This window comes from Scyliorhinus torazame, chromosome 5 (genome assembly GCF_047496885.1).
Source record: "Scyliorhinus torazame isolate Kashiwa2021f chromosome 5, sScyTor2.1, whole genome shotgun sequence".
Classification (NCBI taxonomy): Eukaryota; Metazoa; Chordata; class Chondrichthyes; order Carcharhiniformes; family Scyliorhinidae; genus Scyliorhinus; species Scyliorhinus torazame.
In genome coordinates, this window is record NC_092711.1 from 115,481,548 (window position 1) to 115,553,221 (window position 71,674).

General features: G+C 47.1%; 3 protein-coding genes and 1 long non-coding RNA gene across 6 annotated transcripts in view; 3 read left to right on the forward strand and 1 right to left on the reverse strand.

Moving 5' to 3' along the window:
• LOC140419552 (uncharacterized) overlaps positions 1-3,435 on the forward strand; it is a 5,449-nt gene extending 2,014 nt beyond the window's left edge. The window contains exon 2 of the long non-coding RNA XR_011945859.1: positions 1,435-3,435. This is a non-coding gene — a long non-coding RNA (uncharacterized lncRNA). The remainder of the gene's footprint in view (positions 1-1,434) is intronic.
• A 451-nt stretch (positions 3,436-3,886) lies between these two features.
• Positions 3,887-9,027, forward strand: LOC140419551 (ER membrane protein complex subunit 4-like). The gene is made up of 5 exons (XM_072503445.1): positions 3,887-4,040; positions 4,658-4,769; positions 4,988-5,141; positions 6,469-6,629; positions 7,101-9,027. Exons 1-5 carry the CDS (start codon positions 3,961-3,963, stop codon positions 7,134-7,136), a joined length of 543 nt encoding a protein of 180 aa, XP_072359546.1. The 5' UTR covers positions 3,887-3,960; the 3' UTR covers positions 7,137-9,027.
• Positions 9,028-39,294: 30,267 nt separating this feature from the next.
• LOC140419554 (uncharacterized) lies at positions 39,295-48,576 on the reverse strand. Of its 3 annotated transcripts, XR_011945860.1 has the most exons (4): positions 48,483-48,576; positions 44,336-44,426; positions 41,109-43,053; positions 39,295-39,881 (listed from the first exon to the last, which is right to left on the reverse strand). XR_011945860.1 is itself a non-coding variant. In XM_072503446.1 (3 exons), exon 3 carries the CDS (start codon positions 42,496-42,498, stop codon positions 41,548-41,550), a length of 951 nt encoding a protein of 316 aa, XP_072359547.1. In that variant the 5' UTR covers positions 42,499-43,053; positions 44,336-44,426; positions 48,483-48,576; the 3' UTR covers positions 39,993-41,547. The 3 variants fall into 3 exon arrangements, 2 of the variants coding, with proteins under 2 accessions (XP_072359547.1, XP_072359548.1); XM_072503446.1 differs by lacking the exon at positions 39,295-39,881 and having other exon boundaries at positions 39,993-43,053; XM_072503447.1 differs by lacking the exons at positions 39,295-39,881; positions 44,336-44,426 and having other exon boundaries at positions 39,993-43,053; positions 48,483-48,568.
• A 12,987-nt stretch (positions 48,577-61,563) lies between these two features.
• Positions 61,564-71,674, forward strand: part of LOC140419555 (uncharacterized) — a 12,576-nt gene continuing 2,465 nt past the window's right edge. The window contains 2 exon segments of the mRNA XM_072503448.1: positions 61,564-61,678; positions 67,859-67,964. Of these exon segments, the coding sequence (XP_072359549.1) occupies positions 61,569-61,678; positions 67,859-67,964 (216 nt within the window). The 5' untranslated portion in view covers positions 61,564-61,568.

Sequence of the window (71,674 nt, forward strand, 5' to 3'; positions counted from 1 at the left end):
GCCTGTTCGCCAGAACCCTTGATTCTCTGAGAGACCAAAATTCAGTCTATTTCAGTCTTAAATATGTTCGACAATGGAAACAGAACATTTAAATTTATAGGACTAAAGGAGGCCTGTTGGCCCATCATATCTGTATCAGACCACCCCCACTTTCTAGCTCTTGATCTGTAACCTTGTAGGTTACAACATGTCAAATTCCTCACTTTAATGATTTATTTTATGGTCACTCTCTACTGCATTACCGCTAAATAATCACAAGAAAGTGAATTGTGAATCACAATGGTGGTTTTTTTACCCAGCATTCCCCACAGTGGTGAATGTCCCCTATCTACACCATAGGAGACCAGTGTACAGGTGCCGTGTCGCCCAGTATTTGGAGCATGCGCTGTGTCAGTCATGACCATGGATAGGTGTTTATTTGTCACATCTACAGCTGGTCGAAGGAGTGATGGAGCTGGCGGCTGGATGGCGAGGATTTGAAAACACAGAGAGAGAGATAGAGAGAAAAAAAAAGCCCGGGAGGCTTGGAGAAACCACCTTAACAATTGCTCATTTAATCTCCACACAGTCACTTCTGGAATAAGGTTAACGTTGGTTATTCCGTCTGGTCCATCAAGGTGATCCAGATTCATAGAGAATTAGTTTGGTTCAATAGATCATTGGTTTGCTTCAAAATCATAAGTGTGGCAGGTTCAGAATTGTGATGATGCTACAAATATAATAAGTAATTAGGATTCATCACATAGTTGTAGACAGCCATTAAATAAAAGTATAAAATAATAAAAGTATTGCACATTATGATCATTTCATCAGACAAATAATTACAATAGGTTACAAAAAGCAGGAGTCCTTAACCAGCAGAATAGAAATGATTCTCTGCAATCTGCATTTTGTATTAAATCCACAGATCATATGTTGTCAGCATGAGTTCATTAAATTCTCAATCATTTACATACTGTCTGTGAGCTTTATAAAGTAGGTCATTGCACTGCCTTGTAGGCTATTTGTTCTATATCTTATTTGTGGAATAGAGTCCTTTCTCCTGAATTTCAATCCACATTTATATTTATGTGGTTGTGACAAGAGATCATAGATTTAAGTGTTTTCCAGTGAAGTCTAATAGAAAGTTTTCTAACTTGCTGGGAACACATATTCAGATGATTGATTGTGAAACGTTTCAACAGGATTCATGAATGAAGTGAATTATCAAACATGATTCTATCTCTATTTGTACAAATTTGTTAAAGGGATGCAGGAAAATATATCCAACACTTTATCTGTATTTCAGCCCAGTGGGGAGGGAGAGTGTGTGGGACGGGGATCTGCAGCTGTAGTGGAATAAGAGGGGAAAAATGGTCCCTAGAAACAAGAATTATCTGTTCTGCATTTCTGTCCTCTACTTACAGTGATGACTTTGGTAATCTCCTTTTACAGAGCATGAGAAGGTGAGGATTTGCAGACGAGGATTTGCAGATGAGGAAAGCAAACATCATGTCAAGATCTGGCAGAGTCATTCGATTCATCAGGACTTGAATATCATTGGCCTTTGCATGTCGAAGGAGAAATGTTTGTCTGTTCTGCCTGTGGGAAAAGATTTCAAACATCAGTGTGACTGGAAAAACACCGAGACACACACACAGCCGAGTGAGAGTGTTCCAGTGAACTGACTGTGGAAACATCAGTGTGACTGGAAAAGCCCCGAGACCCACACAACACACATCCGAGTGAGAGAGTACCAGTGAACTGACTGTGGAAAGAGCTTTAACCAAATACACAGCCTGAAGAAATATCACACCATTTACAGTGAGGAGAAACCGTTCACATGTTCTGTGTCCGATCAAGATGGGCAACTGATCATCCAACCTGGAGACACAAGGACACTGGCACCATGGAGAAACCTTGGAAATGTGGGGACTGTGGGAAGGGATTCAGTTACCCATCCCAGCTGGAGAGCCATCGGCGCAGTCACACTGGGGAGAGACCGTTCAGGTGCTCCATGTGTGGGAAGGAATTCGCAAAGTCATCCAGCCTGGGGTCACACCAGAGAGTTCACAGTGACGAGAGACCTTTTAAATGCTTTTACTGTGGGGATTGCTTTAAAACCTCTCCAGATCTAATTAAACACCAGCTTGTTCACACTGACAAGAGACCATTCAGTTGCTCTCATTGTGAGAAGAAATTTAGACAATCATCTCACCTTATTCAACACCAGCAAATTCATACTGGGGAAAGGATATTCACCTGCTCCGTGTGTGGGAAACAATTCACTCAATCATCCAATCTCCAGACACACCAACGCACTCACAGTGGGGAGAAACCATTCACCTGCCCCGAGTGTGGGAAGGGATTCAATCGATCATCCAACCTGCTGAGACACCAGCGGGTTCATGTGTGACTCCAGGGATTGGATGTTATTGTTAATCACGTCCTTTGTTTATTTCTGCTCAAGTTAATAACCCCTTTCACTAGGCTGGAGTTTGATGTTCTCCACAGGACAGGTGATGTGCTAGGATTGCAGTATGTGGGCGTTTTTGGAGAACGTTACAATCCTGGGCAATCATATCTGAGGAGTGTCTGCAACTTGCAGAACCTGGGCTCAGGGGTATTGAGCTGGAGTCTGAGCTGCTGACATTGTGGGGCATCAAGGAGAGGGAAAGTCACCTGGACACTTCCCCAAGGCTCAGTAGAAATTTGCAGAGGGTGGGGGACTCAATTTTCTGCATCAATCGACAGTTTGAAATGAGTGGGGGTAAGTGAGGAACGATCAGTGAGCTGCAGCTGTCTGACAGCGCGGTGTATTACTGCAGGCTGAGAGACTCAGTGACAGGAACCAGTGGGAACCTCATACAAAAACACTGTTGCAGTGGGACATGAGCTCTGAAGAGAGAAGTCAGATTTCATGCACTGCCCGTATATTTTTCTGCTCTATTTGATATACCACTGATAGAGGATAACAAGAATAAATCTTACCCTTTTTATGTCCCCAGTGGAAGGTTAATCAGAACCCACCCTGTCACCAAGCTGAATCTAATTCATGACAGTGAATTAAATATGGGCAGCACGGTAGCACAGTGGTTAGCACTGTTGCTTCACAGCACCAGGGCCCCGGGTTCGATTTCAGGCTTGGTCACTGTCTGTGCGGAATCTGCACGTTCTCCCCGTGGGTTTCCTCCGGGTGCTCCGGTTTCCTCCCACAAGTTCCGAAAGACATGCTTACTAGGTGATTTAGACATTCGGAATTCTGCCTCAGTGTACCTGAACAGGCACCAGGGTGTGGTGACTAGGGACTTTTCACGGTAAATTCATCGCAGTGTTAATATAAGCCTACTTGTAACATTAATAAAGATTATTATTAAACAGGACATCATCTACATTCAACACCTGTTTTTGAGATGATTTATTTCAAATCAATTAAAGATCAAACTGTCTCTCGGATCAATGAGATCGCTGTCATTATTTCATTCCAATTAATTGGTTACATCAGTGATATTGTGATTCTAATCAACCTTTACAGCAACATTGCTGTTGACCAATGTGTGCAAATTGTCCTCCCATCAGTTCCAGCACCTGCAGGAAGTCACAATATTTCATTGCAACTTGGCTGCAAGGGTTAGCCCTGAGCCTGGTGGTAGCTTCACTCATGATACCCAGTTACATGTGAGGTAGAAATGGGCCGGGAATAGAAGTAAAATATTGCGGATGCTAGAAATCTGAAATAAAAACAAAATGCTGGATAAACTCAGCAAGTCTCGCATCACTTGTGAAGAAACCGTTAACATTTGGTTGCTCGACGTGCCCCTAACAAAGATGGGGGAAACGTCAGCGATGTCTGCATTTCGCCGAGGACGTCCGGACAGCAGCGCATGCGCATTGCAGCGGGTGTGGTTTGTTGACGGAAGCGCGCGGATTATTCCCCGGATCAGATTTGAGGGGGGACGGTTAACGGTCGCCGGCGTTGCCATGGCTGCGGGGGCGGCGCTCGCCAACCGCGCGCGCTGGCAGAAGTGGACCCTCGAGCTCAACCCGAGCGGCAGCCGCAGGTGCAGAGGCCGCGCTGGAGCCTGGGGCTCGAGTAGGAGGCGCAGGCCGGGCCAGCCTGCTCTCTCGCAGGGAGGGCACCGCACACTGACCCGGGGATGTGGGCATCAACCTAAAACTTTCCGCCCCTCACTTGGCCCCTTGGCAGAAAGCAGCTTCTCAAATCTCCCAGAAACCACTCCGACTCCACTTGGCTTCTTTTCCCGGGGTCACGACCCTGCGACGCCATCTTGGTTTCAGCCCCCCACCTGAGTGTTGGCTGGAGGGACGATTGCTCGTTTCTGGGGCCGGGTGCTGCAGTGGGTCTCTCTCGACATTCAACATCGTTCACTTTCAAGCAAAAATTCATTGCCTCCGGTGACTCGGTGCAATCGCCTTTTAACGGAGGACTGGACAAGGGGATTGGCACCCTGATTGTCAGTTGACTCCAATGCACTTTGTGGCTGTCCAATCCCATGGCAGTTTGGTGCATGCAGTGTGCCCTAGGCTTGCTCATGGTTTAGTTCATGCTGACAGTATTGCCACCACAGTGGGATCCCTGATGGAGAGACTCCCTCTTTTAAGAGGGTCCTGAAGGGCTTGCTGAGGTGACCCAATTTGTGTTCTCTGTTTCTCACAGGAGCCGTGATCAACAGTATGGCCAGGGCGACTTCATGAGCCCAGTCGCATATTCAGACAAACAGCTTCCAGACATCCGCGTCCAAGAAACAGACCGGATCCTGGTTGAGAAAGTAAGTTGGATTTGAATGTGTCCTCGTTGTCCAGCTGGCCAGGCTTGGTTTGTCAACAGTGGTAAACTGGGTTGGTGAACCGCTGCACCCCATGTACTAAAGGAACCTTTTGTGGTGTTAACCGTCATCCTTATTTCCAGCCCTGGGTGTAAGATCAGTACGTGACCTTCCCCAACCTGGCTCCCTTTACTGATGCCCTGCTCACTTTCTGTTTTCAGCTCTGCTGGGACATCGCCTTTGGCCCATTGAAGCAGCTGCCCATGAATCTGTTCATTATGTACACAGCCGGCAACAACATCTCCATCTTCCCTATCATGATGGTTTGCATGATGGCCTGGAGACCTATACACGCACTGATGTCCATGTCGCCAAGTGAGTATTGTATTGATTCTGCAGCTGAGAAACAGCTTTTAACTGGCATCATTTGAATGGGACTTAGAACAGAGTGCTGAGAGCTGGGTGAATAAGGGAGTTCAGGAAGGACAGGTGGAGGAGCTCTTTTACTCTCCAGCTTTCTCAGCCTTGAAGAAGTGGTCTTACTCTGCTACAGGAGAAGAAGTTAGTTTGTTGATGAGTAACTGCCAAGTGACATGGGGTTATTCTATTTCTATGGCTCAAAATACTATAGCAACTGGTTCTAAGGTTGATAAAATATATAAAAACAAAAGTAAAACATATTAGGGGTGGCAAAGTAGGTTTCTACCTTCATTGTACAGATATCCCCCTGGGGGAGATGGGTTAATTGAAGACACCAGTCAGTGTACAGATATCTCCCTGAGATTTCTCTTGGTGTCCAACAATCCATTGATCTCAGCCTGGAATATAATCAGTGATTGAACATCCACAACTCTCTGGGTTAGAGACAACTCATGGGGTGAGGAAATTCCTCTTCAGCTCAGTCCGAACTAGCTGCCCCCCTGAGGCTATGTCTCTGTGTTCCGGATTCTGCAGCCAGAGGAAACCGTGTCTCCGCATCTCCCTGTCAAACCCTCTTTACAATTATATCTGTTTCAATCAGATCAACTCTCAGTCTCGTAAACCCAAGAGAGTAAAGGCCCATTCTTCCCAATCTCTCCTCGTTGGACAATCCTGTCATCCCAGGAACCAATCTGGTGAGTCTTTGTTACCCTCTCTCCTTGGCAATTCTGTAGATAAGGAGACCCAAACTGCATAAGTTATTCCTCCTGTGTTTGACCAAAACTCTGTACAATTGCAGAAAGATTTCCTCACTCAAACTCCAGTGAATCATAGAAACCCTACAGTGCAGAAAGAGGCAATTTGGCCCATCGAGTCTGCACCAACCATTTGAAAGGCCACTATACAGAGACCCAATTCCCTCCCTGTCCCTGTACCCCCACCTTACCTTTGGACACTTAAGGGGCAATTTATCATGGCCAATCCACCTAACCTGTACATCTTTGGACTGTGGGAGGAAACCAGAGAACCCGGAGGAAACTCAGGCTGACACAGGGTGAATGTGCAGGCTCAGCACGGACAGTCACCCAAAGCTGTAATCAAACCCCGGTCCCTGGCGCCATCCCTCGGTGAAGGCTAACGGAACATCTGCCTTCCTAATTTCTTGCTGTATCTCCATGCTGTCTGTTTGTGATTTGAGTACAAGGATCCCCCAATTCTCTATGAACATTTCACAGTCTCTCCCCTGTTCCTGATCTTTCTGTTTTTTTATTCTCACTCCCAGTCTTTAAGGTCCTGGGGAATTCGACTCAGCACTGGCTGCAGCGTCTGCTCTACTTCATCGGCAACCTGCTGGGGTTGGCCCTAGCCGTCTACAAGTGCCAGGCGATGGGGCTGCTGCCCACACACTCCTCCGACTGGCTGGCATTCCTCCAGCCGCCCCAGGTAAGATCTGAACTCGGAACGTGAGGGGGAGCCAAGAAAATAGGAAGAGGAGGAGACCGGTCAGTGCTCTGGAGCCTGAGCAATGGGCCCAACATTCCCTGCAGTTTAGATGCTCCGATTGAAAGGTGTGAAATTCTGAGGAGACTCCATAAGGTTGATCCGGAGAGGCTAATTCCCAGAGAGTCAGGGACACGGGGCCAGTCTCGATAAGGGGCGGCCATTTTGGACTGAGATGAGGGAGAATTTCTTCACCCAGAGGGTTTGTGAATCTTTGGCATTCTCTATCCCAGGGAATGCTGGATGTTCTGTCATTGAGTGCGTTCAAGGCTGAGGTGGAGATATCCTTGGGAATTGAGGGGTGGGGAAGAGTGGAGTTGAGGTCGATGATCAGCCGTGATCTTGCTGAATAGTGGAGCAGGCTCGCCAGGAACTATTCCCACTCCTATTCCTGACGTTCCCCTCTTTTCACAGAGAGTGGAGTACACGGGCGGGGGGCTGGTCCTGTGATGGTCCCACTCTCCTCCCATCGCTCGGAGAGACAACGCCCGAGGATGATCGACACTGGACTGAATCTGTTTCCGCCTGGTTAACGTCTGACCAGGCCGGCTCCAGGTAACTTGCCCTCCCATCGCTCGGAGAGACAACGCCCGAGGGTGATAACACTGGACTGAATCTGCTTCCGCCTGGTTAACGTCGGACCAGGCAGGCTCCAGGTAACCTGCTCTCCCATCGCATGCCCCCCCCCACCCAACACACACACAAAGAGACAGACAGCTGGCCCGTGTACACATGACCACAGGAATGGCCGGAGATGTTGGCAGCAACGACTGTGCATTTTGTCACTGGGTATTCATTCATTGATTCTTCAACTCCCTTTGCTGAGCCACGAATGAAGGATGTGTTGGGGCTGACGATGGGACGGGAGGCGCCTGAATCAGTCATTCCCGGATGATCCCGGTGGGTCTTGCTCTCCATCTGTCCCTGTCCACCCCCTCAAGCGAATGTAAAATATAAACAGCAACAGCAGGATGGGGAGGGAAGTTCTCTCCAGTGTCCCTCAAACCCCCACTGAAATTAGGTTCCTGACCCTGTGTTGCATAACACTTTGTGGGATCTTACTGTGCATGTGGCAGTCGCCGTCTCCTCCCACAGAACGGCAGGGGCTGCACTGCAGGAGTGACCCGTCAAAAGGAAGAGATCGTCTTCCTCCTGTGCCTTTTCAGACTGGCCCAGACCTTTCAATCAACACGGCAGCTTTTTGTATTTGAAACACGTTCACTGTTTTCACGTGGGAAACTCGGCAGGGACTGCACAGCAAGATCCCACAAACACTCCGATTACCACCAGATACCACGTCAGGCTGTGTGAAGGATAATACTGCCGCTCGGACACCAGGCTGGGAAAGGAGTGGTCTGGGTAGGTGCTGCCTTCCTTCTCTCCATCAAATTGGCCTCAGGATCTTGTACATCCTGAGGGGGCACAATGTGACAGGGACCCTGGTTTTATGTTCCACAGTACTGACAAGAGGCACGTTATTGAATATTTAGTGCTTGTGTATCTGTGAGCGGGCACACATACGTGCGTGTCTATGTGCCTGTGGGTGGGTGTGTGTGCGCGTTGCGTGCGAGTGCACCTATGCATGTTGCGTGTGTGTGTGAGGGCGGCTAAGCGCGTGTGCGAGGATGCCTACGTATGAGTACATGTGTGCCAATGGATGTGTGTCTGGTCTTTCAACTGCCCTTCCCAGGTTCCAGAAAAGATTTGCTCCAAAGTCAGTCTGGGCATTGTACCTGAATGTGTTCCACTCTGATACTCTGCACTGTCACTGAGCTTCCCTGTTAACCTCCTCTGGTGCGTGAAGTGACTGCCGCATCTCCAGGAGTTTCTGTCAATCTGGACATTATACCTGAATGTGTTCCACTCTGATACTCTGCACTGTCTCTGAGCACTCCCTGTTAACTTCCTCTGGTGTGTGAAGTGGCTGCAGCATCTCCAGGGGTTTCTGTCAATCTGGACATTATACCTGAATGTGTTCCACTCTGGTACTCTGCACTGTCACTGAGCTTCCCCATTAACCTCCTCTGGTGTGTGAAGTGACTGCAGCATCTCCAGGAGTTTATGACAGGTCTCGACAATCTGCTTTCACTTCATTTAATGTTTGTGTTTGAATTGTTCCTCTACTGTTGCTGGGGTCCTAATGGTCAGGGCGCACCCCTGACCCCTCCCAACTCTGAGACTGTGCCCGATACAGGAGTGGACTGAGGAGGCTGGATGCGAATCGATAACCTTGAGGTGAGTGGAGAAATATTCAGTCAGTGCGAGTTTGGCTGTGCTGTAAAGAAGCTGCAATGTCTTTTCAATGATCCTGTAACTGTGGAAATAAAGAATCTTGGCAAAACTGGGCCTCTGTGAAATGACAGCAAAGGAAAACGAGTCTCAGATTTCATAGACTCCACCAGCTCAAAGCTCTCCTGCTCCTTAATAGGTTTCATTTTTAACTCTGCAACAGCCTCGCCTCCTCTGTCCCAGACTTCATGCTGCTGTCTCAGTAAATGGAATGACTGAGTGATCCACACTCAGCTGGTGAACGCTCTCTGTCTCTCTCTCTCTTTCCCTGTTGTGCTGGTACCCATGAATTTCAGGCTGATCACTGAATTCCTATCTACAGTCAACAAGAACTTGATATTTATTGCACCTTCAATACAGTAAAAATCATTTACCATTGGAGCTGCTTTCACCAGATATTCTCGTGTTCCAGATCACCAGAATTCACTGAGTAAAATCATCTCTACTCATGTCCACCCTGGCTGTTATGACAAATATTTTAAAGCTGTCTTCTGTTGTTACCAACCACCCTGCCAATGGAAACAACTTCTCTCTATGTTGATGAAAACACCTCAAATATTTCAGTCTCTCTTTCCTTCACCTTCTCTGATACTGGGAGAACAATCCCGGCTTTGCAGGTCTCTTCACAGAACAGAAACCTCTCATCACTGATACTATTCTAGCAAGGCTTCCCTGTACCCTCTCCAATTCCTTGCTATCTTTCCTAAGCTGTGGTAACACAATATTTCAGATGTGGATTAGCCAATGATTTAGAAAGATTCAGTATAACGTGTTTTTCCACTCTCTTCCTCCAATAAACCGAAGACCCAATTAGGATGTTTTGACCAAGTTGATCGACCAGAAGGCCTTTAACAAGGTGCCGCATATGAGACGATTAAATAAGTTGTTAAAAATCAATTTAGAGTACCCAATTATTTTTATTTTCCAATTGAGGGGCAATTTAGTGTGGCCAATCCACCTAACCTGCACATATTTGGGTTGTGGGGGTGAAACCTACGCAGACATGGGGAAAATGTGCAAACTCCACACGGACTGTGACCCAGGGCCGGGATTCAAATCCAGGTCCTCCACGCCACAGTCCCAGTGCTATCCACTGCGCCACATGCCGTCCTACTTTTAAATAAGTTAAGGGTAAGATCCTGGCGTGGACAGAGGATTGGCTGACTGGCAGAAGGCAGAGAGTGGGGATAAAGGGTCAGTATGGCAGCCAGTGACTCGTGGTGTCCCTCAGGGGTCGGTGCTGGGACCACAACTTTTCAGAATATACATGAATGATCTGAAGGCACTTTTGCTAAGTTTGCAGATGATACAAAGATCTGCAGAGGGACAGGTAGTATTGAGGAAGCAGGTGGGCTGCAGAAGGACTTGGACAGGCTAGGAGAGTGGGCAAAGAAGTGGCAGATGGAATACAACGTGGAAAAATGTGAGGTTATGCACATTGGAAGGAGGAATGGAATCATAGACTATTTACTAAATGGGGAAGTGCTTAGGAAATCAGAAGCATAAAGGGTCTTGGGAGTCTTTGTTCAAGATTTTCTTAAGGTGAATGTGCAGGTTCAGTCGGCAGTTAGGAAGGCAAATGCAATGTTAGCATTCATGTCGAGAGGGTGAGAATACAAGAGCAGGGATATACTTCTGAGACTATATAAGGCTCTGATCAGACCCCATTTGGAGTATTGTGAGCAGTTTTGGGCCCCGTATCGAAGGAAGGATGAACTGGGCTTGGAAAGGGTCCAGAGGAGGTTCACGAGTGATTCCTGGAATGAACAGCTTGTCGTATGAGGAGCGATTGAGGACTCTGGGTCTGTACTCATTGGAGTTTAGAAGGATGAGGGGGTATCTTATTGAAACTTACGGGATACTGTGAGGCCTGGATAGAGTGGATGTTTCCACTTGTAGGAAAACTAGAACCAGAGAACACAATCTCAGACGAAAGGGACTATCCTTTAACACAGGAGATGAGGAATTTCTTCAGCCAGAGGGTGGTGAATCTCTGGAACTCTTTGCTGCAGAAGGTTGTGGAGGCCAAATCACTGAGTGTCTTTGAGACAGAGATAGATAGGTTTTTAATCAATTAGGGGATCAGGGGTTATGGCGAGATTGCAGGAGAATGGGGATATCAAAATATTAGCCATGATTGAATGGCAGAGCAGACTCGATGGGCCGAGTGGCCTAATTCTGCTCATGTGTCTTATGGTCTTATGGACCTGTCCTGTTGCATTGAAATATTTGTTTATATTCACTCCCGGGTCACTCTACCTGCATTCTGTTTAAAATTGTACTGTTTAGTTTACTTTGCCTCTCTTCATTCTTCCTTCCAAATACATCCTTTTTTGAAAAATGTTTTGAAATATTTTTAAAAAAATAAATTTAGAGTACCCAATTCATTTTTTCCAATTAAGGGAAATTTAGCGTGGCCAATCCACCTACCCTGCATATCTTTGGGTTGTGGGGGCGAAACCCACACAAACACGGGGAGAATGTGCAAACTCCACACTGACAGTGACCCTGAGCCGGGACTGAACCTGGGACCTCGGTGCCGTGAGGCAGCAGAACTAACCACTGCACCACCATGCTGACTCATTCCAAATACATCCTTGATTTGAATCACTTTGGGATGTTGTGAGCTTGTAAAAGATGCAAAATGAACACCAGTATTTTCTATCACATTTACAGCTGACTTAAGTTGGAGATTTTGCTCTGGAACGTTTAAATGAGAGACAGTCAAAGTTTAACTATTTTACTGCAGAATGAGTTGGTTATAAATACAAGGTTCTTTAGTGCAGCCTTGGCAAACTGAGTGTAACCCCGAGAGTCTGGTGAGTGGGGGAATTCGGTGAAGGAGGTGTTTGCTCCCTTTTTTTTTACCTTTTTCGCCCTGTACAAATTGGTTCTTACTGGGAAATCATTTGCAATTTGTTGAGTATTTGGTAAGTTGTTCAGGTCTACTCTATTCCTAAGGTTCAGCAGGGAGTCAGTGAATTCAGAGGAATGAACCCAGACAGCAGTTCTTAAAGGTTCACTGCAGCCCTGGCAGCTCCATTCTCACCTCAGTAGAGTTCAGCAACTGCAGACACTATTTACACCGGAGTTCTCCTGGTGCAGCGGGAGCAACATTTTGCTTGAACACCACCAAAACAACCTGATTAATCAGATCACTCGTCAGATGCTGGTTGTGGAGTCTTCCAGCCAGCACAGGGCGAGTAAGTGAGCAGGACCTGACGTGAGAGAGCACACGGGCAGTAGAGATGTAGACGCTGACACGTTCTGGTCGGGGGAAGTGTGGACTGAATGTGAGGTTGACCGGGAATTTTAATAGGGGAATGGATGTGGGTTTCAGCAGCAGCCGAGCTGGGGTGGGTACAGGCGACATTATGGATTTTGAAATATCTGGTATGAGTGATGGTGTGAATATGTGGTCAGAATCTCATCTAGCGTGGTGGCACAGTGGTTAGCACTGCTGCCTCATAGCACCAGAACCTGGGTTCAATTCCAGCCTTGGGTGACTGTCTGTGTGGAGTTTACACATCCTTTCCGTGTCTGCATGGGCTTCCTCCTGGTGCTCTGGTTTCCTCCCACAGTCCACAAACGTGCAGGTTAGGTGGATTGGCCATGCTAAATTACCCCTTAGGTCAAAAGATGTGCAGGTTAGATGGTTTCGCGGATAGGGCGGGGCAGTGGGCATAGGTAGGGTGCCCTTTTCAAGGGTCAGTGTAGACTTGAAGGGCCAAATGGCCTCCTTCTGCACTGCAGAGATTCAATGATTGTGCAGAGTGTGGTTCAGCCTCAAGACAGTTCCCAGGGAGAGGGATGGACTTGGGAGTTAGAGTACGGAATTTCTTTTTAAAAAAAAAATAAATTTAGAGGACCCAATTCATTTTTTCCAATTAAGGGGCAATTTAGCGTGGCCAATACATCTACTATGCACATCTTTGGGTTGTGGGTGTGAAACCCACGCAGACATGGGGAGAATGTGCAAACTCCACACGGACAGTGACCCAGAGCCGGGATCGAACCTGGGACCTCGGCGTTGTGAGGCAGCAATGCCAACCACTTTGCCACCGTGCTGCCCTGAGAACGGAATTTCTACTGGTGACCGAACACAATGGCCTTTGGTCTTCCCAATTATTAATTGGAGGAAATTTCTGCTCATCCAGTACTGGATGTGGGAGAAGCAGTTTGATAATTTAGTAACAGTGGAGCAATGGAGAGGGATGGGGGTGAGGTAGAGCTGGGTGTTGTCAGTGTACTAACACGGTGCTTTGAGATAATGTCACCTTGTGGCAGCGTGTAGATGAGAAATAGGAGGGGCCGAGGACCGATGCTTGGGGGACACAGAGCACAAGGACTTGGAGAGGAAAGTGATACGAGATGGACGGTACTTTGCAACGACAGTAGGAAAAGTTTTTCTTTTTTAAGAGGATAGGTGATGATGGTGGATTTAAAGGTGAGAGTGACAGAGAGAGAGAAATGTTAACAATATCAGCTAACACGGAGAAGCTAACATGGTCAGGCTGTTTAGTGCGAATGGAGTCTAAGGAGCAGAAGGCAGATCTCTGACAAGATGAGCTCTGAGGAAGATTGAAGGTAGGAGTGAAAGTGGAGAAAGATGCAGGTTCAGGGCTCAGACTTAGAGAAATGGTTTGGTCTGGTGGGTTAGTGGGAGGGAGGGAAGCAGCAGAGGCAGCTGATCTGATTGTCTCAATCTCAGTGACAAAGAAGCTCCATCAGCTCCTCACACTTGTTATTGGAGGGGAGGTGAGGATGGAGGAGACTGGGGAACCCTTCAAAGGGAATTAATCTGTTAGAGATATTTTAAAAATTACCACCCTGTGTTTAACATAAAAGGAGGTTTATTTGACTTTTATGTGAAATGTTAACCATTATAACTGGAGTTTATTAACACCAGCAGAAACAGATCCAATGAATATGGTTCACTCCCGGATACAATTAACAGAACAATTCAATCACAGTCACTTGTGAAGTTGCTGGTGTAGCAGCAGGTTGGCTGACTGTGTGAATCCCTTCCCACACCCAGGGCAGGTGAACGGTCTTTCCCCAGTGTGAATGCGCCGATGTGTTACCAGATGCGATGATTGAGTGAATCCTTTGCCACACTCTGAGCAGGTGAATGGCCTCTCTCCACTGTGGATGCGCTGATGTTGCAGCAGGGTGGATAACCGAGTAAATCCCTTCCCACACTCAGAGCAGTTGAAGGGTCTCTCTCCAGTGTGAACTCGCTGATGTACAATCAGATCAGATGATCGCCTGAACCCAGTCCCACAGTGAGAGCATCTGAACTGCCTCTCCCCAGTGTGAACACGTTGATGAAACATCAGTTCCCAGGAACTTGTATAGCCTTTCTCACAGTCCTGACATTTAAAAGGTCTCTCCCGGTGTGAATTCGCTGGTGTGTCCGCAGGTGGGATGAGTGAGCAAATCCTTTCCCACACGTGAAGCAGATGAATGGCCTCTCCCCAGTGTGAATTCGCTGGTGGACAGTGAGGACAGATAATGTCTTGAAACCAGTCTCGCAGTGAGAGCATTTGAACGGTCTCTCGTCACTGTGAACACGTTGATGACCAGTCAGTTCCCGGGAACTTTTATGACACTTCCCACAGACTGGACATTTAAAAGGTCTCTCGTCTGTGTGAACTTGTCGGTGTTGCAGCAGAGAGGATGAACAAGTGAATCCCTTCCCACACTCAGAGCAGGTGAACGGTCTCTCCCCACTGTGACTGCGCTGATGATTCCCCAACTCAGATGGGTAATTAAAGCCCTTCCCACAGTCTCCGCATTTCCAAGGCTTCTCACTGTGGTGACGATAGTTATGTTTTGTCAGACCAGATGAGGGACTAAAGTCTTGTCCATACACAGAACATGTGTCCGGTTTCTTTTCACTGTGAACGGCGCATTTTCCTTCCATGTTTCAAATATGGTAGTATACAGGTTACAATAAACTGGTTTCAGTTTCCCGACTGCAAATCCTCCCCTTCTAATATCCTGTGAAATTGATTTAAAACAGAAAAGATGGAGTGAGAGAGAAGCAATAAAAACACAACGGTAGGTTGTGAAATTGAGCTGAATGAATCTGGACATTTGTGGGGCTGGCACTTGGAAAAAGTGACCATGAATGAACTGGTTCATATAGAACATAGAACAATACAGCGCAGTACAGTCCCTTCGGCCCATGATGTTGCACCGAAACAAAAGCCATCTAACCTACACTATACCATTATCATCCATATGTTTATCCAATAAACTTTTAAATGCCCTCAATGTTGGCGAGTTCACTACTGTAGCAGGTAGGGCATTCCACGGCCTCACTACTCTTTGCGTAAAGAACCTACCTCTGACCTCTGTCCTATATCTATTACCCCTCAGTTTAAAGTTATGTCCCCTCGTGCCAGCCATTTCCATCCGCGGGAGAAGGCTCTCACTGTCCACCCTATCCAACCCCCTAATCATTTTGTATGCCTCTATTAAGTCTCCTCTTAACCTTCTTCTCTCCAACGAAAACAACCTCAAGTCCATCAGCCTTTCCTCATAAGATTTTCCCTCCATACCAGGCAACATCCTGGTAAATCTCCTCTGCACCCGCTCCAAAGCCTCCACGTCCTTCCTATAATGCGGTGACCAGAACTGTACGCAATACTCCAAATGCGGCCGTACCAGAGTTCTGTACAGCTGCAACATGACCTCCTGACTCCGGAACTCAATCCCTCTACCAATAAAGGCCAACACTCCATAGGCCTTCTTCACCACCCTATCAACCTGGGTGGCAACTTTCAGGGATCTATGTACATGGACACCTAGATCCCTCTGCTCATCCACATTTTCAAGAACTTTTCCATTAGCCAAATATTCCACATTCCTGTTATTCCTTCCAAAGTGAATCACCTCACACTTCTCTACATTAAACTCCATTTGCCACCTCTCAGCCCAGCTCTGCAGCTTATCTATATCCCTCTGTAACCTGCTACTTCCTTCCACACTATCGACAACACCACCGACTTTAGTATCGTCTGCAAATTTACTCACCCACCCTTCTGCGCCTTCCTCTAGGTCATTGATAAAAATGACAAACAGCAACGGCCCCAGAACAGATCCTTGTGGTACTCCACTTGTGACTGAACTCCATTCTGAACATTTCCCATCAACCACCACCCTCTGTCTTCTTTCAGCTAGCCAATTTCTGATCCACATCTCTAAATCACCCTCAATCCCCAGCCTCCATATTTCCTGCAATAGCCTACCGTGGGGAACCTTATCAAACGCTTTGCTGAAATCCATATACACCACATCAACTGCTCTACCCTCGTCTACCTGTTCAGTCACCTTCTCAAAGAACTCGATAAGGTTTGTGAGACATGACCTACCCTTCACAAAGCCATGCTGACTATCCCTGATCATATTATTCCTATCTAGATGATTATAAATCTTGTCTCTTATAATCCCCTCCAAGACTTTACCCACTACAGACGTGAGGCTCACCGGTCTATAGTTGCCGGGGTTGTCTCTGCTCCCCTTTTTGAACAAAGGGACCACATTTGCTATCCTCCAGTCCTCTGGCATTATTCCTGTAGCCAATGATGACATAAAAATCAAAGCCAATGGTCCAGCAATCTCTTCCCTGGCCTCCCAGAGAATCCTAGGATAAATCCCATCAGGTCCCGGGGACTTATCTATTTTCAGCCAGAGGCCCGTACCCCATGGCTTACCCCTGGTAAGTCGTCCCTCAAGGAAGGGAACCTGCCACTTGGTCTGGACCTACACAATTATCTGGTCTCGCTGGGAGAAGAGAGCAAAAGAGGAGAGGGGAGGAGCAGGAAAGGAAAGGCAAGGAATGAAGTAGAGATATTTTATATATCTACAACTCAACAAGACGTTTGATAGAACTTCCAAAAACTCCCATCTTCCTCCACCTAGAAGGACCAGGGTAGCAGGTGGTTGTGAACACCATCACCACCAAGTTCTCCTCCAACGTACACACCATCCTGACTTGTTCAACATCCAATACTGGATGAACAGAAATTTCCTCCATTTTCATATTGTCTACAGTTCCCGCCAGCCACTATCTTCACCCCTTCTCCTCTGAACTGCCAGAGTCCGAACCAGACTAAATATTTCACCTTAAACTTGAGCTTTCATCCAGATATCAACATCATCACCATTATTGACTATTTCCACCTCAATAACATCACCCAACTAAGGATGGCAGATTTACACAGTGAATGTCAATGATTTGGAACTCAATCATTATGCTAAAAGGGCGATTACATTCAGGTGCTGAGTAATCAAATAATGTGGCCAGATTTTGATGTGAAACTTGGTTCAAGTTTCGTGTCTGCAAATCCTCTTCTAATACGCTCTAAATGGAGGTTTACAAAAACCATCACTGTCAGTCCAGAAACTAAATGCAAAAGAGACAAACATTTCTCTTGGTTTGAGTTTGCTGTATCTAAATCCTCCCCTTCTAACCCCCAGTAAAGGGGTTTCTAAAATCTATCACAGCAGTCCAGTAGAGAAATTCACAACGCCCCCACCTCCGGCGTCCTGAACAAAGATGATGTGGAGATGCTTGGATTGGGGTGAGTCAGGGGTGAGCCCTTGTCTTACACAAGGTCAAAGTCCAACAGGTCTGATTCAAATCACTAGCTTTCGGAGCACGGTTCCTTTCTCAGGTGAATGAAGAGGTAGGTTCCAGAATTATATCATAGAATTTACAGTGCAGGAGGAGGCCATTCGGCCCTTCGAGTCTGCACCGGCTCTTGGAAAGAGCACCCTACCCAAACACACACCTCCACTCTATCTCCGTAAGCCAGTAACCCCACCCAACACTAAGGGGAATTTTGGACACTAAGGGCAATTTATCAGGGCCAATCCACCTAACCTGCACAACTTGGGACTGTGGGAGGAAACCGGAGCACCCGGAGGAAACCCACGCAGAAACGGGATGTGCAGACTCCGCAGACAGTGACCCAAGCCGGAATCGAACCTGGGACCCTGGAGCTGTGAAGCAATTGTGCTATCCACTATGCTACCGTGCTGCCATATATATATACCTCTTCATTCACCTGAGGAAGGAGCAGCGCTCCGAAAGTAAGTGATTTGAAACAAACCTGTTGGACTTTAACCTGGTGTTGTCAGACTTCTTACTGAGCTCACCCCAATCCAACGCCGGTATCTCCACATCATCAGCAGCTGGTAAGGATGTGGAAACGTACAGGGAGCCATGCAGTCGGCGGATAGACGGGTAACATTTATAAATGTCTGGTGAAGGCTTCAAACCTCGAATACGAACCTGCAGATCCCGCGTTTGCTGCTCCGAGTCTTTCTCCCGGGACCAAGCCCTGGTTAACATCCGCCATCTTGGTTCAGCGTGGAGCAGAGCGCATGCGCTGGCGTCTTGGTGACGCTACAGCGTGGGCGGAACCTCAAGGTTTCTGTTCCCAGCCGGGTCCTAGTGCCGGGTCAAACTTATCGTTCGCAACTGGTTTTTAAACCTCGCTCTTTTTTTAAAAAGTATTTTTATTAATGTTTTGAAGAATTTTTCATAATACAACAATGGAAACAATAATAACTAAACAAACTAGAGTGAATATTAACATAGTGTAAAAGGAGAATATAGAGTAACAATTAAATAGACATTACCCCACGCGACCCAGTCTTCCCACACCATCCCAATGAAGCACTCACCCCTCCCCCAACCCCCCCCCCCCCCTACGGATTGCTGCTACTGCTGACATTTTAATTTTTCCCGAGGAAGTCAACGAATGGCTGCCACCTCCGAGAGAACCCTAGCGAAGACCCTCTTAAGGCAAACTTTATTTTCTCGAGGCTGAGAAACCCAGCCGTCATTAACCCAAGTCTCTACACTCGGGGGCTTCGAGTCCCTCCACATTAATAAAATCCATCTCTGGGCTACTAGGGAGGCAAAGGCCAAGATGTTGGCCTCTTTCGCCTCCTGAACTCCCGGGTCATCTGCCACTCCAAAGATCGCTATCTCTGGACTCGGCACCACCCGTGTGTTAAGCACCTTGGACATTGCCCTCGCGAACCCTTGCCAGAACTCTCTAAGCTCCGGGCATGCCCAAAACATGTGGACATAGTTTGCAGGGTTGCCTTGCACCACATACAACTGTCTTCTACCCCAAAAACCTTGCTCATTCTCACTGCTGTCATGTGTGCCCAGTGGACCACCTTAAATTGAATTAGACAGAGCCTGGCACATGATGAGGAGGAATTAACCCTGCCCAGGACCTCTGCCCACAGACCCGCTTCCAACCCCTCACCCAGCTCCTCCCACTTGCCCTTGAGCTCCTCCACCGGGGTTTCCTCCGCCTCCTGTAGTTCCTGGTAGATATCCGACACCTTCCCCTTCCCCACCCAGGTGCCGGAAACTACCCTGTCCTGTATCCTCAGTGGCGGCAGCATCGGAAAGGCCACTACCTATTTTTTCAGGAAGGCTCATAGTTGCAGATATTTAAAGGCGTTTCCTGGCGGCAGATTAAATTTGTCCTCTAGCGCCTTCAAACTGGGAAAGCTTCCGTCTATGAATAGATCTCCCATCCTTCTGATGCCTGCCCTCTGCCAGCTCTGGAACCCACCATCCATCCTACCCGGGACAAACCTGTGGTTGTTGAATATCGGGATCCAAACCGACACTCCTTCCACCTTCCTCCTCCATTGTCCCCAAATCCGCAGTGTCGCCACCACCACCGGACTTGTGGAGTAACGGGTCTTTGAGAACGGCGAAGGAGCTGGTATCAAAGCTCCCAGACTAGTACCTTTACATGCTGCCGCCTCCAGCTGCTCCCACACCAACACCCCCCCCCCCCCCTCATCGCCCACTTCCTAATCATAGCTATATTGGCCGCTCACAACTGACTTCTGACTAACCCAGCTATTTCTAAGCTGTGATCTTGTTTTCCTAATTTCTTGATTATAAAGTGTAGATCAGTGTTCTTCAAATTTCTTTTTCCCAGGGATCCATTTTTACCAACCGGCCAACCTTCGAGACCCACGGCGGCTGACCTGAGCCACCCACCATTTTCTCTTCCCTTGTTTGCTGCTGACAAAAATGGAGGAAATGGCTTTGGGTCCCTTTGGCCCTCGGACACGCTCCTCTAATGGACCTGTTGGATGAAGGTGAAGCCTTCCGGTGTTGGAAAGTATGGAGTCTCCATCTGTTCGAAGTTCTTCATTTTTTTCCTGCAAAGTTTTATCAAATAAAACCCTCCCGAACTTGTTAAAAAAAAAATTTTTTAATGAATAAAATAAATGAAAAATTAAATAAATAAAATAAATGAATAAAATGAATAACCCCCCCCCCCCCAAACTTGTAAATCAAAAAGCTGCAACCATTTAAAAACAAAGAGGCCGCACTGCGCATGCGTGCCCGATCGTCGGAGCACTTGCGCACAGTTTATGATATGGCACGCATGCGCAATGCGGCCGCATTTTTTTAACATGTATTTTGAAACCCGCTTGCAGCTGGTGTTAATAACAGCCGGCTGCTGCGGCAGATTTGCACGATCGGGAGCGCCGTGACAGACAGCTCCGCGACCCTTCCTACACCCGCCCGGTCATGGTAATACTGACACTGTCAATCTCTTTTATAAGGTAAAAGAGGACACTGATTTGCAGATGGGAAACTCAAACCAGACATCACATCAAGATCTGACAGAGTCACTCAATTCATCAAGATCTGAATATCATCGGTCTTTGAATGTGGAAGGAGAAATGTTTGTTGGTTCTGTCAGTGGGAAACAATTTCAAACATCAGTGTGACTGGAAAAGCAGAGATCCACACACCTGAGTGAGAGTGTTCCAGTGAACTGACTGCGAAAAGAGCTTTAACCAGTCACCCAGCCTGAAAAAACATCACACCATTCACAGCGGAGAGAAACCGTACACGTGTTCTGTGTGTGGACGAAGATTCAACTGATCATCCAACCTGGAGAGACACAAGGACATGAACACCATGGAAAAACTGTGGAAATGTGGGGCCTGTGGGAAGGGTTTCAAATACCCATCCCTGCTGGAAAAGCATCGACGCAGTCACACTGGAGAGAGGCCATTCACCTGCTCCGTTTGTGGGAAGCGATTCATTCAGTCATCCCACTTGCTGACCCACCAGCAAGTTCACATTGGTGAGAGGCTGTTTAACCAGTGAGACTGTGATAAGAACTCTAAAAGCTCCGAGCACCTGGTCAAGCAGCAGGTTGTTCGCACTGAGGGGCAGTTCAGCTGCTCTCACTGTGGGAACCTGTTTAAACGATCGCAGACACTCATTGAACATGAACGTACTCACACTGGGGAGAGACCATTAACCTGCTCTGTGTGTTGGAAGGGATTCACTCAGTCTTCCAGCCTCCAGAAACATCAGCGAGTCCACACTGGGGAGAGGCCATTCACCTGCTCCTTATGTGGAAAAGGATTCATTTATTTAACTAGCCTCCGATCACACCAACTTGTTCACTCGGATAAGAAACCTTTCCAATGCTTTGAATGTGGGAAGAGCTTTAAATCCACAAATGTTCTGCTGAGACACCAGCGGGTTCACACTGGGGAGAGGCTGTTCACCTGCTGTGACTGTGGGAAGGGATTCACTCGCTCATCCCACCTGGTGATGCACCAGCGAATTCACACTGGAGAGAAACCGTTCACCTGCTCAAAGTGTGGGATGGGATTCAGTCTCTCATCCAACTTGCTGACACACCAGCGCACTCACACTGTGGATAAACCATTCATCTGCTCCGAATGTGGGAAGGGATTCGTTTGTACAGCCTACTTACTGAGTCACCAGCGGGTTCACACTGGGGAGAGACCATTCTCCTGCTTTGACTGTGGGAAGGGCTTCACTCGCTCATTTCACCTGCTGGTTTACCAGTGAGTTCACACCGGGGAGAAACCATTTACCTGCTCAAAGTGTGGGAAGGGATTCACTCAGTCATCCCACTTGCTGAAACACTAGCAAGTTCAGACTGGGGATAAAACATTCACCTGCTCCGAATGTGGGAATGGATTCACTTGTACATCTGATTTACTGACACACCAACGCAGCCACACCGAGGAGAGACCGTTCACTTTCTCTCAGTGTGGGAAGGGAATCACTCAGACAGCCCATCTTCTGACACAGCAGCAAGTTGACAAGTGTCTGCAGGGGTTGGATTCTGCAGTTATTGCTGCTGTTAATCTCATCCCGGACTGAACCTTCTTCATTCTGACAGTTGGAGTTTATTTCTGATAATAATCCCTATAACTGGGCTGGGGTTTAATCCTCTGGATAAATGTCAAATGAACTAATATTGTTTCAGACACACAGTCGAGGCCTTCATTTCTCCAGGATAAGAGGAGATTGATTAATGTCCTGTCACAGACTGCTGCATTTTGGGAACTTTTCTCCTTTATAACTCTAGATTATTTCAGTTGTGAAACCTTGAGTTACTCCATGGACTAGTCCCAGCTCTCCATTGCTCCCAGAGTCTCTCTCTTAGCCTTGGGATCCAGGGAAGTTATCGGTAACATACGAGGGATCACTAAACACAAAACAGAGTCATTTGCACTGATGTGCTGGTCTCCCCAATCACTGACGATGTTGTTGTTTGTGGACCTCCTGCTCCTCTGATTTGTTTAATTGTTCACCACCATCCACGACTGAATGTAGCCGGGCAGCACAATGGCATCATATTTAGCACTGCTGCCTCACAGCGCCAGGCACTAGGATTCGATTCTGACCTTGGGCGGCTGTCTGTGTGGAGTTTGCACATTCTCCCCGTGTCTGCGTGGGTTTCCTCCGGGTGCTCCAGTTTCCTCCCACAGTCCAAAGATGTGCTGGTTAGGTAAATTGCTCCTAGGTGGGGCTAGGGGACAGGATGGGGTTTGGACTGAGATGGGGTGCTGTTTCAGAGGTTCAGTGCAGACCCGATGGCTGAATGGCCTCCTATACTGTAGGGATTCTATGACTGCAGCTTTGATCTGATCTGCTGTTTCCGCTGTTTATCATGGATTCTGTTTTAGGAATACCTGCTGCTGCTCCTGACATGTTCTCCTCCACTCCATGTTGAACCAGGGTTGGTCCCTTGGCTTGATGGTAATGGCAGAGTGAGGGATATGCCAGCCTCAGCCTATGAGGTTACAGACTGTGATTGAATATCAGGCTGCTGCTGGCCCACAGCACCTCATGGATACCCTGTTTTTAGCGAGATGTGTTCTGAATCTACCCCACTTTGCACAGTGATAGCGACACACAGGACAATGGAGGGTAATCTCAGGGTGAAGATGGGACTTTGTCTCATAAAATAACAAGAATATTGTTTTTTCTATTCTTCCTGCCAAAGTGGAGAAGTGAAATACATCCCCTGGCCCGAGGCCAGGACAAAGTTACACTTTAACGGTTTAATTACAGAGCAACTACTGCAAATCCCATAAAGGTTGGATGAGCTAAGGTCTGGAACTGTTAACTCCCCAGCCATTGGTTGACTCCCAGTGGGTCAGAATGGAGGAGAGTTTGGGTAGGGGGTCGGGATTGAAGGCGCTAGCAACAGCGCCGCTCCTGACAGCCCTGGGAGTCGGGTAGTAATAGGTTTGTTGCAAATTTGTAGGCAGTTTCACCAACATTTCGGGTTGGGGGTAGGAGCAAAGGAAATGCTGATTTGGGGGAAACCATAGATTTGAGCCAGGGAGGTGGGATGGAAATTTTCAGAGATGAGGGGAGAAAGGAATTAGGACACTGAAAGATTTGTGGGTCGGTTTGCAGGATTGAAGGAGCTGGGAGTAAGATATGGGCTGGAGCAGGATGAAATATTTTGATACATGCAGGTTTGAGACTTTGCCAGAAAGGAGGTACAGAGATCCTGGAAGAGCCGGCCTCCACATTGCTGGAAATGAAATGAAATGAAATGAAAATGAAATGAAATGATATTGTCACAAGTAGGCTTCAAATGAAGTTACTGTGAAAAGCCCCTAGTCGCCACATTCCGGCGCCTGTTGATAATTAACTGTTATACCTCGGTTCGAGGCCCTGTTGTGTGAAGAAAACTGTGAGGTTTCAAACCTTCAACCTTGTGTTTGAAATAAGTTTAACCTTTAACTTGTAGATTCTGGAAAGAAGCAGTCACTTTCTGTCACTGTTTAGAACCACCGTTGGTTTGTGAACTGAAAGAATTTAAGTTCCCCAGTTAGTTTTCATAGTTCTTTGGTTATTTTAACACCTATTACTTACACATGTATTTATTGAATATATCATACTATATTTTGCTCTCTCAACATTTACACCCTGATGACCTTTATGAACTGATTTTAAGGTAGTGTTTTTAAGGCTTGAAAGCTTTTGGGAGTCAGAGATATAATTATGGCATTGTAAAAAACTTGGGTAATGGAGTTTTGTTTGGATTAAGGAGGTTCCCTGTGGAGTTAATTAGATTTCAGCTTGGTAAGGTGATGTGATTAATGGGAGGATCTCAGGTAGCAGCCATTTTGCAGAAAAGAAGTTAGTTGACTTTTAGTTTTTAGAATAATCTTTACTGTCACAAGTCAGCTTACATTAACACTGCAATGAAGTTACTGTGAAAATCACCGAGTCGCCACATTCCGGCGCCTGTTCAGGTACACAGAGGGAGAATTCAGAATGTCCAATTCACCTAACAGCATGTCTTTCAGGACTTGTGGGAGGAAACCGGAACACCTGGAGGAAACCTATGCAGACACAGAGAACGTATAGACTCCGCACAGACAGTGACTCAAGCGGGAATCTAACCTGGGATCCTGGAGCTGTGAAGCAACAGTGCTAACCACTGTGCTTGGAAGGTGAGCTGAAACAAACTGAGAAGCAGCTTCTGAAGAAGTACAGCCAGAGATTCTGCGTGGGTCTGATTGTCAGTGAAGGACAGTCTGTTGTTGGGAGTTTTGATTCTCTGGTGTCTGAAACCACAAGATTCAATGTTTAGAGTCAACAAGATGAACAAGGAAACACATCAGGGCCCAAAACTCCAGCTGGATATTCACAGGAGAAAGTCTGTTATCAAACACCTCGAATGGACAGAACAGAGAAAGATCCCAACTGTAAGAAACTCTCAAATCATTTGTAAATATCTTTCAAATATTGAGGGATTCCAACTGTCAGTTTCCAGTACATTTGAAGTCAATGGAAGGTGAAAGAGTGGTTATTCTGGACCAATAATAAACACTAATTAGATCACAGCGACTGAGTATGAGAGATGGTTAAAGGTTCCAGATGAAACTTGATTTTATTACCTTAAATTGGCAGATTCAGACATTTTATATCTTTGTGCTATTTACAGACTGGAAGCTGAAAGCTGCTGTTTCACTTTCAGTCAGGAGCAGATCCCAGTTTTACACCAATCTCTGATTTGACAGCACATTTCCAGCATTCACCATTGTTCTTCCTGACTCTGAACAAATTATAAAGGAGCTTCTGTGCCGCGTCTAGGAGCTCTGAACCATGGAAGAGAGCAGCTGGGACACATTTCTTACACACCTCAGGATTAACCCACACGGGGACTTTGCTGTCAGTGAAGAGAGATGACAAAGATCAAAGTGTCATTTGTCCCTCTCTGTGTGACCCTGAAGGACTGTGTCCAGGCTGAAGGTCTGTTCCTGCCGTGTGATCCTCCCAGATTGTCCTTTCTGAACTCCAGACAGGTGAAGTTAAACACTCAGGTGGGAAAGACAAAATACACAACAGGTTTAAACAAAGCTGATTTATTTGACATTAATCCACAATATTAAACTTCATTCCAGTTACTCTCAGCAGAAACAAACTCCAACTGTCAGAATGAACATGGTTCAGTCCTGGATGTGATTAACAGCAGCAATAACAGCAGAACCCAACCCCTGTAATCATAGAATTTACAGTGCAGAAGGAGGCCATTCGGCCCATCGAGTCTGCACCGGCTCTTGGAAAGAGCACCCTACCCAAGGTCCACACCTCCACCCTATCCCCATAATCAGTAACCCCACCTAACACTAAGGGCAATTTTGGACACTAAGGGCAATTTATCATGGCCAATCCACCTATCCTGCACATCTTTGGACTGTGGGAGGAAACCGGAGCACCCGGAGGAAACCCACGCACACACGGGGAGGATGTTCAGACTCTGCACAGACAGTGACCCAAGCCGGAATCGAACCTGGGACATGTAAGAACATAAGAACTAGGAACAGGAGTAGGCCATCTGGCCCCACGGGCCTGCTCCGCCATTCAATGAGATCATGGCTGATCTTTGTGGACTCAGCTCCACTCTCCGGCCCGTACACCATATCCCCGAATCCCTTTATTCTTTAGAAAGGTATTTATCTTTTTCTTAAAAACGTTTAAAGAAGGAGCCTCAACTGCTTCACTGGGCAAGGAATTCCAGAGATTCACAACCCTTTGGGTGAAGAAGTTCCTCCTAAACTCGGTCCTAAATCTACTTCCCCTTATTTTGAGGCTATGCCCCCTAGTTCTGCTTTCCCCGACCAGTGGAAACAACCTGCCCGCATCTATCCTATCTATTCCCTTCATAATTTTATATGTTTCAATAAGATCCCCCCGTATCCTTCTAAACTCCAATGAGTACAGTCCCAGTCTACTCAACCTCTCGTCATAATCTAATCCCCTCAACTCTGGGATCAACCTAGTGAATCTCCTCTGCACTCCCTCCAGTGCCAAAATGTCCTTTCTCAGGTAAGGAGACCAAAACTGAACACAATACTCCAGATGTGGCCTCACCAACACCTTATACAATTGCAGCATAACCTCCCTAGTCTTGAACTCCATCCCTCTAGGAATGAAAGACAAAACTCGATTAGCCTTCTTAATCACCTGTTGCACCTGCACACCAACTTTTTGCGACTCGTGCACCAGCACACCCAGGTCCCTCTGCACAGCAGCATGTTTTAACATTTTACCATTTAAATAATAATCCATTCTGCTGTTATTCCTCCCAAAATGGATAGCCTCACACTTGGCAACATTGAATTCCATCTGCCAGACCCTAGCCCATTCACCTAGACCAAGTGCAAACTTTGCCACATTGCACTTGGTCCCCAACTCCAAATCATCTATGTGGATGATCCTGGAGCTGTGAAGCAATTGTTCTAACTACTGTGCTGCCCTTAATCACCGTGAATTCACTGGTGTGTCAGTGGGTGAGAAGACCAAGTGAATATCTTGCCGCACACACAGCTGAACAGCCTCTTACTCGTGTGAATGTGTTTGTGTGACAGCAGATTCGATTGATTTTAAATCTCTCCTCACACTCTGAACTTTGAAAAATGTGGACAAGTGGATGTGTGTTGAGGTGGGATGACTGAGCTAATCTCTTCCCACATATGAAACAGATGTACAGTCTCTGCCCAGTGTGAGTGCGCTGACGGACACTGAGTCCACATGTTCACTTGAATCAGTCCCACTGTGAGAGATTCTGAACAGTCTCTTGTCAGTGTATTTTATAACACTTTCCACAATCCAGACATTTAGAATATCTTCAGTCAGTGCAAACTCACTGGTGTGTTAACAGGTTGAATGACTGAGTGAATCCCTCCCCCTCCCCACACATGGAGCAGGTGAATGACCTCTCCCCGGTGTGAACTCACTGATGTTGCTGCAGGATGGACAATCGCCTGAACCTCTTCCTGCACTGAGAGCAGGTGAATGGAGTGGAACCGGAGTGACTGCACTGGTGAACCATCAGTGAATGTGGGTTTTTACAGCTAAGACTGTGACAGGAGCATTTAAACCCTCTCTCTGCAGTATGAACTCACTGTGTGTGGTGAGGCTGGCTGGAGGAGTTGGACACGGAGAGATATTTGTCCGGGTGGATTGGTGGAAGTGAGGAAACTAGCAGAGGCAGCTGATTGGATTGTCTCACACTTATTGGAGGGGAGGATGGAGGAGACAGGAGAGGGAGAACATTTCAAAAGGAACTAACTTGTCTTCGAGATATTAAAAAGATTCAACATGATGTGGGTGAAATAGAAAGTTGACTTATTTTACTTTGATTCACAATATTAACTACTATAACTGGGCTGGGGTTTATTAACAACATCAGAAACAGGCCCCAATGAACATGGTTCAGTCCTGGATGTGATTAACAGCAAAGTTCAATCACTGCCGTTACTCGTGAAGTCGCTGGTGTCTCAGCAGGGCGGATGAGTGAGTGAATCTCTTCTTACACACAAAGCAGGTGAATGGCCTCTCCCCCGTGTGAACTCGCTGGTGTGTCAGCAGACTGGATAAGGTAGTGACTCTCTTCCCACCCCTGGAGCAGGTGAATGGGACCAACGCTGTGTGAGTGCGCTGGTGTATCAGCAGGGCAGATGACTGAATGAATCCCTTCCCACAACTGGTACAGATGAATGGCTTCTCCCCAGTGTGAGTGCGCTGGTGTATCAGCTGGTTGGATAAGCTAGTGAATCCCTTCCCACACATGGAGCAGGTGAATGGTTTCTCCCCAGTGTGAACTCTCTGGTGTATAACCAGGTGGGATGACCGAGTGAATCCCTTCCCACACTCAGAGCAGGTGAATGGCCTCTCCCCAGTGTGGGCGCGCTGATGTACAGTGAGTTGAGAGGACCATCTGAACCCAGTCCCACAGTGAGAGCACCTGAACGGTGTCCTGTTAGTGTGAACACGCCGATGTCGCATAAGTTCCCAGGAACTTTTGAAGCACTTCTCACAGTCTGAGCATTTAAAAGGTCTCTCCCCAGTGTGAACACGTTGGTGTACGGTGCGTTGAGATGACCATTTGAACCCAGTCCCACAGTGAGAGCACCTAAACGGTCTCTCGTCAGTGTGAATACGTTGGTGGGACATAAGTTCGCTGGAACCTTTAAAGCACTTCCCGCAGTCTCGACACTTAAACGGTTTCACTTCAGTGTGAATTTGCTGGTGTTTTACCAGGCTCTTTTACTTCATGAATCCCTTCCCACACACAGTGCAGGTGAACGGCCTCTCTCCAGTGTGACTGCGTTGATGGGTTTCCAACTCAGACGGGTGTCTGAATCCATTCCCACAGTCCCCACATTTCAACGGTTTATGTCTGGTCTGACTGCATTTATGTTTTGACAGCCCAGATGATCGACTGAATCCTCGTCCACACACACAACACGTGTACGGTTTCTCCCCACTGTGAACAATGCTTTTTCCTTCCATGTTCGAAATTCGATGATATAAAGTCACAATAAATTGGGTGACTGTCAGATCCTGATGCGATGTTTGATTTGAGTTTCCCAACAAATCCCCTTCTAATACCCTGTGAAATAGATTTAAAACAGAAAATAGGGAGTGAGAGAGAACCCACAAAAACACAAAGGCAGGTTGTGAAATTGAGCTGAATGAATCTGGTCATTTGTGGGGCCGGCACTGGGAAAAAGTGACCATGAAAACTGCTGGATTGTCAGAAAAACCCAGCTGGTTCACTGATGTCCTTCAGTGAAGAGAACCTACCACCTGGTCTGGATCTACAGAAGACTCGGTCCTTTATGTCTTCAACTCAAACAGAACTTAGAATCTCCAAACTCTGAAGCTCTACCACCACCAAGAAAGAGCTGAGTGCTCAGCCATTCAGAGGCATTTAAGACTCAACCTCATTGCTGTGGGTGCTTCCAAACGGAGGCCAGACTGGGTAAGGATGACCGATTTCCTTCATGGACATTTACCAGATGGGTTTTTACAACAATCAACAATAGTTTCATGGTCGTCATTAGACTTTTAAAATTCCATATTTTTATTGAATTCAAATTCCACCATCTGCCATGGTGGGATTCAAACCCATTTCCCCAGAGCATTACCCTGGGTCTCTGGATTACAAGTGCAGTGACAATACCACTACGCCAATGTGTCCCCCTTTGTGATGTATGTTAACACCATCACCTTCAAGTTCCCCTCAAAATCACACAGCAGCCTGACTAGTCTGACCCAATACAAGAGGAACTGGAATTTCCTCCATTTAAATACTGGGAAAATGAAGTCATTGTCTTCAGTCCCCGCTACAAACTCCACTCCCTGAACACCAACTCCAACCCTCTCCCTGGCAACTGAGTGAGGTTGACGCAAACTCTTCACAACTTCAGAATAATATTTGACCCCAAGATGAGTGTACAAGCACAAATCCCCATCATCACCAAGACCACCATTTCCACATCAGGAACTTCACCCAACTGCACCCTAATCCGAGTTCATCTATTGCTGAAACTCTGATCCATTCCTGTTACCTCTCAACTTATTATCCTACACACTCCCGGCCAGCCTCCCAGATTCATCCTCCCTGTAATCCTGGGGTCAAACAAAACTCTGCTGCCTGTGTGCTTACTCACACCAAGTCCTGTTCACCCATCACCCCTATGCTCACTGACCGACCGCTGTAATCTCCTCCAGCCTCACAACCTTCTGGGAGAGCTGCACTTCCTCCAATTCCTGAACATTCTGATATTAACTGTGCCACCATTTGTGGCTGCACCTCCATTTTCCCAAGGCCATAAATTGTGGAATTTCCTCCCTAAACCTTTCCGCCTCTCAATCCAACTTTCCTCCTTTAGGATATTCCTTCAAACCTACCACTTAGATCAAACTTTTGGCCATCAGCCTTAATATCTTCCTTACGTGGCTCAGTGTCAATGTTGTTTGATAACATTTCTGTGAAATATCGAGGGATGTTTCATTACCTTAAAGGCTCAATATAAATAGATCAGCGCATAATGATTTGGACATATATCACCACTGTTCCTTCATCATCACTGGGTGAATAACCTGTAACTCCTTACCTAACATCATTGGTGGAGCACCTTCACCACACAGACTGCAGCGGTTCAAGAAGCTCAAACGTTATAATCTCACCAACTGGGGTTTGGCAATATTTGCTGTTGGTCTTGTTAGTGACACCATTGAGGAGTCACCCGGGGAGTGGGAGTGATGTCACTGTGCAATTGTGGGTGTGTGATGACATCACAGACAGGAAGACAGAACATCTGGGTCGGTGCAAACCAGTGATCACCACACAGTATGGAGGATGTGAGGGTCTTTGAAAGGGTGCAAAGGAGATTTACCAGAATGGTTCCAGGGATGAGGGATTATAGTTGCAATGTTAGGTTGGATTTGGATTTTGTTTATTGTCACATGTACCGAGATACAGTGAAAAGTATTTTTCTGCGAGCAGCTCAACAGATCATTAAGTCCATGAAAAGAAAAGAAATACATAACAGGGCAACACAATGTACACAATGTACACTGCCATCGGGTGAAGCATACAGGGGTGTAGTGTCAATCAAGTCAGTCCATAAGTGGGTTGTTCTCCTTGGAGCAAATGGCAGAGGGGAGATTTGATAGAGGTGTACCAGTTTCTGATAGGGTTGGATAGTTTATGATATGTTTAGATAAGGTAGATAAAGAAACATCCCCGTTATCCGATCATACAATGATTTCAGGGCAGATTTACGATTTGGTGGTGGTGGGGATGTGATGAATAAATTACACCCAGTGAGTGGTAATGACCTGGAACTTTAATGCTAAAATTCAAAGGTCAATAATATCCAGATCCTGATGAATCCATTGTAGTTTAGTCGGGCAGCATGGTCGGCACGGGCTTGGAGGGCCTGTTCCTGTGCTCTACTTTCCTTTGTTCTTTTGTTCATCCCTGTCAGTGAAGGAAATTAACAACATTCTCTCCTCCTGCTGACAGGACAGGGTTCGGCGCGCATGCGTCCTGCTGCTCCTTTAACATTAACCCGGGCCTGGCCGCTGCCGGAAATGCTGCGGCCCGGGGAAGCGCGCCGCAGGGTTGAGAGTTTCTTATTCGCGGTTTGAGGTCTTCACTGAGTGTTTATCAAGTCTTTCCGCCCACCCACAGCGTCCATTGCTCTCTCGGGCACACTGTTACCTTACCCGCTGTGGAGACCAGAAACAAGCTGCTCCCCATCACCCCCACTGCGCATGTTCCTTACACTGGGCTGTTCCGCACCTGCGCGATGGTCTCTTGTCCATATCCGGGAGTCTCTGCCGCGTGGAATGCTGAGCAAAATGCCCGCCATTGAAGATAATGGTTGAAAAGATTTATTTGTTGTTGTTGGATGTCGACTGGGACTGAAGGACCATACAGAAACGCAAAAGCACGACCCAATTCTCTTTTGGAGTTGGGCTGAAATTGTGAGACACAGTGGAAATAAATAGACAAAACCATCCCGCTAGGCACAAATGGATAATAATAATCTTTATTATTGCCACAAGTAGGCTTAGATTAACACTGCAATACAGTTACTGTGAAAATCCCCAGGGCCTGTTCGAATACACTGAAGCAGAATTCAGAACGTCCAAATTACCTAACACCATGTCTTTCGGGACTTGTGTTAGGAAACCCACACAGACACGGGGAGAACGTGCAGACTCTGCCAGACAGTGACTCAAGTGGAAATCAAACCTGGGACCCTGGCGCTGTTAAGCAACGGTGCTAACCACTGTGCTACCATACTTCGTGGTATCTCAGCAGGTTCGATCAACAAGTGAATCTATTCCAACACAGAGAACATGTAAACAGCCACTCTCCAGTAAGAATGTGCTGATCATGCATGAAACCTTTGAATCTTTAAGCTAGGGCATGTTCCGCTGGAATAATAGCAAGATGTCCTGGCTCACAAAGTATTTGAATGGTCTCTCTCCAGTGTGACTGTGCTATCTGTCAGTAAATGGTATGACCGACATTCACGCTTCCCACATTGAGCTGCTGAGTGGTCAATCTGCAGTGTCATGACACCCTGGGCCAGTGCGTGGTCAATTCCAGCTCCACTTGACATGGAGTCACAACACAATGAAATTAACTTTTATCTTAAAATACCCCATGTCTTCAGATGGCCAATAACTACAGTCACCTGGCCTTGTAAATTTAAACACTATTAACCTTATATTATTAACAGTAACTATAATTAAATAGGCAACACATGCAACTGGTTAATTCTACTATCCAATGACTGGGACTACGGCGCTGAGAACCCGGGTACGAATCCCAGCCCTGGGTCATTGTCCATGTGGAGTTTGTACATTCTCCCCGTGTCTGTGTAGGTTTCACCCCCACAACCCAAAGATGTGCAGGTTAGGTGTATTGGCGATGCTAAATTGCCCCTTAATTGGAAAAAAAATAATTGGGTGCTCTAAATTTATTTTTAGAAAAATTCTATCTAATATCTAACTCTCAACCATCTCCCCTGAACTCACCCCACCCTCTAAACATAGACAGACAAACAAACACAGAGGGGAAAGATAGTGTGAACTTAATGCCGATAATAAAAGGTTAAGAGTCTGTTTCAGATGGAAGTATTGCAGTTAGTTCCTTCACTCTAAGCTTTCAGATGGATGTTGCCTTTACATTCAGTTTGTAATGGTTTTCACAGTAGACTCACAGCATGAGCAGGCAACCAGCATTTGAGAGAGAGAAAAAGTTTCTTCTTCCGGGGTCTAGAAGCTTCATGCCTTCAGACAGTATGCAGTAGAGCAGAGTGAGAAAGCTGCTTCCACCTTGAGGGTCCAGTGTCTTCTCCTGGGTTTTCTCTGAAAAACTACACCTGATAAGAACAAATCGCTAGCAGTTGCCGGGTGGAATACTGTCCCTAGCCAATCCATTGATCACCAGTCAGCCAATTGGAACAAACCCCTTATATCTCTAGGGTGCCATAAAATCTGGATTTGTCTGTCCAAAATAGAAAACTTGATAACACAGTGTACAGTTTTGACACTTTGAGTTGCTTACTTCCTCTGCTCGAGTTAAATGTATGTCTCAATGGTCCAAAATAATAAAGAGAAAATTAAAGGAATACGAATTAAGGGAATCAACCGTAAGATCCAGATAGCAACATGGCTGTATCATGGGTTCCCAGATCAGAGAGGAAGTCCGTTCATTCCCATAGTCAGTGACTTGCACTTTATAGCACCTTAACAGGAATGACAACATTCCATAACCCTTCACAGGAATATTAACTTTCCCAATATTTAAATAGTTGATTGCTGACATTTTTATGCTCGTCTCTCCAATTTAATCCCAAAACACAGCTGTAATTCCCACACAGTCAAAACAGGAATGATCTGCTTTTCTCAACATGAATCAATGGCACTGCAAAATAGCATTCCATAACACACTGACAGTTGTGAAACCACTGATCCTCTGATTCATGGTTAATTGACCTGCCAGAATGCAACATAAACGTGAATTGTGTGTGTATTTCATGTTTATCACATCACACACGTATTTTAGTAAAATGTCTTTCAACTGATTGATCGCAGACTGATTTATTCCACCAATATTAATAACAAATGTTTCATGTCTCCAGTTTTGTTTTACTGCTCCTGTATTCAGCCAATCTCAATTTTTTCTCCGTGCATTTCTTGCTGGTAATTTCTCTCTTATTTTATTCTCCGTACTGTTTAAATCAGTTTCCCATCTGTGTTGTGTCTCTCCATCCAGATTATTCAGACATTGTACCCAAGTTGGTAAAGATTTCAGCATTATGGTTTGTACATTTGATCTGCTAGGTGTCTGCCATTTCCCCCAGTCTCTCTCTTTGTCCTCCTGAAGTTTGTTGTGATCTGTCTCACTGTTTCCTATATTTCCATTTCCCCAGTCTCTCTCTGTTCTCCTGGAATTTGTTACTATCCTCCCCACTATTCCTATATTTCAATTTTCCCCAGTCTATCTCTGTGTCATCCTGAAATTTGTTATGATCAGCCTCACTGTTTCCTATATTTCCATTCCCCCAGTCTCATTCTGTTCTCCTGGAATTTGTTACTATTCTCCCCATTATTCTTATATTTCTATTTTCCCCAGTTTCTCCCTGTCCTCACTGTTTCCTATATTTCAATTTTCACCAGTCTCTCTCTGCCTCCCTTAAGTTTGCCCGATAGGACAGGACATGTGCCATATGTGTTTGCTTGGGTGTTGGTGTATCCACGAGTGCCTGGTATGTGTGTTTGTAGAATATATTGGTGTGTATGTGTGTCTGTATATTTTCTATGAAATCGACATAGTTAATATAGAAAGATACAGGAGGTGAAGTGGCTGCATGAAGCCCCATGTTAGAGGTATAAAAGAGCTTCCTTGACCTTGTTACTAATGACAGTGAATACACTCTGAAAATAACAATTTCAAAACTATTTAAAAAAAAATTTAGAGTACCCAATTATTATTTTTTCAAACGAAGGGGCAATTTAGTGTGGTCAATCGACAATTAACCACTGCACCACCGTGCCACCCACAATTTTAAAAACTAAACGTGATTACACATGCGTACTTGTAGCTTCCTACATTACAACAGTGAATATATTTCAAAAGTACTCCATTGGCTTTAAAACACTTTAGGAGGTCCAGTGGGAGTGAGGTTTTATAGAAATGTACATTTGTTCTCACTGTCCCTACACCCGGACATATTACACACTGTGTCCTCACCAAAATAATTGATAAAGGTAGAGTCTTAATTTTGTGTAATAACCACAGTGTTGACACCATTTTGAATACTCTGTGAAACTCCAGACACACCATATGCACAATTATTTGTTGCAAAACACAGCGAGTTGTTGTGATTTGGAATGCGCTGTCTATAAATGGTGCTGGAATCTCATTGGACTGTAACTTCCAAAAGGGAATTTGGTACATTCTGAAAAAGAAAACAAAACAGTCAAACTATGGGATTAAATGGGTCGCTGTACAAAGAGCTGGCACGGGAAAAATGGGCCAAATAGACTCCTCTGTGCTCCAGCAGCTTTGTGTACATGTAAAGCGAGTGATAACAACCTGGAACCTACTGCCTTTGAGGGTGGGAGATGCAGAAATGACGGAAGGATTTCAATTGGAAAGGCACTGAGAGAAATAAACCTACAGGGATTCGGGGATAGAACGGGGCAATGGACAGACTGGCTTCCTTCACAGGGAGCCGACACGGTCCCAAAGGGCTGAATGGCCCCATTCCTCACCCTCCAGATGCTGTGATCTCAGAGAAATTCAGCTGCTCCAGTCTCCAACTAACTGGAGTCCCTCATCTCTGGTGCCATTCCAGTCCAAAGATGTGCAGGTTAGGTGGATTGGCCATGATAAATTGCCCTTAGTGTCCAAAATTGCCCTTAGTGTTGGGTGGGGTTACTGGGTTATGGGCATAGGGTGGAGGTGTTGACCTTGGGTGGGGTGCTCTTTCCGGGGACCGGTGCAGACTCGATGGGCCGAATGGCCTCCTTATGCACTGTAAATTCTATGATAATCTATGATCTATGATTCTTGTAAATGTCCTCTACACCCTCTCTAAGTACTTGACATATTTCCTAAAGTGTGGGGCCCATATATAGGTTTCCACTCTAAAAGGTAGAATTGATAAGTCCAGGGTTAGACTGCACTGGGAGCACTTTCAACATTGGTGATCTCCATTAAGAAAAGGAAATAGAGGCACTGGAGAAGGTGCAACAAAGATTCATAATATACAGAACTGAGAGCATTTCACACTCAGGAAAGGCTGGGGCTGCTTTTTTCTGGAAAAGAGAAGACTGATGGGTGACCTGATGGAAATCTTTAAGATTATGAAGGGATTCAATAATCCAATAGGAATTTCAATAGAAACCTCTTTACCCAGCGAGTGGCGAGAATGTGGAACTCACTACCACAGCGAGTGGTTGAGGTGAACAGCATGAATACACTGAACGTAAAGCTAGATACATACATGAGAGAGAAAGAATAGGAGATGCTGATGGGGGAGATATAGAGGGGTGGGTGGAGGATCATGTGGAACAGAAATACTGACACAGACCATGGCTAACCTCAGCCGGTATGGGAATTGAACCTGTGCTATTGGTGTCACTCAGCACAAACCAGCCATCCAGCCAACTGAGCTAACCATCCCCGTGTAAATCTGTAATAATTCCTTCAATATTGCCGGAGATTGCCCGTCTCCCACCATACTATTTAATGTTGTTTCCCAGTGCACCTCAGACAACTTGCCCGTTTTCTTCTGTGAGAAGCACCGAGATAAATTAAACAAAAGAACAATGTAAGCACCATAGCCCATCTTCAAGTCAATGTGGCATGACTTTTGCGGTTTCCAAACAGAAATGGTAATGAAACATCTTCTAACCTCACTCTTTCACCCTTGTGAAATGTGAAACCAGATGTTCGCAAGAAGGCTCAGAGAGAATCAGGCCACTGGAGACAAAGTCGTGAGACTGGCCAGTCCAGCAGAAAGAAACCCTCTGACCATCCCCATTGACCAACAGAATGAACAAAATGCAGTCCTGGATGTAATTGAGAACAGAAACTATAACAGCAGAATCCAATCCCTGTAATCAGTTGCAAACTTGTTGGTGTCTCAGAAAGTGCGATGAATTACTAAATCCCTTCACACATTGAGGGCAGGTGAACGGCCTCTCCCCAGTATGAACTCCCTGGTGTGACTGCAGACAGCATAACCAAGTGAATTGTGTGAGATAATGGGGATTATGGAGACATGGCTGCAGGATGACCAGGGATGGGAATTGAATATATTCAGTATTTAGGAAGGACAGACAAAAAGGAAAAGGCAGTGGAGTGGCAGTGCTGGTTAAAGAGGAAATTAATGCAATAGTGAGGAAGGATATTAGCTCCAACAATGTGGAATCTGTATGGGTAGAGCCGAGAAACAGCAAGCGGCAAAATAATAAGTGGGCATCGTATACAGACCCCAAACTGCAGTGGTGATGTTGGGAATGGCACAAAACAGGAAATTAGGCTGATTGTTAAAGTTTCTATAGGTATATGACGAGGAAAGGATTGGTGAAGACAAACGTAGCTTCCTTAGTCAGAAACAGGGGAATGTATAATAGGGGACAAAGAAATGGCTGGGCAAATAAATACATATTTTGGTTCTGTCTTCAGAAATGTGGACACAAATCAGACACAGGAATGTTGGGGAAGGCAGGATTTAGTGAGAGGGAGGAACTGAAGGAGATCAATATTAGTAGCGAAGTGGTGTTGGGGAAATTGTTGGGATTGAAGGCTGATAAATCCCCAGGGCCCGATAATCTGCAACTCAAAGTACTTAAAAAAGTGACTCTCCATGGTAGTCTATGTAGAGGTATTACGGTACCTGGTAATGCTGGAACACCATTGGTACATATTGTATGTTTCTTACTGGTCAAGCTGTATGGTAGTTCTGCCCTGCAAGGCGGGGTATAAGAGCCCGTGCCGCCCCAGCAGCATTCTTTCTGTACCTGAGCTGCTGGGGGAAACATCTAGCTTATTAAAGCCTTCAGTTGGACTCCAACCTTGCTTTAGTGGTGATTGATCGTGCATCACTTTAATAAGGTAGATTTAAAAGGATGGAGCTCCGAATCAAGCCGGAGCGTCTGCAACTTAGCCCCCACGTGGCAAACTCCGCGGCAACCGTCAAGCACTGGCTGGCGTGTTTTAACGGATATCTCGGAACAGCCGAAAACACACCCACGGGAGAACAGAAATTGCAAGTCCTGCACTAAAGGGTGAGCCCGGAAATTTACACCCTCATCGAGGCCACGGACGACTTCGATGCTGCATTGGAGCTGCTAAAAGGACATTATATTCGCCGGGTAAACCAGGTCTACGCCCGACATCTGAGAGCAACGAGGTGACAAATCCCTGGGGAAATCGCTGGAAGAATTCTACCATGCGCTCCTGGTGTTGGGGAGAAACTACAGCTGCCCGCAAGTTGCGGCGAGCAACCACACAGAACTTTTGATCTGGGACACTTTCGTTGCAGGTATGCTGTTTTCCCAAATCCGCCAGCGATTGCTGGAGAAAGACACCCGAGGCCTCAAGGGAGGCACGGGCCCTTGCAGGCTCCCTGGATGTGGCTTCCCAAAACGCCCGCACTAGCGTCCCCGACCATGCGGCAGCCCCCTGGGCAGCGTGGAACTCCCCCGCGGCCACCCCAAGACATTTCCCATCCCCCCCAACAAGCTTGTGCTGCAAGGCGGCCTGGCAACCCCGGGGGGCCCCGCTGCTACTTTTGCGGGCAGGCCAAGCACCCCCGGCAGCGCTGTCCGGCCCGCGCATGCACCTGCAAGGGATGCGGTAAAAAGGGCCACTTCGTGGTGGTATGCCAGGCCCGGGCGGTCGCTGCGGTCTCCGGTGGCAAATGCAGACCGCCACCACAACCCTCTCCACAGTCCCCATGCGGCCAGCGAGCGCCGCCATCTTCTTCCTCCAGGGCCACATGCGGCCCCCGGGTGCCGCCATTTTGTCCTGCGGACGCCACGTGCGATGCCTGGTGCCCGCCGGAGCCCCACGCACACCCCAGCCACCAGTCCCACCCTCCTTCCCACAGGTGCCCCCGTCCCAGGAGGATCGGTCCTTCCGTCGGCCCTGTCTAGGCCCCCCGCCTACAGTCGCACCCCGCAGACGCTCCCTTCTCAGGTCAACCGGTTTCCCCACCAGCGCCGTCTATAGTTAATTGTGAATCTGTAAATAGTTACGACAATAAGACAAAACGCTGTACGGAGGTTTATGGTACCTCCATAACTATAAATTCTACCACGTTACCATGTTGTAATATCAAGCCACCACCCCCGCCGGACTCTTTTTTAACAGGGGGTGAATGTAGTAGGCTGTGTAGAGGTATTACGGTTCTTGGTAATGCTGGAACACCATTGGTAGATATTGTATGTTTCCTATTGGTCAAGCAGTATGGTAGCTCTGCCCTGTAAGGTGGGTATAAGAGCCCATGCCGCCCAGCAGCCTTCTTTCTGTACCCGAGCTGCTGGGGGAAACATCTAGCTTATCAAAGCCTTCAGTTGGACTACAACCTCGCTTTAGTGGTCATTGATCGTGCATCACTCTCGAAATAGTGGATGCATTGGTGGTCACCTTCCAGGACTTTATACACTCTGGAACAAATCCTGCAGATTGGAGGGTGCCTTATGTAGTTCACCTATTTAAAACAAGAGATAGAGAGAAAACAGGGAATTATAGACCAGTAAGCCTGACATCGGTAGTGGGGAAAAGTCTCAAATCCATTGTCAAAGATTTTGTAGCAAAGCACTTATAATAATAATCTTTATTGCCACAAGTAGGCTTACATTAACACTGCAATGAAGTTCCTGTGAAAAGCCCTGAATCGTCACACTCTGACGCCTGTTCGGGTACAGAGGGAAAATTCAGAATGTCCAAATCAAAGAACAGCACGTCTTTTGAGATTTCTGTGAGGAAACCGGAGCGCCCGGAGGAAACCCACACAGACACGGAGAGAACATGCCGACTCCGCACAGACAGTGACCCAAGCCAGGAATCAAACCTTGGACCCTGGCGCTGTAAAGCAACAGTGCTACTGTTCAGTCCCACAAAACTTAGAAAACAGTGGCAGGACTGGACAGACTCAGCATTGATTTATGAAGGGGAAATCATGCTTGACAAATCTACTGGAATTCTTCGAAGGTGTAACTGGTAGAGTTAACGAGGAGGAGCCAGTGGATGTGGTATATTTGGACTTTCAGGTGGCTTTTGTCCCGCACAAGAGATTAGTGTGTAAAATAAAAGCACATGGAATTAGGCGCAGTGTGTTGATATGGATTAAAAAAACTGACAAGAAACAAAGAGTAGGAACGGATGGGTCTTTTTCAAATTGGCAGGCAGTGACTAGTGGGGTACCGCAGGGATCGGTGCTCAGGCCCCAGATATTCACAAGATATATTAATGATTTTTTAAAAAAATGTAAAGTACCCAATTCCTTTTCTCTAATTAAGGGGCAATTTAGTGTGGCCAATTCATCGACCCTGCACATCTTTGGGTTATGGGGTTGAGACCCACGGAGACACAGGAAGAACTTGGCTCCACATAGTCAGTGATCCGGGGCAGGGTTGAACACTGGTCCTCAGCGCCGTGAGGCAGCAGGCCTAACCACTGTGCCACCCTATATATTAACTATTTAGATGAGGGAACAAAATGAGATGGCAGACTATTATCTGAACGGCCATAGATTAGGAGAGGGGACTACGCAACGAGACCTGGGTATCCTCGTACACCAGTCACTGAAGGTACACATGCAGCTACAGCAGGTGTAAAGAAGGTAAATGCTATGCTAGCCTTCACCGCAAGCGGATTAGAGTACAGCAGCAGGAGTATCTTGCTGTCATTATACAGGGCCTTGGCAAGACCATACCTGGAATATTGTGTGCAGTTTTGGTCTCCTTATCTGAGGAATTATGTTCTTGCTCCAGAGGGAGTGCAGCGAAGGTAGGTGCAGGGTAGATGCAGGATAGATTTTCCCGATGGTGGGAGTGTACAGAACCAGAGGTCGCAGTCTGAGGACAGACCATTTAGACAGAGATCAGGAGAAATTTCTTCAACCAGAGAGTGGTGAGCCTGTGGAATTTGTTACTGGAGGAAATAGTTGAGGCCAATACATTGTATGTTTTCAAGAAGCAGTTAGATATAGCACTTTGGGCGAAGGGGATCAAAGGAGATGGAGGGGAAAGCGGGATTAGGCTATGGAGTTGGATGATAAGCCATGATCATAATGAATGTCAGAGCAGGTGCCAAGGGCCAAACGATCTCTTCGTGCTCCTATTTTCGATGTTTCTATGTAATCCCTTCCCACACTAAGAGCAGGTGAATGGCCTCTCCCTAGTGTGAACTCGCTGGTGTTTCTGCAGACTAGATGACTGTGTGAATCCATTCCCACACTGAGAGCAGGTGAATGGCCTCTCCCTAGTGTGAACTCGCTGGTGTTTCTGCAGACTAGATGACTGTGTGAATCCATTCCCACACTGAGAGCAGGTGAACGGCCTCTCCCCAGTGTGAACTCGCTGGTGTGTCTGTAGGTTGGTTAACTGAGTGAATCCTTTCCCACACTGAGAGCAGGTGAATGGCCTCTCCCCAGTGTGAATTTGTTGGTGTGTCTGCAGACTGGATGACTGAGTGAATCCCTTCCCACACTGAGAGCATGTGAACGGTCTCTCCCCAGTGTGAATGCGCTGATGTCTCAGCAAGGTGGATGAATCACTAAATCCCTTCCCACACTGAGAACAGGTGAACGGTCTCTCCCCAGTGTGAACCCGTTGATGTCTCTGCAGGGTAGATAACTGAGTGAATCCCTTCCCACACTGAGAGCAGGTGAACGACCTCTCCCCAGTGTGAACTTGCTGGTGTCTCAGCAAGGTGAATGAATCAATGAATCCCTTCCCACACTGAGAGCAGGTGAACGGTCTCTCCCCAGTGTGAACTCGCTGGTGTGTCCGCAGGGTGGATAACTGAGTAAATCCCTTCCCACACTGAGAGCAGGTGAACGGTCTCTCCCCAGTGTGAACTCGCTGGTGTGTCCGCAGGGTGGATAACTGAATGAATCCCTTCCCACACTGAGAGCAGGTGAATGGCCTCTCCCCAGTATGAACTCGCTGATGTTTCCGCAGGGTGGATGAATCAATGAATCCTTTCCCACACTGAGAGCAGCTGAATGGCCTCTCCCCAGTGTGACTGCGGCGATGAATCTCCAGCACAGATGGGGCTCCGAATCCCTTCCCACAGTCCCCACATTTCCACGGTTTCTCCATGTTGTGAGTCTCCTCGTGTCTCTCCAGATTGGACAATCAGTGGAAGCCTCGTCTACACACAGAACATGTGCACTGTCTCTCCTCACTGTGAACGGTGTGTTGTTTTTTCAGGCTGTGTAACTGGTTTCAGCTCTTTGCACAGTCAGTTAGGGTCTGGTTTAGCACAGGGCTAAATCGCTGGTTTTGAAAGCAGACCAAGGCAGGCCAGCAGCACGGTTCAATTCCCGTACCAGCCTCCCCGAACAGGCGCCAGAATGTGGCGACTAGGGGCTTTTCACAGTAATTTCATTTGAAGCCTACTTGTGACAATAAGCGATTTTCATTTTCATTTCACTGGAACTCATTCACTCGGTTGTGTTGTGTGAGTCTTGGTGCTTTTCCAATCACATGCACGTTTAAAATCTTTTGAAGCCGACAGATCGGACAAACATTTCTCCTTCTCGCCGATGATATTCAGAGCCCGATGATATTCAGATCAGAAGGAATCGAGTGAGTTTGTCACATCGAGACATGATGTTTGAGATTTCTGTCTGTAATTCCTCCTCTTCCAATATCCTTCAAAAACAATTTACAACGGTCATCATTGTTAGTACACATTATTTACTCTCTTGTTCTCAAAAAGCTCTAAATCTCCATCTCACATTCTCCCTCCATTCTCACTCTGCTGTATCTAATATTCACCCTCCCAATTCTCCTGAACGTGCTGATTCATGTTGATTGACAGATCCAAGCTCAGCTCACTGCTTCCTGACCAGGACACAGAGATTAGAATAGGAGTAAGAGTCGGTCAATTGGCCCACTGAGTCTGCTCAACCATTCAATGAGATCCTTGGCCGATCGATCGCAACACCATTTTCCCCACACAATCCCCATATCCCTCGACATCTTCAATATCTAGAAACCGGTCAATATTTGCCTTTAACATACCTGATGACTGAGGCTCCACATTCCTCTGGAGTAGAGAATTCCAAAGCTTCACCACATCCTCGAGTGAATAAATCCCTCCTCATCTCAGCTTTCTCTCTATTTTCCTACCTGTTCCCCATAACTCTTAACTCCATTGTCAATAAAATATCTGTCAAACTTGTGCTTCAATATATTCAATGACCCCCAGATACAACTGGTCCCTGTGGAAGAGAAATCCAAAGACTAACAACCCTCTGAGGGAAGAGGTGACTGGAAATCTATAACATAGCCACGGTCCTTTATTACAAGATGAGAAATAATAACAAATTTACTTTATTACAAACTGTAAATAACATATCTAATCTGGACCATGCAACAACACTAGGCATATCTCTGTCCATTATTAATTTAATTGCCCTGAAATGCCAGCCATCTCCTGGGAAACCCACCCCTTTAATTGTGAACATTAGGAAAGAGACAATCCTTTTTTGAAATAAATTTAGAGTAACCAATTTTTTTTTTTTGCAATTAAGGTGCAATTTAGCGTGGCCAATCCACCTACCCTGCACATCTTTGAGCTGTGGAGCTGAGATCCATGCAGACACAGGGAGAATGTGCAAACTCCACACGGACAGTGACCCAGGGCCAGGATCGAACCCGGGTCCTTGACCCTGTGAGGCAGCAGTGCTAAGCACCATGCTTTTTGTCAGTCAAATAAATGCGTCAACCTGTTAAGGCAATGTTTTTCAAACTTTGTTTCCGGGGATCCATTTTTAATCAACCGGCCAACCTTCGGGACCCAACCCGGCCGACCTTGACGACCCACGCCAGCTGACCTTTGCGACCCTCGCCGACTGACCTTGATGACCCACACCGGCCGACCTTGACGACCCATGCTGGCCGATCTTCGCGACCCACCATTTTCCCTTACCTTGTTTGCAGCTGACAAAAGGGAGGAATCGCAATCGCATCCAAAGCCCGTGATGTCAATGTTCAGGGGGTGTGACCTACTCTCTGCCTCCCTTCAGACATGAAGAATACATAGAATTAAAAAAAAAATCTTCTGTATCTTTGATTGCGCAAATTCGCTGGCAACAGCCGGCTTTTTTTTTTTACAACTTCGGGGGGGGGGGGGGGGGCGGTTGTTTGATAAAGTTTCACAGGAAAAAAATGCAGAAACTGAAAATGTTTTAATCCTCTAGAAATTGGAGTTACATCACATTTCACCCAAACATTACGATTAAAAATGTTAAAAAATAAAAGACACTTAAAAATCAATCAGTTAATTGATAAAGCTTCCTAATACAACCTGCAGGCACTTGGAATGTTTAAAATCAAGATTTAAAACGCTGACATTCTTGGTTGAAGTTACAGCTGCGGTGAAACCATCGTTGGATCATTCGCCATTCTTGGAGAAAGAGACTTCCACTTCATCATTTAGCCATCTGGGATGGCCACTTCCAGAATACAAAATGGACGCTCGCAAAGAACATAGGGAACTGTGGACAATACTAGAAAACAAGTAGACACAGCGCCTGAATGCATATTTGGGAAACAGCTTCCAGATGGAATTGAAACTATGGGTCGATTAGCATATTGTTGGCCCATCTCCGGGAAACAAAGGAATGATACTCAGGTAACCGATACTATTACAGACATTCCAGTGCCAGTTCCCCAACCAAAAAGCACAAACAAAGCAAAGCCAACAGCCACCTAAGACACGCCCAGCCATCAGGGCACCCACCCCTTCATTTGTCAAGATCGAGAAGCGGCGCAATTAATTGGGACTAAGTTTAAGGCCCGCCTAAAAGCGCGCAAAGCCCCTCCAAGTATAAGAAGGAACCCCCACAAGAGAATCGCTCTCTTGGAATTGGCTCTTGAAGCGGAGAGACCCTTCCACCAGCGTCACCAGTTCAAGGTCAACGCTCGCTATCAGACGGACGACCTTAGCTGTTCTCCTGTATACCTTCGAACCCAACAGCCTCAGATCCAAACAACAGCCATTGTTCCTCTGACTAAGTGGGCACCGAAGTTAGGTATAGGCGTTAGCATTAGAGATAGTTTAGTTGGTAGTACTGTTGTGCATGAGTAGATCTTACTGTGTGTGTAAATAAATTATTAAAAGTTGGCTGCTGCGGGGTTGCAGACGGATTTGCGTGTTTGGGAGCGCCGTGAAGGACGGCTCCGTGGCCCTCCCGACACCTGCCCACAACCCACCCGCGGGTCGCGCCCCCGACTTTGACAATGCCTGTGTTAAGGAGACGGGTGGGGGAGTTGAAAACACTTTGTGGAGTCATGAACCTTCACGTAATTTTTTTTCTCCCAATTAAGGGGCGATTTACCGTGGTTCCAGGTTGGGCTCAAATCATTAATGAGGACAGTGATCTCTGGCAAGGAAGGAAACCCTGGCAGGTGGGCGGGGAAGATTCACAAACACCCGCTGGAGGCCCCAAATCCTCAATAAGACCCATTGATTTTATTGTCAGTCTGCAGACAGGAGAACTGAACCCAGGCAGAGGAGAGGGAGGGAGAAAACTGCGAGTGGAGGAAAGAGATGGGGAGATGGGTTTGGATTTCAGCCCAGGGAGGAGGGAGAGTGTGTGGGATGTGGCAAAATGTTCCAGAGAAACTAGAATTGTCTGTTCAGAATTTCTATCCTGGACTGACAGTGATGGCTGTATTTTTTTAATTTAAATTATTACAAAAAAAATTTAGAGCACCCAATTCTTCTTATTACCCCAATTAAAGAGTAATTTTAGCGTGGCCAATTCACCTACCTTGCACATCTTTTTGGATTGTGGGGGTGAGACCCGCGCAGACATGGGGAGAATGTGCAAACTCCATACGGACAGTGAGCCAGGGCTGGGATCTAACCCGGGTCCTCGGCTAACCACTGCCCCTAGTGATGACTTTTGTAAACTCCTTTTACAGGATATTACAAGGGGAGGATTTACAGATGGAAACTCAAATCAAACTTCACATCAAGATTTAACAGAGTCACTCCATTCATCAGGACCAGCATATCATTGGCCTGTGAATGTGGAAGAAGAAATGTTTGTCTGTTCTGTCTGTAGGAAAAGGTTTTCAAGATCAGTGTGACTGCAAAAATACCCGATACACACGCGACTCAAGTGAGTGTTCCAGTGAACTGACTGTGGAAAGAGCTTTAACCAGTCACACAGTCTGAAAAAACATTACGCCATTCACAGCGGGGATAGACCGGACACATGCTCTCTGTGGGGACAAGACATAAACTGATCGTCAATGTGGAGTGGGACAAGGATACCAGCAGCTTGCTGAAACCATGGGAATGTGGGGACTGTGGGAAGGGATTCAGATCCCCATGTGAGCTGGGGACTCATCACCGTAGTCACACCGGCGACAGACCATTCACCTGTTCTAAGTGTGGGAAGGGATTCACTCAGTTATCCGAGTGAGGATTCACCAAGATGTGGGAGCTGGCTGGTGAGGAACTGAGCGGCCTTTCATAAGCTTCAGGCTGCTCTGTGTAAGATAGGAGTTTGATTCGGGATGGTATACCCGGCAAAGCTGCAGCTCGCATAGGAGTGCAAAGACTGCCATTTTGAGACACTGGAGGAGGAGAACATTGTAAAACATGGACTGGAGTCCAGTTATCTGTATTGGACAAGATCTACGTTTCCTATGGGATGGGTGTTGTTATTTCCTCTATATAGTTTTGATATTTTCTGATAAAATCTGTTTTTCTGTTTGGGGTGAAGGGAGATTTTCTTTATGAAGCACAATGTAGACATATAGGGGGTGGGGAGGGAGACGGGTTAGCTACCTGATGACTAAAGAACTGTTTTTGTTTTACTCTGAGTGTATGGGTACGTGTGTGGCAGCCATCTTGGGTGGACTCTTGGCCTGTACAAAAGATAAAGAAAAGCTGTTCAATAGCAGATTATAAAAGGATTATGGGACACAGATTTATGATTGTGAGCAAGATCTACAGGGGAGGTTTTACACAGTGAGTGGTAATGATCTGAACTCAATGTTTACACACAAAGGTCGATAATCTCCAGGTCCGAATGGTGCTGTCAGAATTTGATGTGAGGATTGGTTGTGAGTTTCCTGTCTGCGAACCCCTTTCTAAGCCCCTGTGAAAGAAGTTTACAAAGGCATCACTGTCAGTCCAGAAATGAAATTCAGGAAAGATAAATATTTCTCCTGGTTTGAGTTTGCGGTGTGTAAATCCTCCCCTACTAATCCCCTGTAAAAGGAGTTTCCAAATTTAATCACTGTCAGACCAGGATAGAAATTCACAACATTCTCCCCTCCTGGTCCAGGATGACTGCTCACCCCCCCGCTGCACAGTGACCCTCTTGTCCTTGATTTGAGGGTGTTGTCTACTCAGGGTTGGGAGTTTCTGCCTTGGGTCTTCATGTGACTGAACAGAGCTGCAGAGCTTTGGACACATGGGACAGAATGTCCAATGAATCTTAGAATTTACAGCGCAGAAGGAGGCCATTCAGCCCATCGAGTCTGCACCGGCCCTTGGAAAGAGCACTCCATTTAAATACACACTTCCCAACCTATCCCCTCAACCCAGTAACCCCACCCAAACCATTTTGACATTAAGGGCAATTTAGCATGGCCACTCCACCTAACCTGCACATCTTTGGACTGTGGGAGGAAACCGGAGCACCCGGAGGAAACACACGGAGATAGTGAAATGAGAGTGCAATCTGGAGAGCAGGATTGGCTTCCTTTTCTTTCCATCTCTGCCACCGCTTTGCATCATCAATAAGACATTGGGACTCAAAGACGAATCCAGTTTGATGGACAAGTTGTCTCCATTCTGAACAATGGGGAACAAGCTCCTCCCACTCAATGAAACATCGCCCCGACAAAGATGACAACCGCGCATGCGCCCTGATGCACATCCAATAAAGATGGCGGTCGTTACCCCGAGCCGAATTTGAGGAGCTGCAGCCCCGCTCGGTACAAACTGGGTCCCGTCAATATTTCCGCGGTTTGCGGCTTACAACAGCTTTACACAACGTTTTCGCCCACCGCCGCGATCTCTCGCTCCCTACATGTTGTTAAACGCCACTTACCAATTTCGGATCTCAAAAAGACGCCCTTCTGCTTTGTCATTACCCACACTGCGCATGCTTCAATCATAGCGGACCCCACCGCTCAATCTTTCCGATTGTTTGGAGGACCAGCCGCTCCCGGTCGGTCCTCCAGACCCGCCCCCCTCTTCCTATCGGGAGCTGCCGTCAATCACCCGGGCATTGTGACGGTTACAGATCGTGAGAGCAGCCACAGGCTCAGGCTGACTCTCTGATTGTCCAATAATAACAGTGAGAGTCTCAGTGGGACAATCAGACAATAATAGTGGAGATGGGGCCCAGAGGAGAAACAGCAAAGGATTCACTCACTTTGAGAGGAACAAACACAGTGTCTGTTCCAATAATAAGTCAGGCTGCAGTGTGTGAATGAACATATCATTGGATCCAATTTAGAATCATAGAATCTCCTCAGTGCAGAAGGAGGCCATTCGGCCCAGTGAGTCTGTAGCAACCCACTGAAAGCGCAACTAACCTTCGCGAATTCCCCACCCTATCCCCACAACCCCTCCCAGTGACAATTTAACACAGCCAATCCATGTAACCTGCACATCTGTGGACTGAGAGAAAACCAGAGCATCCGGAGGAAATCTATGCAGACACAGAAAGAATGTACAAACTCCACATAGACAGTGACCCAAGGTCAGAATGAATCATAGAATCTACAGTGCAGAAGGAGACCATTCGGCCCATCGAATCTGCACTGGCATTACCTGATCTGGCCAACTCACTGAAATGTGGTTAATTCTGAATTGCCTAGCAAGCCACTCAGTTTAAGGGCAATTAGGTATGGGCAACCCAGCTGGTTTGCCCGTGACACTCACATCCCATAAAGAATAGAGAAAATCAAAGGGCTGTTTCCAGTGCCGGTTTCAAAGGAATCAGTACTGGGCCCTTCACTCCTGGTTTACATCATTGATTTGAGAGTAAATGTGGGAACATGAATAAGATGTTTACCTGTGACACAAAAATGGTTAAACACTTGATAGTGAGGAAGAAAGCTGGAGGGAAAACAAGGCAAAGGATTACATGATAAATGGCAGGACAGGACTAGTTAGGCCAGAGCTAGATTCCTGTACACAGGAAGATTGCACTCGAGAGAGTAGAACAAAGAACAAAGAAAAGTACAGAACAGGAACAGGCCCTTCGGCCCGCCAAGCCTGTGCCTGTCCGTCTAAACTAAAATCTTCTACACTTCCTGGATCCGTATCGCTCTCTTCCCATCCTATTCATGTATTTGTCAAGATGCCCCTTAAATATCCCTGCTTCCACCACCTCCTCCGGCAGCGAGTTCCAGGCACCCAATACCCTCTGTGTAACAAAACTTGTCTCGTACATCTCCTCTAAACCTTGCCCCTCGCACCTTAAACCTGTGCCCCCTAGTAATTGACTCCTCTACCCTGGGAAAAAGCCTCCGACCATCCACTCTGTCTATGCCCCTCATAATTTTGTAGACCTCTATCAGGCCGCCCCTCAACCTCCGTCATTCCAGCGAGAACAAACCGAGTTTATTCAACCGCTCCTCATAGCTAATGCCCTCCATACCAGGCAACACCCTGGTAAATCTCTTCTGCACCCTCTCTAAAGCTTCCACTTCCTTCTGGTAGTGTGGCGACCAGAATTGAACACTATACTCCAAGTGTAGCCTAAATAAGGTTCTATACATAGAACATAGAAAATACAGCACAGAACAGGCCCTTCGGCCCACGATGTTGTGCTGAACCTTTGTCCTAGATTAATCATAGATTGTCATTGAATTTACAGTGCAGAAGGAGGCCATTCGGCCCCCTGAGTCTGCACCGGCTCTTGGAAAGAGCACCCCACCCAAACTCAACACCTCCACCCAACACCAAGGGCAATTTTGGACACTAAGGGCAATTTATCATGGGCAATTCCTATACTCAATGCCCCGGCCAATGAAGGCAGTACAGAGGGGATTTACGAACATCAGCCAGAAATTGACAATGTTTGCTCTGAGGAAAGTTTGGATAAACTGGGGCTGTTTTCTTTGGAACAGAAAAGACTGAAGAGAGACCACAATGAAATTATGAAAAGCAGCCTGGCTAGCTCAGTCGGCAGAGCATGGGAGTCTTAATCCCAGGGCCGTGGGTTCAAGACCCACTCTGCGCGCTTCAGCTTCTTTAATCGGAGAACATGGAGCGGAACTGTTTTATGGGTGGCACAGTAGCACAGTGGTTAGCACTGATGCTTCACAGCACCAGGATCCCGGGATTCAATTCCCACTTGGGACACTATGTGCGGAGTCTGCACGTTCACCAGTGTCTGTATGGGTTTCCTCCCACAAGTCCCAAAAGACGTGATTGTTAGGTGAATTGGACATTCCGAATTCTCCTTCTGCGTACCAGAATAGATGCCAGAGTGTTACTACTAGGGGATTTTCACAGTAACTTAATTGCCGTGTTAATGTAAGCCTACTTGTGACAATAATAAAGATTATTCTAAATATATAAAATTCTGGGGGATCATGATGGCACAGTGATTCTGTGCCTGTGTGCTGGGGACCCGGGTTCGATCCTGGCCCCGGGTCACAGTCTGTAAGGAGTTTGCACATTCTCCTATTGTCTGTGTGGGTTTCACCCCCACAACCCAAATTTGGGGCAGCACGGTAGCATTGTGGATAGCACAATTGCTTCACAGCTCCAGGGTCCCAGGTTCGATTCCGGCTTGGGTCACTGTCTGTGCGGAGTCTGCACATCCTCCCGGTGTGCGTGTGGGTTTCCTCCGGGTGCTCCAGTTTCCTCCCACAGTCCAAAGATGTGCAGGTTAGGTGGATTGGCCATGTCAAATTGCCCTTAGTGTTGGGTGGGGTTACTGGGTTATGGGGATAGGGTGGAGGTGTTGACCTTGGGTAGGGTGCTCTTTCCAAGAGCCGGTGCAGACTCGATGGGCCGAATGGCCTCCTTCTGCACTGTAAATTCTATGACTATGTACAGGGTAGGTGGCTTGGCCAAATTAAATTGCCCCTTAATTGGAAAAAAATATAAATTTATATATTTTTTAATTTCTGAGGGATCTAAATAGATTGGATAGGAAGGTCCAATTCCCTTTGGTTGAGGGATACATATAAAAGGGGGCAGAGATTTAGGGAAGGACTAGGAGGTTTAGAGGGTGGTGAGGATCTGTGACATGCTGCCGGAAATGATGGCAGAAACCCTCATAACATTTATAAAGTATTCAGATAGTCATTTGAATTGATGTAACTTAAAAAGCTACAGACCACAATCTGGAAATTGAGATTAGGCTGACTACCTATTTTGTAGCCACGGTGAGCTGAATGAAATGCAACAGGAACAACAAACTTTAATAAAATCCGGGATAGTAACTCTCACTACGAACAAGGTCAGCAGTCTGCCCAGTTTAGCTGCCAAGTATGCTAATGCGGTAATTTTAAATTTTAACTGCATACATAAGAGTACAACAGCAAATTATTTAACTTCTCCAATGTGATCGGTGTAATTAGTCTCAAATTTAACCTGCAATGGTCATTATAAGTTTTCCAGTCACTCTGATATCTGAAATCTTTATCCACGGACGGAACAGACAAACCATTTTACCTCCCAATGATATTCAGGTCCTGATGAATCGAGTACGTCTGTCAGATGATGATGTGATGTTTGGTTTGAAGTTCCCGTTGGCAAATCCTCCTCTTCCTGAAGGAGTTTCCAAAGGAATTTCACTCTCAGTCCAGGAGAGAAATTCACAGGATTCTCTCTTCCGGCTCCCGGGTCCAGGACAGCCGCGCATGCGCCCTGCTGCACCTGAGACAGGTGGCGGCCGCGCAGGCGCCCTGCGGCATATCGACCCCGAAACAGATGACAGTCGTCAACAGGGATCGTTCAGAGAGAAAAACACCGATGCGGCCGCCCCATTCGGTACAAACACCGAACTGTATCAAAAGTGCCTGAACCAATTTATCACCCGTAGGAACGTAACGGAATAATGGCGGATAAGACTACCCGGAATGCCCGGCGCGGATGAATACGCTCCATCTCCATCACAGGAGCCAGAACGCGCAGGCGTCAGAATGTCCCGCCCCCGGTAGTCGCCTCTCTCTCTCTCTCTGTGGAGCATGCGCGGTGCTGCTCCGGGCTGAGCGCAGCCGCGGTGAGAGTGAGTGCGGCTCCCAGAGGCTGAATGAGATCCGCCGCGAGCGGGGACAATGGTGAGAACCCAAACCCCCCAATAAGACCCATTGATTTTATTGTCAGTCTGCAGACAGGAGCTGGAGAACTGAACCCAGGCAGAGGAGAGGGAGGGAGAAAACTGGGAGTGGAGGAAAGAAATGGTGCAGATGGTGAGATGGGTTTGGATTTCAGCCCAGGGAGGAGAGAGAGTGTGTGGGACGGGGATTTACAGCTTTAGGGGACCAAAAGAGAGAAACTAGAATTGTCAATTCAGAATTTCTACCCTGGATTGACAGTGATGGCTTTTGTAAACTCTTTTTACAGGATATTGGAAGTGGAGGATTGGCCGACAGAAACCTCAAACCAAACATCACATCGAAATCTGACAGTCACTCAATTGATTAAGAGCTCAATATCTTCATTCTTTGCATTTGGAAGGAGAAGTGTTTGTTCTGTTTCAGCAGTGTGACTGCAAAAGCACCGAGACCCACCCCCAATGAGAGTTTTCCAGTCCACTGACTGTGGAGAGAGTTTTAACCAGTCACACAGCCTCAAAAAAAGTATCATATCTTTCACTGCAGGGAGAAATTAAACGCCTGATAGTGTGTGGACAAAGCTTCAACCGGGAGAGACCTAAAGACCCCTCACCATGGAGAAACTGTGGAAATGTGCGGACTGTAGGAAGGGATTCAGTTACGATTTTTCACAGTGCTCAGCAAAGGTTTATACCAACAAATAGTAAGGACGGTAGAAGGAGGGAAAATTGACCTGTAGAAATGGTACAGCAGTTATCATGGGAGATTTTAATCTACATGTTGATTGGTTTAACCAGGTTGGTCAAGGCAGCCTTGAGGAGGAGTTTATAGAATGTATCCGCGATAGTTTCCTAGAACAGTATGTAATGGAACCTACGAGGGAACAAGCGATCCTAGATCTGGTCCTGTGTAATGAGACAGGATTGATTCATGATCTCATCGTTAGGGATCCTCTCGGAAGGAGCGATCACAATATGGTGGAATTTAAAATACAGATGGAGGGTGAGAAGGTAAAATCAAACCACTAGTGTTTTGTGCTCAAACAAAGGAGATTACAATGGGATGAGAGAAGAACTAGCTAAGGTAGACTGGGAGCAAAGACTTTATGGTGAAACAGTTGAGGAATAGTGGAGAACCTTCCAAGCAATTTTTCACAGTGCCCAGCAAAGGTATATACCAACAAAAAGCAAGGATGGTAGAAAGAGGGAAAATTGACCGTTGATATCTAAGGAACTAAGGGAGAGTATCAAATTGAAGGAAAAAGCATACAAAGTAGCAACGATTAGTGGGAGACTAGAGGACTTGGAAATCTTTAGGGGGCAACAGAAAGCTACTAAAAAAGCTATAAAGAAGAGTAAGATAGATTATGAGAGTAAACTTGCTCAGAATAAAAAAACAGATAGTAAAAGTTTCTACAAATATATAAAACAAAAAAGAGTGGCTAAGGTAAATATTGGTCCTTTAGAGGATGAGAAGGGAGATTTAATAATGGGGGATGAGGAAATGGCTGAATAACTGAACAGGTTTTTTGGGCGGTCTTCACAGAGGTAGAGATGGGCAAGCTAATGGGACTAAAGGTAGACAAGTCTCCTGGCCCTGATGGAATGCATCCCAGAGTGCTAAAAGAGATGGCTAGGGAAATTCCAAATGCACTATGATAATTTACCAAAATTCACTAGACTCTGGGGTGGTCCCGGCGGATTGGAAATTAGCAAACGTGACACCACTGTTTAAAAAAGGAGGTAGGCAGAAAGCGGGTAATTATAGGCTAGTGAACTTAACTTCGGTAGTAGGGAAGATGCTGGAATCTATCATCAAGGAAGAAATAGCGAGGCATCTGGATGGAAATTGTCCCATTGGGCAGATGCAGCATGGGTTCATAAAGGGCAGGTCGTGCCTAACTAATTTAGTGGAATTTTTTGAGGACATTAGCAGTGCGGTAGATAATGGGGAGCCAATGGATGTGGTATATCTGGATTTCCAGAAAGCTTTTGACAAGGTGCCACACAAAAGGTTGCTGCATAAACTAACACTGGGTGTTTCTCTGGTTGGCAACCTGTAACTAGTGGGGTCCCTCAAGGATCAGTGTTGGGCCCGCAGCTTTTCACAATTTACATAGACGATTTGGAGTTGGGGACCAAGTGCAGTGTGTCAAAGTTTGCAGACGACACTAAGATGAGTGGTAAAGCAAAAAGTGCAGAGGATACCGGAAGTCTGCAGAAGGATTTGGATAGGTTAGGTGAATGGGCTAGGGTCTGGCTGATGGAATTCAATGTTGCCAAGTGTGAGGCTATCCATTTTGGGAGGAATAACAGCAGAATGGATTATTATTTAAACAGTAAGATGTTAAAACATGCTGCTGTACAGAGGGACCTGGGTGTGCTGGTGCACGAGTCGCAAAAAGTTGGTGTGCAGGTGCAACAGGTGATTAAGAAGGCTAATCGAGTTTCGTCTTTCGTTGCTAGAGGGATGGAGTTCAAGACTAGGTAGATTTTGCTGCAATTGTATAGGGTGTTGGTGAGGCCGCATCTGGAGTATTGTGTTCAGTTTTGGCCTCCTTACCTGAGAAAGGACATATTGGCACTGGAGGGAGTGCAGAGGAGATTCACTAGGTTGATCCCAGAGTTGAGGGGATTAGATTATGATGAGAGGTTGAGTAGACTGGGACTGTACTCATTGGAGTTTAGAAGGATGCGGGGGGGATCTTATTGAAACATATAAAATTATGAAGGGAATAGATAGGATAGATGCGGGCAGGTTGTTTCCACTGGTTGGGGAAAGCAGAACTAGGGGGCATAGCCTCAAAATAAGGGGAAGTAGATTTAGGACGGAGTGTAGGAGGAACTTCTTCACCCAAAGGGTTGTGAATCTCTGGAATTCCTTGCCCAGTGAAGCAGTTGAGACTCCTTCTTTAAACGTTTATAAGAAAAAGATAGATGCCTTTCTAAAGAATAAAGGGATTCGGGGATATGGTGTACGGGCCGGAGAGCGGAGCTGAGTCCACAAAGATCAGCCATGATCTCATTAAATGGCGGAGCAGGCTCGAGGGGCCAGATGGCCTACTCCTGTTCCTAGTTCTTATGTTCTTGTAATGCGAATCAAGGCTAGCAGCGCGGGTTTAATTCCCGTACCGGCCTCCCTGAACAGGCGCCGGAATGTGGTGACTAGGGGCTTTTCACAGTAACTTCATTGAAGCCTACATGTATAAGCAATTATTATTATTAAATTTCCAGCATTCACCATTGTTCTCCCCGACTCTGAACACAGTTATAAAGAAGACTTCTGTTCCGTGTCTAGGGGTTCTGAGATGTGGAAGAGAGTGGCTGGAACATATTTCTTACACACCTCAGGATTAACCCACACGGAGACTTTGCTGACAGTGAAGAGAGATGAGAAAGACCATAGTGTCATTTATCCCTCTCAGTGTGACCCTGAAGGACTGTGTCCAGGCTGAAGTTTTGTTCCTGCCGTGTGATCCTCCCCCAGATTGTCCTTTCTCAGCTCAAGACAGGTGATGTTCAACACTCAGGTGGGAAAGACAAAAATCTGCAACAATGTTTCAAACAAAGCAGATTTATTTCACATTTATTCAGAATAATAAACCTCATCAGCACATTAAGACAGTCAGAGTGAACGTTATTCAGTGCTGGACATGATTAACAGCATCAATACGGGGATAATCTAAACCTTGTGGTTGCTTGTGAACTCGCTGGTGCGTTAGCAGGTGGGATGAGTGAGTAAACCCCTTTCCTCAGACATTGCAGTTGAATGGCCGCTCCCAGTGTGAACTCAATGATGTTCCAGAAGATAAGATGAGAAAATTCATTCCCACACACAGAGCAGGTGAATGGCCTCTCCCCAGTGTGAACTCGCTGGTGATTCAATAGGTTGGATGAACGAGTGAATCCCTTCCCACATTCAGAGCTGGTGAATGGCCTCTCCCCAGTGTGAATTCTCTGGTGGTTCAGTAGGGCAGATGGACGGCTGAATCCTTTCCCACACACAGAGCAGGTGAATGGTCTCTCCCCAGAGTGTGAGCATATTGGTGTGTTAGTAAATCCTTTTTGTTTTTAAAGCTCTTCTCATAGTCAGGACAGTTAAAAGAGTTGTTAGCAGAGTGAACAAGTTGATGTGTCTGCAGGTGGGATGACTGAATGAATCCTTTCCCACACAGGGAGCAGGAGAACGGTCTCTCCCCAGTGTGAATACGTTGATGGGTCAACAGATCCTTTTTACATTTAAAACTCTTCTCACAGTCAGGACATGTAAATGGTCTCTTATCAGTGTGACCAAGTTGATGAGTCATAATGTGGGATGACCAAGTGAATCCCTTCCCACACACAGGGCAGGTGAATGGCCTCTCCTCAGTGTGAAGTCGCGAAGGTGTGTCAGAAGGTTGTATGAATGGGTGAATCCCTTCCCACAAATGGAGCAGACAAACGGTTTCATCCCAGTGTGACTGCGACGATGAACTTCCAGTTGTGATGGGTACATAAGAACATAAGAACTAGGAACAGGAGTAGGCCATCTGGCCCCTCGAGCCTGCTCCACCATTCAATGAGATCATGGCAGATCTTTAGTGGACTCTGCTCCACATTCTGGCCCGAACACCATAACCCTTAATCCCTTTATTCTTCAAAAAACTATCTATCTTTATCTTAAAAACATTTACTGAAGGAGCCTCTACTGCTTCACTGGGCAAGGAATTCCATAGATTCACAACCATTTGGGTGAAGAACTTCCTCCTAAACTCAGTCCTAAATCTACTTCCCTTTATTTTGAGGCTATGCCCCCTAGTTCTGCTTTCACCCGCCAGTGGAAACAACCTGCCCGCATCTATCCTATCTATTCCCTTCATAATTTTATATGTTTCTATAAGATCCCCCTCATCCTTCTAAATTCCAATGAGTACAGTCCCAGTCTACTCAAACTCTCCTCGTAATCAAACCCCTTCAGCTCTGGGATTAACCTCGTGAATCTCCTCTGCACACCCTCCAGTGCCAGTACATGCTTTCTCAAGTAAGGAGACCAAAACTGAACACAATACTCCAGGTGTGGCCTCACTAACACCTTATACAGTTGCAGCATAACCTCCCTAGTCTTAAACTCCATCCCTCTAGCAATGAAGGACAAAATTCCATTTGCCTTCTTAATCACCTGTTGCACTTGTAAACCAACTTTTTGCGACTCATGCACTAGCACACCCAGGTCTCTCTGCACAGCAGCATGTTTTAATATTTTATCATTTAAATAATAATCCCTTTTGCTGTTATTCCTACCAAAATGGATAATCTCACATTTGTCAACATTGTATTCCATCTGCCAGACCCTATCCCATTCACTTAGCCAATTCAAATCCCTCTGCAGACTTCCAGTATCCTCCGCACTTTTTGCTTTAACACTCATCTTAGTGTCATCTGCAAACTTGGGCACATTGCCCTTGGTCCCCAATTACCCGCTTTCTGCCGACCTCCTTTTTTAAACAGTGGTGTCACGTTTGCTACTTTCCAATCCTCTGGGACCAGCCCAGAATCTAGTGAATTTTGATAAATTATCACTAGTGCGTTTACAATTTCCATAGCCATCTCTTTTAACACTCTGGGATGCATTCCATCAGGCCTGCTGTTTAGGCTACTGTGCTGTCAAATCAGTGATTGGTGTAAAGCTGTGATGTTCCTGATTGAATGTAAAGCTGGTTTCAGTTTCCAGGCTGAAAATGCATCGGAATCCGTCTAAAACATTTTATTGTGTTTGTGTGACAGTCACAATGAATTCATTGAATTGGAAGTTTGCATTAAAATAGCAGCAGGAGGGCATCACAGGAACCTGGTAACAGCAGGGAGAATTAGACTATAGTTTCATTCCCAGATAAAGAAGGAGCTGCAGCTTGTGTTCAAGAATAACCAGTTTTATTGATGTGTGCTTCCCACATTCTGTCCTTTGAAATAAACCTCACTCCTACCAGCCTTTAACAATCATAAACATAACAGAGAAAAGGCGAAGCTGTACCTGCCCCTTTAACTGGGAGCTGAGCAGTGTCAGAGCCCTAACTGTCCCTTTAAGAATGAATGATGTGTTCAGCTGAAGGGACCACTGTCCTTTGGGGATATCATATTTTGATTCAATTTTTGTAGCAACTTCAGACAGTCCAAATTGTCTACGAATGAAAGATCTAAAATCCCCCAACATATCTTCAACAGAAACATCTGGTATTCCAGCACCCCCCTTGGGTGTAGTGGGGAGTAATTTTCTGCCTGCTAAAGGCTCTGAATCTACACTTTGATTTGGATCAGCCATTAATTTTCTTGATCGCTGACTGCCGTGACTATATATATATATTTTTTTCAGTCCCGTTTTACTTTAATTACTGCAGTGACTAATCTTCCAGTCACGTCTATGATAGTCTGAACGACTGGCACTAGATTTATTTAACACAGTCTATAAAAAATGTTCTTTTCAAGTGTCGAAGTACTGATTGATGTGGCTTTAAGATTTTTAATGGGTGAAAAAGATATTTCTTACCCTAGTCTAGCCATGGGTTCCGGCTGTCTTCTGGGCCTCCTCCGACTATCTCCGAAGCTTCCCGAAGGTTCTGGACCTCCTCCGATTATCTTCGAAGCATTCCGTCGTCACCTGGGCCTCCGAAGGTCGTTCAGTACTCCCCCCTTCTGCCTGACTATGCCAATTATAAGAATCTTTAATTTATGGGATCTTAACCTGTCGAACTACGCCAAGTTTGGGGGAAGCTTAGTTGATGAATCAAAGTCCTGGCGCAATACGACAAGTTGTAAGATTTGTAATATTTCTGGACTCTGCCAAGTTGTTCGATTCCTTGTATTATTCGACTGTGTAAAATTGAAGGAATTTATATTATCTCTGCTATTCGGTTATCAGTAGCACTTTGCGAATACTGGAACTCAGCAGAAATTTGCAGTTAAAACTTCTCAGGTGCCAAAAGAATTGTTTTATTTGTAGTCGCTTGATTACAATTTGAAAGTCATTTAAAAGGCAATTTGTAGACAATTCGAAGCTTTCAGAGATTTACAGACATTATCTTTCTTTGCTTAGGCAGACAGCTCGAAAGTAACTTTTAAAAGGTCAAAGTCTGGCAATGAAACATGAAGAGAGAGAGAAAGCTAATCTTCAGCTAAACTCAAACTCAAAGACAACAATGGACTAACATCACTGACACAGACTGGTAGACTGACAGAACCCCCAAAAGACATCTCTAAAATGGAGACTATTAAGGACAAAACTGACTAAACTAACAGAAAGACAACACACCAAAGACAACACAACACACTAAAGACAACGCAGAAAGACTACACATAAACACAACACACTAAAATGGCGGGCGGAAACTTTTCAGTTATACACTTTCATATCTGTCTTAAGTCATCTAATCACACCCCAATATAATCCTAATTGGTTTGGGTTAGACTCAAACACATTTGATTTGATGGCAAGCCGTCCATCTTCAGTGTGCAACATCAGCTTTTCTGACCCAGCTGTTATCTGCATTGTGAACAATGGTGCCTTCATGTTGCTGTGTATTCAGTCCCTATCCTTGACAATTAGCACAAGCAGTGTCAAATTATCTTGCAACTGTGCTGTTTTAATGTCACACTGACTCTGAAAATATGCATTTGCCAGAACAACGGACCTCAGTAAAAGAATTATGCTGTATAAATGGGTATTTAAAACTGGGGCTCAACATTTATGCTTAAACAGCTATCTCTTACCTATACTAGTTGTATTCGAAATACCTGGCTTCTACACGCAGTAACACCATCTAACCTTTTTGGACACTAAGGGCAATTTTGCATGGCCAATCCACCAAACCTGCACATCTTAGGAATGTGGGAGGAAACTGGAGCTCCCAGAGGAAACCCATGTGGACACGGGGAGAACGTGCAGACTCCGCTCAGACATTGACCCAAGACGGGAATCGAACCTGGGACCCTGGAACTGTGAAGCAACTGTGCTAACCAATGTGCTATGGTGGCACTGCTGCCTCACAGTGCCAAGGTCCCGGGTTCGATCCTGGCCCTGGGTCACTGTCCGTGTGGAGTTTGTAAATTCTCCCTGAGTCTGTGTGTGTCTCACCCCCACAACCCGAAGATGTGCAGAGTAGGTGGATTGGCCACATTAAATTTCCCCTTGGAAAAAAATGAATTGGGTACTCTAAATTTTTTTTTTTAAAGGTTATTGTCTAATGGGACAGAGTAACACACACCAGAAGCGGATTATATTATGTTGTCAACAAACCATGACTACTTCACTATTATTTGAAAACCAAATTTAGTTTTGGTTCTCTATATACTTACTGTCTCATCATTAAATTTGATCCAATGATGTTTTCACTCACATACTGCAGCCTGACTTGTTAGGGGAACAGACAGTGTTAGTTGCTCTCAAATTGAGTGAATCCTTTGCTGTTTCTCCTCTGGGCCCCATCTCCATTATTATTGTTACTGAGACTCTCACTGTTATTATTGGAGACTCAAGGAGCACGGTGGCACAGTGGTTAGCTCTGCTGCCTCACGGTGCTGAGGTCCCAGGTCCCATCCTGGCTCTGGGTCACTGTCCATGCGGAGTTTGCACATTCTCCCTGTGTTTGCGTGGGTTTTGCCCCACAACCCAAAGATGTGCAGGGTAGGGGGATTGGCCACGTAGTCGAAAGTTATTTTTAAAAACATTATTGGACAATCGGCGAGTCAGCCTGAGCCTGAGGCGGCTGTCACCATCTGGAACTGTCACAATGCCCGGGTGATTGACAGCGGCTCCGGACCAATAGGAAGAGGAGGGGCAGGACTGGAGGCCCGATCGAGCGGGGCTGGTCCTCCAACCAATCGGAGTGAATGAGGGGCGGGACCAGCTGATATTGAAGCATGCGCAGTATCAGTAATGGCGATGGAGAGCGGCTGCTTCTTCTTTGCATACATAATTTGTATTGCGTGAGACCGCGGGGAAGGTCGGAAACGCTGCGTAACCACATTGTGTGAGTCATTAAACTCTGACAAGAGTGTACCGGACCCAGATTGTCCTGAGCGGAGCTGAATCCACTCATTTTCAGCCTGAATTAACGGCCGCCATCTTTATTGGATTGAGTGTGCACCATGGCGCATGCGTGATCGCCATCTTTGGAGCTTGTTACCCATTGTTCAGAATGGAGACAACTTGTCCAAACTATACCACCCTTTGAGTCCCAATGTCTGAATGATGGGGTGGTGGATTGATGGAAAAAAAGGGAAATACATCCTGCTCTTCCGATCCCAATACCTGATGGTCTCAAGATCTGTGGTTCTGTCCACCCATGGCAAAAACTCAAGACCCTGAGTAGACGTCATCCTCAAATGAGCGACTGCTGATGACGACGAGGGGCAAAGTATAAGAGTGGAGAGGGCAATACAGTGGATAGCACTGGGACTACGGCACTGAGGACCCGGGTTTGAATCTTGTCCCTGGGTCACTGTCCGTGTGGAGTTTGCAAATTATCTCTGTGTCTGCGTGGGTTTCACCCTTGTTATAACCTGCCTACTTACGATTGGCTGGGGACTAATGACTATCCCACAATCCTATGGGAGTATGAACTTCCCCAATGAGGGGGGCGGAGAAACTCCTAGTATAAATAAGCTGGCCAGTTCAGGAACCAGCAGGAAGGAGAAGGTAGCAAGGGAACTTACTGCTACTGTTATGTATATATTGTTATAGTAAATAAACGTTATTATTTTGTATCCTTAAAACTCGAGGCGGATTCTTCGTGGCCCTTACAAAACTGGCGATGAAGGTAAAAGTGAATAGCTGTCTACACTGCTGAAGCCACCTCCCTGGATTTTTGTTGGATACAGGTTGGAAGTTGTTTTCTATTATACCATGCCTCTGTACGGACGTTTGGATGTTTTTGATGCTGCGCTGGAAAGCTGGAACCAGTACACACGACGGATGCGTTACTATTTCCGGGCAAACAATATCACTGAAAACGAGCGCCAGGTGGTCATATTGCTCACCGCCTGCGGGCCGCATACGTTTGGAGTGATTAGGAGCCTTACGTACCCAGCTGCGCCGGACACCAAAACATTTGACGAACTTGTGAATATAGTGGGGCAACACTTTAACCCAACCACGTCCACGATAGTCCAGCGTTACCGGTTTAATACCGCTGAGAGGACCCCTGGAGAATCCCTTGCCGATTTTTTTTTTTTTTTTTTTTATTTTTATTTTTTTATATCTAGGCTACGCGGGATTGCGGAATACTGTGACTATGGTGAGACCTTGTCAGAAATGTTACGCGACCGTTTGGTTTGCGGTATTAACAATGCAGCAACCCAGAGAAAGTTGTTAGCGGAGCCAACATTGACTTTTCAACAGGCAATACAAATAGTCTTGTCCCGAGAGAGCGCAGAGCGAGGAGTACAGGAGCTACTGGGAATGGAAGTGCATGCCTTGGGGCGCAACCCTTTCCGCCCAAAAACGTCCCCCCGCACTCCTGCGGTACCTTGGGCGAGGCAACGACTGGACCGACGCCAGTGGCCATCGGACATTCCTCCCCAGAGGGAGCCTTCGCCAGAGCCAATGGATGAGGAGCCATGTCCGTGTCAGACTTGTAGGCGCCGACCCCGTCGCGGACGGCGGTCCTGGGGACGCCAGAGGCGTCGTCGTTCCGACCGAAACTGGGACCAGCCCAGGGGCCAGAACTGGGACCAGCCCAGAGGCCGTACCTTCCATGTGGATAAACCTGCGGCGACCACTCCTGAGGACGTGGAGACGGAGGATGACTGCCTGCAGCTGCATTGTGTGGCAGCTCCCCGTGTGGCCCCCATTAAGGTGACAGTACGGGTCAATGGCCACCCGCTGGAGATGGAGTTGGATACTGGCGCAGCGGTCTCTGTGATCGCCCAGAGGACAATCGACCACATCAAGCAGGGTATACAGACCCTTACATTAACTGACTCACAGGCCAGGTTGGCCACCTACACGGGGGAACCACTGGACATTGCAGGAACTACAATGACCCCTGTTGTCTATGGACGCCAGGAGGGGCGTTTCCCACTTATCGTAGTGCGTGGCCATGGGCCCAGCCTGTTGGGTCGGGACTGGTTGCGCCATTTGCGGTTGCAATGGCAGCACATCCTCCAAACAGTTCCTGGAGGGTTGACTGAGGTGCTAGGACGATACCCAGAGGTATTCCAGCCTGGTTTGGGGAAAATAAAAGGGGCCGTAGCCCGTATCCAAGTTGAACCAGGAGCCACGCCGCGCTATTTCTGGGCGCGCCCAGTGCCTTACGCTTTGCTCGAGAAGGGGAGCTCACTCGTTTGGAGAGTTTGGGTATTATCAGGCCCGTCCGTTTTGCTGACTGGGCAGCACCAATTGTACCAGTAATAAAGCCAGATGCCACAGTTCGCTTGTGTGGCGACTATAAACTTACAGTGAATACAGTTTCCTGACTCGACCGATACCCAATGCCTTGCATAGAGGATCTCTACGCGAAACTTCCAGGTGGACTCTCATTCACAAAATTAGATATGAGTCACGCCTACCTGCAGTTGGAGCTGGACCCTGCCTCCCGACCATATGTAACAATTAACACACACCGGGGCCTGTATGAATATACACGGTTGCCCTTTGGAGTATCCTCAGCCTGCGCAATTTTTCAACGTGTTATGGAGGGCATTTTGAGAGGTTTACCACATGTGGCTGTCTACCTAGATGACGTGTTGATTACAGGGACGTCGGAGCAAGAGCATTTGGAAAATCTGGAGGCTGTCCTTAAACGCCTTTCGGAGGCTGGGGTCCGTTTACGTCCCACAGTGCGTATTTCAGGCAAAAGAAGTAGTCTACCTAGGTTATCAGGTGGACCGCGAGGGTCTGCACCCCGTCGCAGAGAAGGTGCGTGCAATTCAACATGCCCCCACCCCGACTGACACGTCGCATCTTCGTTCTTTTCTCGGTCTCGTAAACTATTACGAGAAGTTCCTCCCCAATCTGGCAACTACGCTGGCCCCCTTGCACCTGCTGCTAAAGAAAAATCACACCTGGGTTTGGGGTCAGCCGCAAGAAACCGCTTTCCGGCGGGTAAAGCAACAATTGTCGTCGTCTGGGTTACTAACCCACTATGATCCGGGAAAGCCTTTGCTCGTCACATGTGATGCATCCCCGTATGGTATTGGGGCTGTCCTGTCCCACAAGATGGAGAACGGGGCCGAGCGACCGATAGCTTTCGCCTCCCGCACATTGACTGCAGCGGAGAAAAAGTACGCGCAGATCGAGAAGGAGGGCCTGGCAGTGGTTTTCGCGGTGAAACGCTTCCACCAGTATGTGTACGACCGCCATTTCACTATCGTGAGTGATCATAAGCCCCTGCTGGGACTCTTCAGAGAGGATAAGCCAATACCGCCCATTGCTTCTGCACGGATCCAGCGCTGGGCTTTGTTGCTTGCTGCATATGAGTATTCTCTGAGCACAAACCAGGTACGCAGATAGCAAATGCCGACGCACTGAGCCAATTGCCTTTATCGACCGGCCCCATGTCGACCCCCACGACCGGTGAGGTGGTTGCAACCCTAAATTTTATGGACACCTTGCCTGTCACGGCATCACAGATCCGTGAGTGGACCCAGACGGAGCCAGTCCTGTCAAAGGTTCGGAACATAGTCCTGTATGGTGGGCAGCATAGACAGCTCCCAGGCGAGTTGCGGGCATTTTCCTCCAAGTGTCAGAATTCAGTGTGGAAGACGGCATCCTCTTGTGGGGGACGCGTGTGATTGTCCCGGAAAAAGGCCAGGAGCTGATACTAACAGACTTGCACAATGGGCATCCGGGCGTGACCAAGATGAAAATGTTGGCCCGGAGTTATGTCTGGTGGCCAGGCCTCGACACCGACATTGAGAAGGTGGCCCAAAACTACTCCATTTGCCAGGAGCATCAGAAGCTTCCGCCGGCCGCGCCCCTACATCACTGGGAATGGCCAGGGTGGCCTTGGGCACGCTTACATGCAGATTTCGCAGGCCCTTTTCAGGAATCCATGTTCCTTCTACTAATTGACGCCCAGTCCAAATGGCTGGAGGTGCATAAGATGCAGGGGACAACGTCCTGCGCAACAATTGAAAAGATGCGTTTATCGTTTAGTACGTATGGCCTCCCCGAGGTGCTGGTCACGGATAATGGCACTTCATTCACGAGTGAGGAGTTTGCTAGGTTTACAAAGATGAACGGCATCCGTCATATCCGCACTGCACCTTACCACTCGGCTTCAAATGGGTTGGCAGAGCGTGCAGTGCAAACATTCAAAAGCGGCCTAAAGAAGCAGTCTTCCGGATCAATGGACACGGGACTGGCTCGCTTTTTGTTTACGTACAGGACCACCCCCCATGCAGTGACTGGGGTAGCTCCCGCAGAACTCCTAATGGGCCGAAGACTTCGCACCCGCCTTAGTATGGTCTTCCCGGACATTGGCGCAAAAGTACGCCGCACAGAAGAACGGCAGGGACAGGGATTGTCTCGGCATCGTCCGATTCGGCAGTTTGCGCCCGGTGACCCAGTATTTGTGCGGAATTTTGCTGGTGGTGCCCAATGGGTTCCTGGTGTAATCTTTCGCCAAACGGGCCCTATATCTTACCAAGTGCAAGCCCAGGGTCGTCTCCAGCGAAAACATGTAGACCACGTCCGGTCCAGAAGATCATCCCCTCAAAACATTCCCCGCCCCCGGAGCTCATTTCAACAGCCGCAAAGACCAGAGACAAGGGAAGGTAGTCCTCCAAATCTTCCACTGGTGCCTCACTCGAAGCCTGCGCAGGTCGTTACGGGACCGAATGGAGATAGAGCCGCTGACATGACGGAGGAAGCAGACTCTGACTCCGAGATGGAGACACAGGATGCATCAGAGGGGGAATCCTCGGGTCCACAGGCCGTGGATGTACAACCGCGCCGTTCTTCACGGAAGGGGCGGTCTCCTGCGGCCAAACTAGTTTGACGCCTTCCTTCGCCAGGGTCTTCGGTGGATTCCTTGGACTTTGGGGGGGAGGGATGTTATAACCTGCCTACTTACGATTGGCTGGGGACTAATGACTATCCCACAATCCTATGGGAGTATGAACTTTCCCAATGAGGGGGGGCGGAGAAACTCCTAGTATAAATAAGCTGGCCAGTTCAGGAACCAGCAGGAAGGTGAAGGTAGCAAGGGAAGTTACTGCTCCTGTTATGTATATATTGTTATAGTAAATAAACGTTATTATTTTGTATCCTTAAAACTCGTGCTGGATTCTTCGTGGCCCTTACAAAAACCCTCAAGGTAGGTGGATTGACCACGCTAAATTGTCCCTTAATTGGAAAAAGTGAATTGGGTACTCTAAAGTTAGTTTCAAAAAATGATTGTCCAATCAGCCTGAGCCTGTGGCGGCTCTCACCATCTGGAACTGTCACTGTCACAATGCCCGGGTGATTGACAGCGGCAACGGCTCCGGACCAATAGGAAGAGGAGTGGCGGGACTAGAGGACCGACCAAGCGCAGCTGGTCCTCCAACCAATCGGAGTGAATGAAGGGCGGGGCCAGGCTGTGATTAAAGCTGCGCAGTATCAGTAATTGCTCCTTAATTGGAAATAAATAAATACATAAATAAATAATTGGGTACTCATAAAAAAAAATTAAGTGCAGCGGGGAGCATGAACTGGACTAGGGAGCAGGAGAAGGGAATGTTGGGAATTTCTATCCTAGACTGACAATCATAGAATCCCGACAGTGCATAAGGAGGCCATTCAGCCCATCAAGTCTGCACAGATCCTCTGAAAGAACACCCTACCTAAGCCCCCGCCCTGTTCCCGTAACCCCACCTAACAAACATATCTTTGGACATAAGGGGCAATTTAACACGGCCAATCCACCTTTGGACTGTGGGCGGAAACTGGAGCACCCCGAACAAATCTACGCAAACACAGGCAGACAGTGACCCACACAGACAGTGACCCAAAAGGCCAGAATTGAATCCAGGTTCCTGGTGCTGTGAGGCAGCAGTGTTAATCGCTGTGCCACCGTGCCACCCCACACAACGGTGGATTTGGGAAACTCCTTTTTACAGGAAGTTAGAAAGGGAGAATTTACACACGACAAACCCAAACCACAAATTTATTTACTGAATTCCATTTTTGAATTGACATTGATACCTTTTCTAAATTTCATTTTCAGGGTATTAGAAGAGGATTTACAGACCGGAACCTTGAACAAACTCTTACATCACAATGTGACAGCTTCACTCGATTCATCAGGAAGTGAACATTATCGTCCTTTGAATGCAAGTGTTTGCGTTTCAGCTCATTACCATTCACTGTGTTTACACACACTCACTCACACACACACATACACTCCCTCTCTCTGTCTCTACCTCTCTCTCCCAAATGCTCTCTGTCCCACACCCACTGACTCTCACTCTGTCCCGCGCCCTCTCGCTCTCTCGCACCCTCTCTCTTGCGCCCTCTCTCTCTCGCGCCCTCTCTCTCTCTCTCGCGCCCTCTCTCTCTCTCTCGCGCCCTCTCTCTCTCTCTCGCGCCCTCTCTCTCTCTCTCGCGCCCTCTCTCTCTCTCGCGCCCTCTCTCTCTCTCGCGCCCTCTCTCTCTCTCGCGCGCTCTCTCTCTCTCGCGCCCTCTCTCTCTCTCGCGCCCTCTCTCTCTCTCGCGCCCTCTCTCTCTCTCGCGCCCTCTCTCTCTCTCGCGCCCTCTCTCTCTCTCTCTCGCGCCCTCTCTCTCTCTCGCGCCCTCTCTCTCTTTCGCGCCCTCTCTCTCTTTCGCGCCCTCTCTCTCTTTCGCGCCCTCTCTCTCTTTCGCGCCCTCTCTCTCACTCGCGCCCTCTCGCTCACTCGCGCCCTCTCGCTCACTCGCGCCCTCTCGCTCACTCGCGCCCTCTCGCTCACTCGCGCCCTCTCGCTCACTCGCGCCCTCTCGCTCACTCGCGCCCTCTCGCTCACTCGCGCCCTCTCGCTCACTCGCGCCCTCTCGCTCACTCGCGCCCTCTCGCTCACTCGCGCCCTCTCGCTCACTCGCGCCCTCTCGCTCACTCGCGCCCTCTCGCTCACTCGCGCCCTCTCGCTCACTCGCGCCCTCTCGCTCACTCGCGCCCTCTCGCTCACTCGCGCCCTCTCGCTCACTCGCGCCCTCTCGCTCACTCGCGCCCTCTCGCTCACTCGCGCCCTCTCGCTCACTCGCGCCCTCTCGCTCACTCGCGCCCTCTCGCTCACTCGCGCCCTCTCGCTCACTCGCGCCCTCTCGCTCACTCGCGCCCTCTCGCTCACTCGCGCCCTCTCGCTCACTCGCGCCCTCTCGCTCACTCGCGCCCTCTCGCTCACTCGCGCCCTCTCGCTCACTCGCGCCCTCTCGCTCACTCGCGCCCTCTCGCTCACTCGCGCCCTCTCGCTCACTCGCGCCCTCACATACTCCCCTTCTCGCACAACTCCCCCTCTCTCATACACTCCCCCTCTCCTCCCAAAGAGGTGAGTGAACCAGTTGTTTTTTATGACAACCCAGCAGTTTTCGTGGTCACCTTTTCCCAGTGCCTGCCCCACAAATGTCCAGATTCATTCAGCTCAATTTCACACCCTGCCTTTGTGTTTTTGTGCGTTCTCTCTCACTCCCTATTTTCTGTTTTGAATCAATTTTGCAGAGTATTAGAAGTGAAGGAACTTCAGTCAGGAAATTCAAACTAAACATCACGTCATGATCTACACTCACCAAAACGTTTGTAACATCAATATCATGGGAGTTTGAAGATGGAAGGAAGATGCACCGTTCACAGAGGGGAGAAACCGTCCTCGCGTTCTCTGTGTGTGGACAAGGCTTCAGTCGATCATCTGGCCTTTCGAAACATAAATGCAGTCACACCGGGGGAAAACCTGGGATTGTGGGGATTGTGGGAAGGGATTTGCTTATCCGTCCAAGTTGAAAATCCATCAGCGCATTCACACTGGGGAGAGACCGTTCACCTGCTTCGAGTGCGGGAAGGGATTCACACACTCATACCACTTGCAGACACACCAACACATTCATGCTGGGGAGAGGCCATTCACCTGTTCGCAGTGTGGGAAAGGATTTGCTCATTCCTCCAATCTGCTGAGACACCAGCGAATTCACACTGGGGAGAGACCATTTAAATGTCCAGACTGTGAGAAGTGTTATAAAAGTTCTGGGGAATTGCTATCTCATCACCGTGTTCACACTGATGAGAGGCCGTTCAGGTGCCCTCACTGTGGAAGTGGATTCAGGCGATCATCTGACCTCACTGTACACCAGCGAGTTCACACTGGAGAGAAACCGTTCACCTGCTCTGAGTGTGGGAGGGGATTTAGCCCCGAACAGGCGCCGGAATGTGGCGACTAGGGGCTTTTCACAGTAACTTCATTGAAGCCTACTCATGACAATAAGCGATTTTCATTTTCATTTCATTTCATTCACTCAGTTATCCAACCTGCTGATGCACCAGAAAGTTCACAAGTAAATTCAGTGATTGGAGCTCGCTGTTAATCACATCCTGGACTGGAACATGTTCATTGGGGTCAGTTGCTGCTGATGTTCATAAACTCTAATCCAGTCACAAGGAATTAAATTCTGAATAAAAATCAAGTCAAATCAGTTTGTGTTAAACAAAGTGTGTGGTGTCTTTTTAATATCGCTAACACAAGTTAGTTCCTTTTGAAGGTCTCCTTCTCCCCGTTTCCTCCATCCTCACCTCCAACAACAACTGTGAGAAGCTTCTTTGTCACTAAGATTGAGACAATCTGATCAGCTGCCTCTGCTGCTTTCCTCCACTAACCTACTGGACCAAACTGTCTCAATCCATTTTTGTCCAAGTTCTGAACTTACATCTTTCTCCATGTTCTCTCCTGTCGAACTCACCGTGTCCATGAGACACCCCTTCTGCTCCACTGATAATTCCAATAACCTGCTGCCATCCCAACTTCTCCATGTGAGCCGATGTAGTGAAGAGCTCTCTATCTCTGCTGGTACTGACTCAGCGTTAAATCCACCGTCATCACGCATCCCAAAAAAACACTTGGCCCTCCCATCTTTGCAAACTACTGCTCCATCTCCAAACTCCCTTTCCTCTCCACAGTCTTTGTACTTGGTGTCCCCCAAGGATCTACCCTCGGTCCCTCCTATTTCCCATCTACAAGCTGCCACTGGGTGACATCATCCAAAAGCAGCGTGTTAGTTTTCACATGTACACTGACAACACCCAGCTCTACCTCACCACCATCCCTCTCCATTCCTCCACTGTTACTAAATTATCAAACTGCTTATCCCACATCCGGTACTGGATGAGCAGAAATTTCTTCCAATTAAAAATTGGGAAGACAAAGGCCATTGTTTTCAGTCACCTTAGAAATTCCGTTCCCGAACTCCCGAGTCCATCCCTCTCCATGGGAACTGTCTGAGGCTGAAACGCTCTCTGCACAAATTTGGTGTCAGATTTGACCTCCGGAGGACACTGCTGCCTCGTAGCGCCGAGGACCCGGGTTTGATCTCAGCCTGTGGAGTTTGCACATTCTTCCCGTGTCAGCGTGGGTCTCACCCCTACACACAAATATGTGCAGAGTAGGTAGATCGGCCACGCTAAATAGCCATAAATGAATTTTATAAAATCTTCTATTTCTACGTTCTGTCCCTTCCTGTCACATTCTGGTGATCATTATCTGCCTTGCTACCCTGCACGACTGCTTTGTCCCGTCTCATCAACTTTCCAAATTTCTCCTCACCCACCAATGGTTTAAAGCTCTCTCTGCAGCCCTGGTTGTGTGATTCGCCCGGGCACTAGTTCCAGGGTGGTTCAAGTGAAGGTCACCCCAATGGTATAAACACTCTCTTTTGTCACTACTGGTGCCAGTGTAATAATAATCTTTATTGTCACAAGTAGGCTTACATTAACACTGCAATGAAGTTACTGTGAAAATCCCCTAGTCTCCACACTCCGGCGCCTGTTCAGGTACACAGAGAATTCAGAATGTCCAAATTACCT

Excerpts from the sequence above, each read along its gene's own strand:
- LOC140419554 (XM_072503446.1), bottom strand. The coding sequence starts at position 42,498 with ATGGAGAAACCGTGGAAATGTGGGGACTGTGGGAAGGGATTCGGAGCC.
- LOC140419551 (XM_072503445.1), top strand. The coding sequence starts at position 3,961 with ATGGCTGCGGGGGCGGCGCTCGCCAACCGCGCGCGCTGGCAGAAGTGG. Across the intron at positions 4,770-4,987 it reads ACCGGATCCTGGTTGAGAAA|CTCTGCTGGGACATCGCCTT; the intron begins GTAAGTTGGATT and ends TTCTGTTTTCAG. Across the intron at positions 5,142-6,468 it reads ACTGATGTCCATGTCGCCAA|TCTTTAAGGTCCTGGGGAAT; the intron begins GTGAGTATTGTA and ends TCTCACTCCCAG.